Source organism: Cucumis melo, chromosome 9, assembly GCF_025177605.1.
Source record: "Cucumis melo cultivar AY chromosome 9, USDA_Cmelo_AY_1.0, whole genome shotgun sequence".
In the NCBI taxonomy this organism is placed as follows: Eukaryota; Viridiplantae; Streptophyta; class Magnoliopsida; order Cucurbitales; family Cucurbitaceae; genus Cucumis; species Cucumis melo.
In genome coordinates, this window is record NC_066865.1 from 11,575,478 (window position 1) to 11,647,566 (window position 72,089).

Sequence of the window (72,089 nt, forward strand, 5' to 3'; positions counted from 1 at the left end):
TGGAAGATATGTTTTTAACCTAGGTCAACATGCATCTTATCTTTGTTATAGGTTTTAAACGTCTAATTCATTTTCTAACACTTATAAAAAAAACTTAGACAAAGCTATAACATTCATCTAGCAATATAAAACCATTATATAAAAGGGTCTTTTTAGAAATGGATTTGGTTACCCAAATCTAAAAACAAAAAGAGAGAAAAACAAGAAAGACGATAAAAAGAAATTAATTTGGTTACCCAAATATCTAAAAACAAAAAAAAAAGATGGAAGATAAAAAAGAAGAGTACATAGGAAGACGATAAAAAAATCGCAGACAGCAGGAAAAGATGGAAGGACAAACCTGGGATATTTAGAAAATGGCTAACTTTATGGGCTTTGTTACACGGGCCGTAAATATTACCGGGCCGTTTGTTATATTTAGGAAAGTTTCTTTTATATAAACAAATTAATTAATATGAATTTTTTTTTTCAATTATTCATTTAACTTTTAATTAAACCATATTTAATTGAAACAAATAAATCAATAATTAATTTCATTAAATCATATTTAATCAAAATTAACTTAATTAATTAATTTCTATATTAATTAATTAACATGATACTATACATTATAACCATTATAAAATACTTTCAATGCATGAGCATGTTAACCTATGGTGGGATTTTAAATCTATATGACACATTATATGCACATACAATTTAAATATTAATTAAAACATATATCACATGCTTAATTAATTGATAATACCCTAAAATGGATTGGTTTTGGCTCCTAAATTAAGCTGAAAAACTAAATTATTACAATAACAATTTGATGGTGTACAAAAACCGCTCCCGAACCACTCGAACCAACTGGAAAAACCAATCAAATCTGCACAGAACTGGCCCAAAAAAACATTGAATCGGCCCAAGATCAACCATTGGGCTTGAACCGGCCCAACACACCATTAGACAAGTGCGGGTTGAAGCGAATCGGGTCAAACCAGGTTCAGGTATGGGCTGAAGCGAATCCGTCTTCTAATATTCTTTAAATTTTTAATTTTTCTCTCTCACAGTTGATGCAATTACAACTTAATTTCCAACTCTAATGACTCCAATAAAATTACAGACCCTTTGCAAAATTAAAAAAAAACCATAAACAAGTCTAATTACAATTAATTAAAACAATAAAACACTTAATTTATGGCCAAAATCACTAATCCATTTTAGTTCTTCACACAACACAATTTATCAAATAAATTAGAACACTCACCATATGCAATTGAGTAAAAACATACGAGCTTTGATACCACATGAAGGAAAGCATACAATTGCAGCGGAAATAGGATTAGATTTTTACTCTAATTGATGCTAAACTAATTTCAGTAATTAACATGCATTAAAAGAACCCTAATTAAACTAAATTAGAGATGAATGAATATATTACCTTCGAAGCTCTCAATGCTCCAAATCTTCTCACGATCACGAACCCTGGACCACCACTAGTGTTGACCCGCTATTCTTCGAACTTAGAACTAGGTTGTGGGACCCGTTTAAAGTAGGAAATTTGAGAAAGAGATCGATGAAAAATGAATGGAAATTGGAGAAGGAAATTAGGGTTTGAGATTTGGGAGAAACTTAGGGTTTATTTGTAATTCAACATTACAAATTTGACAAAAATCCTCTTCAATTAGAAAATTGCCCCTTAAATAGACTAATTACATGCAAATTTTGCATGTAATTGAATCACCAAAGCCCAACACTTCACAATCCACTATCCATTTGTGGATTTATTCACTATTCCATTTTCTCTTACCGAGCTTGGTGACATCACCATGAGCTTCCACTTAGTCCACTAAGAGTTAGTGGGATTATCCAACAAAATGTTGAATTTTCACACTAACTTTGGTCAAGGGGCAAAATGGCCATTTGACCATTCTAGTCAAAGTCAAACTTTAACTTTTCAAGTCAAAAGTTAACATTTTGACTTCTTATCATTTTGTCCATATTGACTAATTTCGACCTCCTAAGCATGAATCCGCATTCATTTTCTTAAAATTCAAATCACATTTGAATATAAAGGCGGTCAAAGTTTGACTTTTTAAAGTCAAAAGTCAACATTTTGACTTTTCACAACTTTGACCATTTCCATCAAGTCACATTTAAACGTAAAGCCCTATAACCGATGGCTATATTACATATATTTATCGGTATCTCTCTCTTTACCTAATTCGAAAAATTTGAATTATTTGAACATGTTGTTCTATGTTAATTCTGCATGAGCTAGTGGGGAACCTAGTGGACCTATAGATCATGGGGGCTCCAATGATTCGAGATTAACTGGCTAAACCCTTTCAAACCAAGCTAATTAACATTCGTTAACTAACCGATCATTCCACTAAAGTCCTGTAGTTGCACTCCTCTCACTATAGATATATTTCAGTCCATCTAATATATCCATGGTCAGTAAGTTAATCCTTCACAAGTTGTTCGTAAACTCGGCTAGGTCAAATACCGTTTTACCCCCGATGCTACATCTTGTTCCTTAAGTCCCACTGATCCACTATTAAACAGCTGGTTTAAGGTCCAACCCATAAATCGAATCCCTCTCAGGCCAATGAGAGAGTGGGGCCCCTTGTTCAAGACTTGGATTCAGTCCTTAAGAGAACAACCTATTTCTGACCCTAAAGCGAGTATGAGTGATTTCCGTCTTGCACTCTATGTCCCTAGCTATCCACTCGATTTTACCCCTGAAATGGGAGGCTTGTTGGACCATCACCATTGAGCTGCCCTCATCTATGCAGATCTAAGGATAATACCGTTTGAACAGAAGTTCATAGTTAGTTCAGGATTAAGATTAAGTTACCTAGGTCATCATAATCAAAATAGTCAGTTTATATAGTCAACGGTGTTATACCTTAAAAGTGACTATTTCCTTGTTCGGTCTTATGTAAACTCTTTACATAGGATGCCCCCACTTCCATGTCTCTACATGAATGATTTAGGATCACTTCGATTGTACTAACTACAAAGCGAGCCGCATCCATAGCGTTCCTGAAATAACGCGCCCAAACTTATTCATACACTATAGACCGTTTGGGCTATAAACTCGAACTTGATCAACAGTTGTGTCTCTACATAAAGTTCATGTCTACACTAGATAGCCTTAGAACCTTAGTGAATTGGATTCAAGATTATAGTATTCTATTTTCACTAATAAGTCCTCAATAACCACTTTATTGAATATAATATAATTTTAATTACAAACTACGAGTTTTATGACATAAATTCAAACACTCACAACATCAATTTAAAGAAACTATATGTAATATCTTTCGCACATAACGCATCAATTAATTTTTTTGGCACGGAAAGCTTGCGTACAAAGGTTCAAAATTGATATCGTATTTTCGAATGATAATAATGTTGGGTTTTATGTCCTAAAACTCGTAGATAGTAAATATAATCAATTGACCGTCATTAATAAAGTGTTTTATTATTATAATTTCAATAAGTGTTATTGATTATATTATTAGTTTTGTCTTAATAACCTAAATCCAATAAACTAACATCCTAAGTTGTTTGATGAATCTTGAATAGTATGTAGAGACATACGGGGATTAATGTTTAAGATCAGCTTAAAGGGTCTATAAAATAGGGTTAAGGTTGGGTACCTTATCATGTTAACACTATGGATACGACTCACTTTGTATTTGATACAAACACATTGATCCAATGCATCCATGTATGCGACATGCGAGTAAAGGTATCCTATGCAATGAGTTTGCATAAGACTGGACCACGAAATAGTAATTATTAGATGTAACTCTGTTAACTAGTTGGATTTCTATTTCATTAGGATGACCTAGGTGACTTAGTCTAATCCTGAGTGTATTATGAACTCCTGTTTGTAAGGGATTGTCTCTTGATTTGTACGGGTGAGAGTGGCCAAATTACCGACTCAATATGCTTATCATTTTAGGGACAAGACTGAGTGGGGAGCTGGGAACATAAGCACACAAGATGGAATTCACTCCTTCCCACCTTTAGGGTAAGTAGATAAGTGTTCCCTTAAATGGTGTCTCCGGGACTTGAACAAAGGGTCCTACCCTCTCTATGACACGAAAGGGGTTTCTGTTTAGTGGTTAGACCATAAACAAGTTGTTCATTAGAGGAGCACTAGTATTTAAAGACTAGAAGTAACCTAAGGGTAAAACGATAATTTGACCCAGCTGGTGTTACGAACACCTGTGAAGGACTAACTTACTGGTATTGGTCTATATCCGTGGACACGGAAATATATCTACAGTGAGAAGAGTTCAGCTGTGAGTCTTTAGTGGAGTGTACACACAGTTAACGAATATTGATTAATGTGGTTAATGAGTTTAGCTAATTAATCTCATATCGTTGTAGCTTCTGATCTGTAGGTCCATTAGGTCCCCTTCCTAGCTCATAAAGAGTAATGAGATTTATTTATATTGGTTGTAATTTGAAATGTTCAAATTTACTCTGGGAATTAATATAATGTATATTGATACATTATAATATAAAGTTTATATTTTAATTAGATTTTATTATATAAATTTAATTTTGGATATGATTCAAAATTAAATTATGAAAGAATAAAATATTTGAATGAGTTCAAATATTAGTTTAATGTGAATTAGATTCATATTAAAACTATAGGTTAAAATTTAATGTATATGTGATACATATTAAAATTATAAGTTATGAGAGAAATTTATATTTGAATATGATTCAAATTTTGGATTAAATTAAATATAAAATATTTAATTTAGAAATTAATTAATTGGAGAATTAATTAATGTTTAGTTTAATTTCGTTTAATTAAATTAATTAAATTTAAACTATAGGTTATGTGAGAGATATTCATTTAAATATGATTTAAATGAAATATTAATTAAATATGATTTAATTTAATTAACTAATTAATATAATTAATTAATTAATTTAATATATATTAATTTAATATTTATTTATTAAATTAATAAGGAACATGGGTGGTTTTCCCACATTCCCATTTATTCTCTCTAACTTCCCTCTTCTTCCAACTAAAGAAGAGGGAATTTTTTGCGTAACGAATATCACAGGGATGAGTTCTGCAAAGTTTGAATTGCTCTCCCATTCTCTCTGAACAAATTTTCTCTCTAAAAAAAGTTCCCTTATTCCAATTTTGGTTCCCACAAACCATCTCAATCAGAGAATAGGAAAGTTTCCAAGTGGTAGTGCCCAAATTGGTGATTGGTAGATTCAGAGTCGTCAACGAGGGTAAGTTTTCTTCTCTGTATTTTTCTTCAAAGCATGTTTAACCATAAAAATGTTTTTTTTTGTAATTTTTGTCAATATATTGGTATTTTTTAAGGTTCCAATTAAAATTGGATTTATGTAATTCTTGCGCTATAAAGGGGGTTTTCATGCCTTCAAATGAAGCATGTTTTCCGATAAAAATTCCAAATTTTGATTAATAAAATACGAATATTTATGTATTGGATTTTCATTGCGAAATTAAAAAAAAAAATACATTTGTACAAATTTAAAAAAAATAATATTTTTTTATCATAATCCTTCCCACATAATCCTTTCACCTCGTAATCCTTCCCACTTATTTCTCCAAAAAAGGATTATCATAATCTTTTCCTTTTCATAATTCACTCTTTTTCATAATATTCTTCTCCCTTATTCCTCTCCTCTCTGAAATGCCTCCTAAGGTCTAAGAAAATGCATCTTTTCGTTACACAATTGAAGACACTCAAATGAGTCTACAAGACCCAACGCTTAAGCTGTTGATGGGAAAAAATAACAAAAAGAAAAAAGAAATTGTTTTGTTTGTTATACAACAGTGAATGGATGTCAATGTTGCTACAATTTCTGAGAATGTTGCCATGGACATAAAAAAAATAAAGCAAGCAATTAACGGTCCAACAATGGATGTATAAGAAGCAAATAATAGAGCCAAGAATCCTCCCATTGCAATTGAGATAAAAAAAAAAAAAAAAAAAAAAAAAGAAAAAAAAAAAGAGAGATAATCCTATAGTTAAATATAAATCCTTGACATCCACACCTTATATATTACAAGTAATGCAATAATTGAAACTTCGATAGTTTAGATCAACCGGAATTTGCTTTTAAGCCACATCAAAAGTATCTTCCATTGCACACCCACTGGTTCAAGATATAGCTAATAAAAATAAGTTCATTTGAAAACTTAATCATGATGAAAGAATTATATTCAGCCATAAAAAGGAGAGGGGTTTCTATGGTCGGGGGAAGTTGGATGTAATCAATTTTTGAATTGTCATTTTTATAGTATTTTTATGATCGTAGTCTTCAAAGAATAGATTCTAAACTTCACGAGATTATTATAGACTATGTAGACAAACTTGATGAACACATACAACAATGCAAACAGTAATAGTTGGACATAAAATTGTTAAGCAGTTTTCATTGGTTACAAACACTTGAAACGTTTATAAAGTCGTTCATCCCCATCCAATAATGAATTCTTCACTAAATGAGCACTAAACAAAATATCAGACAATTTGGGAGTAATAAGAGAAATAATGAAACTTGGTGGAATCCAAATATGTTTATAATCAATCAGTTCAAGAACGCAAGAAGAGAGGAGAAACTGCAAAACCATTTGCTCAACAAAAGGTTTTCCTCTTTCCAACATGGGTCTGTTTCGACTTCATAGTCCTAGCATTAGTCTTCGTTCGTTGGCCTCTACATGGTAATAATCCCTCTATGGCACTGAATTTCCTGCAACCTAGCAATGTCCCTTTGAACACATTTATCCTGCAAAAGCATCCTGTTACGCTATCCCCACATATGTGAAATTCATGGGAAGAAAAGTTAGAGAAAGAGAGACGAATTTACCAGCTCATGTCCAACCGTGTACTTGGAAATCTGGTCTGCAAGAACAAGGAGCTCTCTTTTAGTAATATCTTTGGCAAGCTTGTTTTCCAAGGAAGCTGGGCAAGAACTTGGTTTGCTCTCGCTTGGCCAATTCCATTGATGCACTGAAGTGCAAATTTGAGTGGTTTGCTATCGGGAATCTTCATACCTGCTCCTAAATGAATTGACTGGATCTGCATGTATCATCCACACATTCCTTCACCTCATACAAACATTCATAACCTTATAACGCCAATCAACGCATGAACACGAAATAAAATTGAATATGGAGATTTTAAAATAGGAAAGAAGTAAAGAGGAATGATTGAACCGAATTTATGCGAGGTTCAGAAGCCCTAAATTCTAAAATTCATATAAATTAAAATGAAAAAATAATTAGGTAAGATTAATGAACTCACTGATAAAGATTCAAAGCGAGGAAGAAGAGCATTAGAGACAATCCTCAAGGAACGACGAAACAGAAGGTGGGGAGGGAGAGAGGCTAAATAGATATAACAACAAGGGCGGACAAGAAGAACAGTAGAAAGTTTATTTTGGATAAATGATAAATTTTTATTTAAATTAATAAAATAGTAAAATCAGAAAATGAAACTAATTGCAGGAATAATGTCTTAAATACCCCTAACTGAAATAATTGAATTCTAAACAATTATTAAAAAAATACAAATACTCTGTAATTAAAATCAAACTCCCAACACATAATTAACACATCAAAATCAAACTTCCATCGGTTGTAGAAACTATTGGAGCTTCTAGCTCGTCTCTTCCAAACCTTTCAAAGTCTTCATACTTAGATTTTTTTTCTTGTCGGCTCCTCTGACTGGAGACTTTGGGATTTTTGTCTTGCTTGTGGCTAAACCTATGAAAGTCGACTAAACCCGACTCCAAAGACGTCGAAACATTAGAACCCGCTGCAAACCCACCTGATCAACGTCGGACGTCGTTAAACGCTGCTAAAAAAAGTTTGTTGTTGCTGACGTCAAAACTCCATCGTCTTCCTCTCCATTGACCAATGTCTCTTTTCCTGTTGGAACGCCGGAAACCGTCACACCACACTCTTCTTTATTAATCTTTTTTGCTAGAAAAAACTCTCTACTGTGTTTTTTCAACTTGCGGCAACCCCCCTCCTATTTTTCATGTTTTTTTCTTTTCTCTAATTTAATTTAAAAGACATAAGAAGAAGATTCAATTAATTGCAAAAACGTCATTCAGGCATATTTAAGGTCATTTAAGAAATTATAATAATTACCAATATTATTAACAAATTGTTTAAAATATAACAATCCCCAGAATCTTGTAGATATATGAGCATCATTTTAGGGATAATGAACAAAATTTGAATTCAAAATAACAATCCCGTATTATGCATTATTTATGGGGATGAAAATGGTGTAAATGAAGTTTGTTATTTTAGCATTCTTTTAGGAATGATAATCTAACTCAAATTTAAGTTTAGTATTTTAGCATAATTTTAGGGATTCAAACTAACTATTTAAAATTAAAGTGTAAAAATTGGATTTAAAAATAAGATTAAAAATTGAGATTAAAACTAACTATTTTAAGGTAATATATATTTCTAAACTCAAAAGGTTAATAAATATCAAATAGGGGTCTTATCAAAAATATAAAAAATCGGAAAAATATTTACACTCTATAGAACAATTCCAAAAACGGAAAAAGCCCAGAAGCCCACCGTGTAAAATACCAAAAATGCCCCGTCAACCACACCGTCAATAACGTATGCGTAATATATTTGTGATTTATACGCGATCGTTTAGATATGGTTCAATATATACGCGATCGTTTAGATATGGTTTAATATATACGCGATCCTTTAGATATAGTTATAATTTATACGCGATCGTTTAGATATGGCTACAAAGCGATCGTTTAAATATGGTTATAATTTGTACGCGGTCATATAAATATGGCTACAATTTATACGCGGTCGTTTATATATGGCTACAATTTATCTTTTCAGTTCCATCATTTAATTATGTTACACGATCGTTTAGATTTGGAGACTCAAATCTAAATGATTTTTTTTTAAATTTGGTACACGATTTTTTTTATTCTTTTGGTATACGATCGTTTAGATTTATTTACACGATCGTTTACATTTGTCTACTCAAATCCAAATAATCTTTTTTCAAAAATTTTTATACACGATCTTTTATTTTTTTTACACAATCGTTTACTTTTTTAAACAATCATTTACATTTGACTACTCCAATCTAAATGATTTTTTTTTCAAAATTCTTTATACACAATTTTTTATTTTTTTACACAATCGTTTTACATTTGGCTACTCCAATCTAAATGATTTTTTTTCAAGATTCTTTATAAAAGATCTTTTAGATTTTTCTATTTTGTTGTACACAGTCCTATACACAATCGTTTAAATCTAAAAGCGTAAAAAAAAAAAAAAGACAATGGAAAGAAATTGCAACGAAAAAAGAAGAGGAAAAGTAGAAAGACGATGGAAAGAAATCGAAGCGAAAAAAACGAAGAGGAAAAGAAGAAAAATGATGAAAAGATTAAACGACATAAATAAAGAATTGAAAAATAAGAAAGATGATGGGAAGAAATCGCAGAAAAGAAAAAGAGAAAAGAAGAAAGACGAAATCGCAGGGAAAGACGAAATAAGAGGAGGAAGACAAATCGTGAGGAAGGATAGATAGATGGAAGGGAAAACCTGGTGTAACGCCCCAAATTTCGAGGTAAGTTTTAACATTTTATGTTAATTTTCGGGTTTTTTTTTTAAATTCAGTGTTAATCTTTGGTTGGTTTAGAAGAGAAAAGAAAAAGAAATTGAAGGGTGAATTTTTTTATATTATATGGTATAAAATAATATAATAATAATATGATATAAATTATATTATTATTATTATTATTAATTATATTGTTATTATTAATTATTAAATATATATATATATATATATATATTATTTTTAAACCTAAACTACCCGCGCGCCGCTAGACCCCCCCCCCCCCACGACTCTTCTTCTTCTTCTTCTTTCTTCGCCCGACCGTCGCCCCAATCTCCTTGCCTTCGTTTCCGACAGCCGTCGCTCGTCTCTGCCTCAACCGAACATCGTCAGCAGCGCAACGCCGGCGTGCAGCAGCTCCATTTCTCGACCGCCTATTCGACTTCGGCCTCTGGATCTGCCAAGCCCGACAACAGATGTCGGCGCCTCCTTGCGGTGCCGCCGTTGTTGTCGTTCCCTCTCCGTACGCCGTCCGACGCAACCCAAGAGAAACCGAGCGAAGTCGTGGGCAATCTCTGTCGTCCCCATGCGTTTCCCGTCGCCGTCATGGTGTGGAGCCGAAAGTTAGCCATTGGGGTGCGCCGGCTTCAAACGATTCGAGTCGAGCCGCGAGTGCCTACATGAAGCCGAGCCGAGCTATGATCCAAGCCGAGCCGAGCTGTGATCCAACCCGAGTCGAGCTGCAATCCAAGTCGAGCCGCAAGTTGATCCAAGCCGAGCCGAGCCGCGAACTGACTAAGCCAAGCCGCGAGCCGAGCCACCTAAGCCTTCTTCCCTACACATCGAGTCACGATGAGTCTTCGGTAAGGATTATTTAGTGAGTTTCCTAATGTTGCTATAGCTTATTCGAGTTTAGATATTGGAATAAAACAGGGAACTACCTTTCGTTCCTTGAAGGTATTAGAGAGTTGATGCTCGAGTTCTCGGGTTTCACGGTCGGCTTAATTGGAGATAGCTCTCCTTTACTCTGGTAAGTCGACGGATGTTGTTTAGAACGATTTAAAAGTGACTTTTACTAGTGTCATCGTTTAAATCCTTGTGATTTCGTTTAGGTGGATTCGTTGGACGTGGACTCGATCAGGGAGTATAGCCAAATTTCAGGTAAGGGATTTCTTACTACTGGACCTCGGACCGAGACTGGAAACGTAGTAACCCACATGGAAATTATACGATAGTAACTGTGCTGAATTGATTGACGCATGTTTGACTAGTACATATCACTTATATGCTCTTGACTGATTCAGTACTACAAAACTGGGTTTACTTGACGCTTTTGCATTGATATACTTGACAGATTTAAGAAAAACTGTCAAATAACATAAAAGAGCGTCAATAATAAGAGGTATTGAAAAAATCCAAATATTTTGTCTTTTTCTTTTAAATACTTGACAGGTTAAAATTTTCAAGATTATTTTTAATTACTTGACATTTAAAAAATTGTCAAGTAATATATAATTTTTTCAATTAAAATTTTTCTTCTTCTAATTTTTACTTTTCCAACCTTTTTCCCCCAATTTTGTAAAAAAATTAAACCCTAACAATTAATTTTCCCTCTTCTAATTTTACTCTTTCCAAAAAAAATTTCCCCAATTTTGTAAAAAAAATTAAACCCTAACAATTAATTTTTCCTCTTCTAATTTTACTTTCCCCCAATTTTGTAAAAAAAAAATTAAACCCTAACATTCTAATTTTACTTTACCAAAATTTCCCCCCCCCCGCCCCAAATTTTCTAAAAAGAATTAACCCTAAATTTTCCCCCTCCCAATTTCTCAATCTCCCTCACCCAAAGTCCTCCAAAGCTGCCGCCGCCCACCATCTGCCGGTCGTTTGCCGCCGTCCACACTGCCACGATCTGCCGCCCAAACTGCCACAAACGTCCGCGCCCACGAACGCCCACGAAGGATCATCACGTCTGCCGCCCACACCGCCCACGACCGCTCGCGTCTGTCGCCCACACCGCCACGAACGCCCGCTCGGCTGCCGTCCACACCGCCACGAACGACCACTCGCGTCTTCCAGTTTCTTCTTCTGCAACCGCCGCCGCAAGCTTCTGGTTCACATTCTGTCTTTCGCAACAATCCGTCGCAACCCGCCGCCGCAATCTGCTGTAGCAACCGACCGCCGCCACGAATTCTGCCCTATTTTTCTCCTAATTTTATCCGTAAGTCATTTTAATTAGATTTGTTTTGATGTCATTTATTTTTTTCATTTTTTTATTTAGTTTCACGCTAATTTTTGCATCTATCTATTATTTGTTTTCAATTTGGTTTGGTGTTGGAGATTGAGGGGATATGAAGTTTCTTGATGTTGGAGATTTAGTGTTCACTTTAACCCACTGTGTGTATTGGCCAATACAACTTTGTTATTGTATTATTTTCAATTAAGTTTATAGGGGAAATCATGGACCACCAAGCTTTTCTATTTGGGAGGATATTGAAGTACTCACTAGAAACGTTTAGGAATTGTTTTGGATGTACTTTATAGTTGATTTCATCCACTTAAAAAACCTAAAAAACCAATCAAAATAAGCACTTATAGTATGTATTTTGATATTCCTTTGTGAAGAAGGTAGAGTACCCATTTAGACTTTGTTTTAATAATTGTATTTGTTTGCATGCAAGTTCTTATTCCTTTGTATTTTGATTATTGGATTTTAATGTTATAGATTTGGTTATGGCCTATAGTAACTTGTATTCTTTTTGTTAGTAGGAGTTGCTAAAATCTTGTATTTCTTGTATTCTTTCATATGAAATTTCTTTCATATATTCAAATTGATAACCATTACTCAATAAATTCTCTTAAGACTTACACTTATGGATAGATCATGGATGCACAAGAGTAGGTTATCGAAAGATTATGAATTGGGTGTAGAAAACTTCATAAGTTTTGGATTTTCTAATACAAAAGATGCCTCTATTCGTTGTCCTTGTTTGAAATGTGGGAATTGTGAAAAGCAAAGTCGTAGTACTATTAGAGATCACTTATATGTCAATTGAATAGATGAAAGTTATAAAATTTGGTTTTGGCATGGTGAACAACTACCTGAGTCATCCTTATACGAGGAATCTTCTAAGTTTGACACTCATATGTATGAAGAGAATGATATTGGAAGTATAAATGAAATGATTGAAGTTGCTCATGAGGAGTATTCAAAAGATCCAAATGAATTTGAGAAATTTCTTAATGATGCCGAAAAACCACTATATGAAGGATGCAAAAAATTCACCAAGTTGTCCACATTAGTGAAGTTGTATAATTTAAAAGTTAGGTATAGATGGAGTAATATTAACTTTTCGGAACTACTGAAAACTTTAAAGGAAATTTTGCCTACTTCCAATGAGATCTCAACATCCATGTATGAAGCGAAGAAAACTTTAGGTGCATTAGGAATGAGTTATGAAAAGATTCATGCATGCCCTAATGATTGTTGTTTATATAGAAAAGAACATGTTAATGCAACTGAATGTCCTGAATGTGGTGAATCAAGGTGGAAGTATGCTAATAATGCAAACGGAGGGAAAAAAACAGATTCCTAGAAAAGTTGTATGGTATTTTCCACCGATTCCACGTTTCAAAAGATTGTTTCGAAGTATTGACAATGCTAAAAATTTGATTTGGCATTCTAATGAACGAGTAATTAATGGAAAATTACGACATCTTGCAGACTCTCCAGCTTGGAAATTAATAGATTTGAAGTAGTCAGACTTTGGTTCTGAACCTAGGAATATTCGTTTAGCATTGTCAGCGGATGGAATTAACCCACAAGGTGAAATGAGTTCTAAATATAGTTGTTAGCCCATAGTGATTGTTATTTACAATCTTCCACCATGGTTGTGCATGAAAAGAAAGTTCATGATGTTATCAATGTTGATATCGGGTCCAAGGCAACCAGGGGATGACATTGGTACGTATTTAGCACCACTCATCGAGGATTTAAAACTCTTATGGGAAAGTGGTGTTGAATGTTATGATGCTAATCAAGAAGAAATATTCAATTTAAGGGCTGTTTTGTTATGGACAATAAATGATTTTCCTGCATATGGAAATCTTAGTGGATTTAGTGTGAAAGGGTATAAGGCATGCCCAATTTGTGGAGATAATACATCCGCTATAGAACTAAAATATGGGAAGAAAATGACATACCTTGGACATCGAAGATTTCTAGCACGCAACCATCCATACCGGCGTCAAAAAAAGTCATTTAATGGTGAAAAGGAGCTTAAAACAATTTCAGAACCTTTGTCTGGAGAGGCTATATATTCAAGAATAAAAGACCTTGAATTTCCAAGAGGAAAGAAGAAGACAAAAGAACAACCTATAAAAGGAAGTGCAAGGAGTTGTTGGAACAAAGTGTCTTCGTTTTTTGAGCTACCATATTGGAAAGATCTTCATGTTAGACATTGTCTAGATGTGATGCACATTGAAAAAAATATATGTATGAATATATTGGGTACGCTTCTTGATATTCCTGGAAAAAGTAAAGACGACTTGAATGCTATACGTGATTTAGTCCATTTGAAAATTCGACCAGAGCTTGCACCTATCAACAGTGAAAAAAAAAATCTTCATTCCTCCTGCTTGTTATACTCTTACGAAGGAAGAAAAACGTTGTGTTCTGAAGACATTGTCAGAAGTAAAGGTACCAGAAGGTTATTCTTCCAAAGTTAAAAATCTTGTGTTAATGACTGATTTAAAACTTAATGGTTTAAAATCTCATGACTGTCACGTGCTCTTACCACAATTATTTCCTATTGCAATAAGATCTGTGCTCCGAAAACATGTTTGGTATGCCATCACTCGGTTGTGTATATTTTCAATCTGATATGTAATAAAGTCATCGATGTGCAACAACTGGAAAAGTTGGAAGAAGATATTGTGGTGACTATGTGTTTGCTAGAGAAATACTTTCCTCCTTCATTTTTCACCATTATGATGCATCTCACTGTACACATTGTCAGAGAAGTCAAACTTTGTGGGTTTGTATATCTTAGATGGATGTATCCCTTCGAAAGATACATGAAAGTTCTAAAAAACTATGTGAGAAATAGACATCGTCCAGAGGGTTGTATTGCAGAAAGTTATATAGTAGAAGAAGCTATTGAGTTTTGTTCAGACTTCTTATCTGGGGTTGATCCTGTTGGGCTAGGCATTGATAGATTAGATGCATCTTTAGACAATTCAAGCTTTGGTAGACCATTATCTGCAGGAGTTTCCTTCGAACTTGAACAAGATCTTCTATACCAAGCTCATCGGTATGTTTTGGCTAATACAATTGATATGCAACCATATATAGAGTAAGTTAAAGTTTCAATTACCTTGTCTTCGATTTTTTATTTAATTAATGACGTAAACTTAACTATATATTACAATGTTTCAATGTTCAAGTAAACACGTGGAGGTATTACAATTGAAATACCCAAATAAGGTTCTTCATCAAAAATGGATTCAAGAAGAACACAATCGAACTTTCATATCTTGGTTAAGAAAAGAGGTAAAATTTTAAACTTACTTACTGATATTTTTTTATGATGAATTTTGTAATTACGTTAAGGTACTTGTCTTGGTAGGTTGCATCTGAGATTGGGATGGAAAATGTTGAAATTTCAGATAACTTGAGATGGATTGCTCATGACCCTCATCCTTTTGTCATTAAGTATAATAGTTATGTCATTAATGGATGTCGCTATCACACGGAGTCTTATGGTAAGAATCGAAGTGTTCAAAATAGTGAAGTTAGTTTAGTGGCCAAAACAATGCAAGTGTCTAGTTCAAAAGATAAAAATCCCATCATTGGAGATATGTCCTTTTATGGAGTGATTCAAGACATATGGGAACTTAATTACAATACGTTCAATGTTGCAGTGTTTAGATGCGATTGGGTTGAGAACAATAATGGTATGAAGATTGATGACCTTGGTTTTGTCTTAGTTGATTTAAAAAGAATAGGTCATAAGTCTGATTCATTTATAATGGCAACCCAAGCAAGACAAGTTTTTTACGTTGAAGATCCAAGTGATGCTAGATGGTCAATTGTGCTTACTCCACCACAGAGAGATTGTGAAGATCAATCAAATGACGATGAACTTGGAGATATCATGTTACATTGTCAAGGAGTACCTAGTGATATGCCAAATGTCGATGGAGGTAACGATTTGGATCAGAATATGTCAACATATGTACGATCAGACTGTGAAGGCACATGGATTCCTAAATAACACATTGTGGGTGGGTTTCTACTTATTATGTACGTATATGCTATGTTTGGTTTGTATATGCCTAGTATGCCTAATATAATCTTCATCTTTCTTTGACAAGATATTCTCTTTACACATGGAGCCAACGATAGTAAGAGACGATCAAGACAAGAAGGTTGGTGGAGCAAAGATTGATGGATTAGTTGTTGGAGTGGTTGATGAACATGTAGAAAAACCTAAACAACAAAGAAAGCGGGGACCAACTATTATGTTTGATGTGACACGTGTTTGAAGCGAAGGTGAGAGAAAATTGGTTGAATACAACGAAGATGGCGTACCCATTGGAGAAAATGGGACGAAGCTTAACTCCTTTATCGGGTCGTGTGTATACTACCACATCCCCATTATCTATGCAACATGGATAGATGTGCCTGCAGAATTGAAGGAAAAGATATATACCATAGTTCAGGTAAATTTAATTATAGTAATTTTTGTACAAGTTTATTTAAATTGGCAATATGAAACTAACTGACCTTTAATCTCAGGCTGCATTTATAATCGACAATAAATCATTCTTAAGACTGCAGGAACAACATTCTGTCAATTTAAGCATTGGTTGACGAAGAAGTATATTTTTCCTTTCAAGAATGAACCTGAACTCTTGAAACGACCACCATACATGTATTCTTATATTGACCAAAAGCAGTGGGAAGAATTTGTAAGATCTAGACTATGTCCACATTTTGAGGTATCATTGAATTTACTTATATTTTATGTATTAAATATTTGTTAAGAAACTTTATAAAATTTCAATATGATGTTATATTGTGTAGGACAAAAGAAAACTTCAACAAGAGAGACGAAAGAAGAATAAGTATAACCATAGACTTTCAAGAAAAGATTATGCTAATCTTCGAGAGGAATTGGTAAGGAATAGTTTATGTTTGCATTAGTCTTAAAAGCTTCTTACTCAATGTAATGAATGTATATGTTGAAATGTAGAAAAATATACCTTCAGAAGAAAGTGAGCTTGACCGAGCTAGCATGTGGAAGAAGGCTCGTGTAGATAAGAAGGGACAATACAACAATGAAGATGTCCAAGAAGTTGTGAATCGTATAGTAAGACACATTACAATTTTACATTCACCCCAAGTACTTATTTTCACACAGCAAAACGCTCAAAGAAACGGAATGAAGAAATTGACAAGCTTAGTGAAGAGAATGAAAAGCTTCGTTTGAGAGTTCAAGAATTAGAGAATATTCACATATCAACACAATCTACACCGACGTCTGCACATGGATCTTGCTCCAGACCAAGATTGGAATACGATATTCAATGTAAAAAAAATGTGGAGAAGGAGGTAGTTAAAGAGGAGGTGAATGTAGATGTGATTATTTTGAATGATCTACAAGAGGATATTATAGAGGTAATTAGCTATGTTTTGGCACAACTTGATGCATGAGTTTCTATAAGTCTTATTAAGTTTATTAATGTTGGATTTGTCTTTCTTAGGTTCGTAATAAAAAAGAAGTTGTAACGTCTAATATGAAGATGTCACTACCTTTGAAGACAATACTCAGATTTGCTGAAAAGGTAATGGACAAAGATTCAGAGATTCGTTACCAACTACCATTCTCGTTGTTTGGTATCGGTAGGAAGACGTGTGTTCTTCGAGAAGATATTATTGATTTTTGTAACATGCGAGAAGTGAAGACTTTGACATTGGTTGCATATATAGCGTAAGTACTCATTCATCCACTCCAATCTTTTTATATAAATACTTGTTTATTGATTTCTTTATCTTTCTTAGGTATTTGCATTCACAAGATGAACTTTCAAATTACATCTTCGTTGATCCATCCCTTATATTTGTTGGACACAACATCCAAGAAGTTAGAGCTCGCAATCTTTGCAGTAGATTAATGGCTTCAAAACCAAACCAACTCGTTCTTGCTCCATTCAATCCAGGGTAAGTAATTACTATACTAATCAATGAATTATGTGAAGACAATCTTGTGGTTGTGGTGGTGGTGGTGGTGGGGGGTGGGTTATGAAATTAAATTATATGAAAACAATCTACTTTATTCTTTTTATGTAGTGGTCATTGGGCACTTCTAGCTATTAACGCATATGATGAGACAGTCTACTATCTTGACTCACTTCGAACAACATCAAGAATAGATATTAGATATGTCACTGACACGTAAGTAAGCTTTCTTCATATATGATGTTTTCCATCTTAAAGTTTACTTCATTATAACGTCTAGTTGTTTGTTGGTATTAGGGCTATTACTATCTTCCGATCTTAGAAGAATATTCAAACAAGTCGTAAACAACCAATATGGAAAACAGTGAAGGTAAGTGTACACATATTTCTTGGCAATATGCATTATATTGGGTAGTATGTGAATGTTTCTTGGCAATATGAATACTATGTGGTTGTTTCTTGGAAATATGCATTATATTGGGTAGTATGTGATTGTTTCTTCACAATATGCACTATTTTGGATATTAGTAATTGTTTCTTGGCAATAGGAATACTATGTGGTTGTTTCTTGAAAATATGCATTATATTGGGTAGTATGTGTGGTTTCTTGGCAATATGCATTATATTGGGTAGTATGTGGTTGTTTCTTGGAAATATGCATTATATTGGGTAGTATGTGATTGTTTCTTCACAATATGCACTATTTTGGATACTATGTAATTGTTTCTTGGCAATATGAATACTATGTGGTTGTTTCTTGGCAATATGCATTATATTGGGTACTATGTGTGGTTTCTTGGCAATATGCATTATATTGGTTACTATGTATTTACAGTGTCCTTTGCAAGTTGGAGTAGTTGAATGTGGATACTATGTGATGAGATACATGAGAGATATAATCACCAATGGGAGCATAGTAGTCACAGATTTGGTAAGTTGTGTTTAAATGATTGTTTGAATTATTTTATAAATTAAATTCAAGTAATCTAAGTATTAACTTCAATATTTTGGGTTTTATATCAGATTGAAACTAGGACTTCATACAGTCAACTCGAGTTGAACGAAGTACGAATGGAGCTTGCTGATTTTTTGGGTGGCCACATGTGAAATGGTCATAACTAAGTTCTTTTTGGGTTAGATAGACAAATTTTGTTGATACTGGATATATGTGAACTAGTTTTATATTTATTTTGTTGATACTGAATATATAGGTGAACTAGTTTTGTTGATAGTGGGATATAGGTGAACTAGTTTTGTTGATATTTTGTTGATAGTGGGATATAGGTGAACTAGTTTTGATATGGTAACGACACCTTTAGGCTACATATATATTTTGTTTATATATCGACACATTGATGGAAAGTTTAGACTATTGTTAGAAGTTTGGGCTACACATATATATATGTTGTAATTAACTATGTAATCACCAACTTATATATGTGGTTTATTGATATATCTATGCAATTTCTTTGATGGAAAGTTTGAGTTGATTTCAAATTTTTAATTGATGTGTATTTTAATATTGTTGGACTTCAAAATAGGTGAATGATAAAATATATGGATATTTCAAAATATATAATTTTTTATTTGAACAAACCTTATAATTTCACTTGACGTGTAAAACATGTCAAAAATAAAACCCCATTATTCTTGACACAGAATTATTTGACGCATAAACACTGTCAAGTATAATTCCATAATTGACGTGTTTTAAATGTCAAGTATAATTATATTGACACATCGAAACTGTAAAAAATAAACCCCTTATTCTTGCACTAGATTAGTTGACGCATAAAAACTGTCAAGTATAAGTATATACTTGACGCTTTTTCAATGTCAAGTACAATTATACTTGACACGTAAAAACTGTCAAGTAAATCTTCCTTATTCTTGACACTGGATTAGTTGACACATTGAAAAGCGTCAAGTAAACCAATACTTGACAGTTAAAAAGCGTCAACTAACCACAGTTTTGTAGTAGAGATTAAAGGTAACATGATCGTTAGTTGTAGCCTATGTACTATTATATATGTAATGAGTAGTTTTGTTGATGGGTACTGATGGCCTCATGTTATGTGTATTGTGGTTATGTTGATGGGTTGTGCTGTCAATTGGAATAGTAATGCCGATGGATTATGAAAATCTTAATGTTATATAAAGTTGAAGTCTGTTATCAGGATACTGGGTATGAGTTGTGTCCTGGAGGTACCAAGGGTTTGGAAATCTCTTGGGTAGATTGTGTATACGCGGTTGAGCAGGGCTGTAAACTGAATACGACTATTATGCCTAATATGGACGTTATGCATAAAATAGATTACTTGTAGATGTGCTAGGGTTTGAATTGAGACAAAGTACCGTCGGGGGATTTACAAAGTGATGATTTGACTATTAGACTGAATTTAGGGAATGTCACGATGAAGTGTGAATTAGATATACATATAGTGATCAAGGAGACAGTTGTTTAAACCTAAACTGTCTGATTGGCTAAGCTTATGATTGAACCGTTAGCCTGAACATTATTGGGATGTGACTGTTGTAGATGGTTTAGTATAGACTGTGGGGTAACGGTTAGCTCTATCTATGAGGTAGAGTACCTTACAGGCATGGTGTTCTTCAGGATTCCTCGACTGATATGTATATCCTTTGGGATCACGAGACTGATATGTACATCCTTCGGGATCACTAGATTAATAAGTGTATCCTTCGAGATCACTAGACTGATATGTGCATCCTTTGGGATCACTAGACTGATACGTGCATCCTTCGGGATCACGAGATTAATGTGTGCGTTCTACGGAACCACTAGACTGTTTATGTAGGGTACCTCTTAATAGGAAGCTAACTGTTATTACCCTAACGGACCCAGTAGTGGGTCCCTTACTGGGTATATTTTATACTCACCCTTTTTCTCTTTAACTTTTCAGGTAAAGGTATGGTGAGGGGCAAACCGGCGAGGAGCAAGAAGGATGCGTGAAGGCCATATGGACGCGTCTGGTTTTCTTTATGCTTCCGCTGATGTATTTTGTTACTTTTTATTTTTCATTTGCCAGATGGAGTCATGGTTAGAACATTGGTTTTACTATTTTATTTTAATGACTTTGTGAACCATATTTTGGAACTTTTGAGGAAGTGATCTAAAATCGGGCCTACAACTGTTTTTGTGATATTCTGAATGTTTTTAATGAATCGTAATAGGTCTTTTACGAGTTTGTGTGTCTTACTGTCGTGTCTTAGCAGTATGTAGTGACCTCAGCTTAGTCCGGAAAGTTGGATCGTTACACCTGGAATATTTAAAAAATGAATAACCTTATGGGCTTTGTTACACGGGCTGTAAATAGTTTACAGTTTTGTTATATTTATGTAAGTTTCCCTATCAAATATGAATTATGTATTATTTATGTCTATTTTTTGATAAATAGTTTAATGAATAAAAATGAAAAATAGTTGAATTTATCTTTGTGTTATTTTAGGGATACGAGGTAAAATTTGAATTCAAATTGATGATTTTAGGGGGATGATATAAATTGTAGATTCAAATTGTTATTAAAATTTTGTAATATGTATTATTTAATAAATTTTTGATAAATAATATGAAATATAAAAAATTGTGAATTAATTGATTTAAATCCTAATAATTAAGGGATGTTGAAACTAAATCTTTAGGGGATGTTGCTGAAATCTTCTGCTGCAAGAGAATATTTTTTTATTTAGTTAAGATTTACCAAAAGTGAATCTGTTTACAAATACACTATATTCATACTTTGTGATATTTTGTTTGATTTTTTGACCTACATAAATACACCGTATTTGTATGCGAGGAATTGCCCTTTGTAAAGGGTATATATACTCGGACAAAAAAAAAATTGAAAAAAATATCCAGCAGGTGGTTTTTCCATAACTCAAAATATTTTTGTGATTTGTTATTTTTCTATTTGCAATCCAATATTTTGCTATTTTGACGGTTAATTTTGACGGAAATAGAAAATTAAAACTAATGACATATCTTTAGAGATTATTGGAACAATATAATATTTTTTTGATTTAGTGAATTATCATAAGTGAATGTGTTTACAAATAGACTATATTCGTGATATATGATATTTTGTTTGATTTTTTTATCTCAACAAATACATTGTATTTGTATATGGACAATTGTCATTCGTGGAAGGATAAATTCGAGCAAAAAAATTAAAAAAATTATTCTACCAATTAATTTTATCATAAATCGAAATAATTTAACAGCTTGCTATTTTTCTTTTTTCTATCCATAAATTTGCTATCTACACAGTTTTTCTTAACAATACATGAAACGCTCGTCTTTTGCTCAAACAAATTAAAAATGGGCTTCACTTAACAATATTTGGAATATGTCCAGGCCCACGTTTAATTCCATTTTTAGTTTCACCGTCATAAATGAATAAAATAAACTTTTATTATTAATATCAAAAATTCGAAAAATAAAAAAATATACGGCTAGGAAATTATCAAAATTGTCCATACTCTAATAAAACACTCTCCTCCCAAATATAATCATTCTAAAACTTCAAAATACCATCACTCTTTCGAAGCAAATCAAATCAAGTCACATCTTCTAGCCACCTACTCAAACCTACCTCAATTTTCAGATTTTTTGTCCCCAACTTTTTAATTTCCATCTTCTTCATCATCTCTCGAAAACCATCATGAACCTCCCCCATCTCCTACATCACCGAACACCGAACTCCTCGCAACAACCTTCCACCCATGACGCGCCCATCAAGTAGCGCATGATACTCCTCCCAACGACAGCGCCAACGCAATAGGACTCTACTTCAACCGGCCAAAGTTCATTTTACTTCAAGGTCCTTGGTGCATTTGCTGCAAAACCAAGATATGTGTTTCTTCTTTCTTCAATGTTTATACACTTATGTTCTGTCCTTACAAGACAAATGGAAAATCTGGGGAGTGCTTTTTACAAAATAGAAACATGCATACAAAATTTTAAATGGAAAAAAATATTTTTAGTAAAAATTTCAAATTATTAGAGGACGAAAATACTCTTAACAACAAATACCCAAACTTACTATTTGACTAAGAAAAGTTTAAAATTTAAGTAGTACAACAAATTTCAAATCCCAACAACTTCAATTTAATAACAAATCTTCTTTATAATAAATTATTAATAAGTAAATAATAATTTCTTGATAATGATACATAATAAATTAAAACTTTTCTATATTAAATTTATAAATTTTTTTCTATCTTTTAAAATTAGGAATTCAATAACATAATTTTATTTTTTTAAGAAAAAATATGTTTTTACTTATACATTTAAAAAACACACAAACACCTTGTCATTTAAGGAAAAAAAAAACCTTATCATCCAGATTAAATATATTCTGTAAATTGGTTTACAATTTTAATATAATTAAATAAATACTTTGTATATATTGAAATTGAAAAATAAATTTCAATACGTAAGATAGAAAGGGAAATTATTGTATTAAAAAAAGTGAAAAATTAAGCATACTTAAATAAACAATTTAAAAAAGGTTAATTTTCATAAATATAACAAACTACTAAAATATTTACGGCCCATGTAACAAAGCTCATAAAATTAGTCATTTTTTAATATTTCAGGTTTTTTTTTCCGTATTTCTTCTCCTCTTCGTTGCAATTTTTTTTATCGTCTTTCTTTCTTTTCTCTTCTTTTTTTCTTTCGTTGTGATTTCTTTTCATCGTCTTTCTTCTTTGACTCTTTTTTTTACTTCGTTTAGATGAGGGCAGTTAAATCTAAACGATCGTGTAAAAAAAATATAAACGATCGTGTACCAAAAGAATTTAAAAAAATTATTTAGCCAAATCTAAACGATCGTGTATCAAAGAATCTTGAAAAAATAAACGATCGTGTAAACAAATCTAAACGACCGTGTACCAAAAGAATCTTGAAAAAATTCGTTTAGCCAAATCTAAACAATCGTGTAAAAAATTCGTTTTGATTTAGGGTAGCCAAAGCTAAACGACCAAATCTAAACGATTGTATACCAAAGAATAGCCAAATTTAAACGATCATGTACCAAATATATTATGCACGTTGTTGACGGCATGGTTGACGGGACATTTTTGCTATTTTTATTATGGGTCTCAGAGTTTTTTCTGTTTTTGAAATTGTTCTATACAGTGTAAATATTTTGCAACTTTGTCATATTTTTTAAAAGACCCTTTTAAAAATCCTTTATGATTCAAAAAATGTAAAATGTGAATACAAAATACCTTGTAATTGTTATTAAATTCATTGCGTATAATCATTACCGTAGAGATAAAAATTGGAAGTAAAAAAAGATACGAGTAAAATTTTTAAAACTGGATAATAGCTATTTAAAGATTCATATTTTATAAAATAGAGATTTAGAGATGAAAATATCAAAGATTTGAATTTGTGAATAGAGATTTCGAGGTGAAAATATCAAATAATGAAGATTATTTTATTTATGAATATGAAAATACTACTTAAACTAATAAGAAATTGGAGTGGGTCGTTTTCTTATAATGATATATGCAAGCATGGCAGATTTTGCAAAAATGGAAAAATTATTATTTTTTAAAATATTTTTCATCTTAAATTTGTTATTATCTCCAAACTAACTTTCAATAATGCGTTTCTTCTTCCATTTTTTAAAGGAAAATTGTATTAGGTAATTTTTTCAAAATAGTATTTTTCATCTTCTTTCGATGGTCTTCCTGATGTTCCTTTCTGCGTCGGGAATTGATTTTCTGACGTCTTTTCCACTTTTGTCGACATTTTGTGCGTTGGAAATCTCTCCACTTCTTGTAGTGCATGTAACGTCTTACAAACCAACATATAACGTTATTGTTCCGAACTCCTTGATTAGATATTTAATTAATTTTTTTAATGTCCTTATATATTATGACAGCAAATAACTGTCATGTATTTGGGCATTCCAAAATCACCGTCTTTTCCTGCCAAAAACCCTGTTTTTGACATTTGATGACAGTTATTTATTCCATCCTTTCAATTTGGGATGGAACCGACTGTCATAATAGGGGGTTTTCTTGTAGTGGACGTTTTTCCACTTTTGCCAACGTTTTTGTGCGTTGGAAATCTCTCCACTTCTTGTAGTGCATGTAACGTCTTACAAACCAACATATAACGTTATTGTTCCGAACTCCTTGATTACTTTAAGATTGATTTTGTTGTCTATGATTAATTCATTACGATAAGAGAGTTTGTCCAAAATTTCTAGATAGTTGTTGGTTTTGTTGTAAGATTAGATAACCCTATTCTTTATATATATAAATCGATGAACCAATCATATTACTCATTATTCATTCATTTCCTTTAATAAATTAATATAAGATTGAAATTATGATTTTGTTTACTTGTTTTCATTTCTTCTTTTTAATTTCCAATATGCTAGTTATACTAATGTACGTACAAAATGATCAATAATCACAACATGAGTGGTTAGATTTAATTATAATAAACTCACAGTACATACTTTATTGAAAAACATACTAAAGTTTTTAAACTGAACTTATTGCTACTATGCAAAAGGTCATATTATTTATTTATATATTTTTATGTTGTGTTACATTATATTTAGCATCTACCATAGATAAAATAGAACCCATTTAAACTTAAAGTTTTTGCAAGTAGAGCAAAAGGTCTTATTATTTAGTGTTTTATGCTATTACTCTGTTAACATATCATTTGAAACTCATCTTTATGCTTGAATGGAAAGAGCTCTCACGATTAACCCTCTTTTCCAATGCCCTCCATGATTGTAGAAACCAAATCGAAGTATCCCACTAGTCACAGAACCACTTATTATGAATTTACCTAATGGAATCTTGAACCACACATTTGGTTGTTTGCCCGCCAATACTATTTGAGACTCTTGCTTACTCCCATCTGGCATATCGATTTCAAGGTTAAGTGGAATATCCCATCCAGACGCGGTGTTTGCCATCATTACTTCAATGCTTACATTGTACCAAAGATCTTGTTTGAAACTAGATGAATCCATGCTCCAACGACAATCGAGCCAAGATACTTGCAAAAGTCGGGCTTCTTCAATTGGGTAGCTGCAAGGTTTTAAATGCCATGGTGTGAGAGAGAACAAAAATAACATATAATACAACATAATCCATACTCATAAAAGTTGAATCTAATAACTAGTTTATGATTTTATAAATCAAAACAAAAGTAATAGATGAAAATGCATGAGATATGAATTAATGAACAAATTAAATTTGAGTTCAAGATTATATACCCGCAAAAATCCGCGGGGGCCCAACTCCAGTATCGAGTGTCATCACTCCATGTTATTGAGGCAGCTCTTGGATATGCCACATAGTGTGTGCTTTGGCCTGCCATTAAAATAGTATTTGGATGAACGAGATAGAGATATAGAAATAAAGATGAGAATGGGAAAATGTTGTATAAAGATCCTTGATTGGTTACAAGTATGGAGGATGAGATGTTGAAGTAGGCGATGTCTTTGTTCTTTTATACCCATGTATGAGGGTATTTTAGACCTTTCCAAAAGCAAGCACTTTAATTTCCTTTCTCTCTTTTGTTTATTCCATTTTTTCAACTTCTTTCATTTTTATATATTATTTTTATTTTATTACTTTGAATTATTTTTTAATTTCCAATGCTTAATTGACACCTATCATCGTCCAAAAGATAAAAACAAGACCATATAATAATAAAATAATAAATTAAGACCCTTGGCTACTAACAAATATAAACAACAACTCATTTATGAACTTAATGAATCCAAACAAATAATAAAAGATATTTACACTAAAAAAATTAATTGTAATAGATTTTGGTGTTTTAGTAGTTTTTTCGAATAAAGGTATAGGGTTTGTTTTTTTTTTTTTTTTAATTACTATTTTTTAAAAAGCCTCTAAAATAAATATATACACAATAAAGGTTTTTTTAAAAAAAAAAGTAATATAAATTAGTTAACTTTTATATTTTTCTGCGTGATAATTGATTATTCAATTAAAAGTGTTCTTCTCTGTTCCATGTAATTGGTTAACTTATACATATATGGATATAATATTATTTGTTAAAAGACCCTTTTATACAACTATTAATTCTTAAGTACTGTAATTAGGTAAAATTTATGCATTTATACGATGGAATAAATAAATAATATTTATATATATTATTGTTATTATTAATTATTATTATTATTATCTTTAATAGCTCTAATAGCCTTCCAAAGTACAAACATCGTCTAATTTCTATATGATTCAAATAAATATCATTTCCGACAATTTTATCGTCAATAAATTATTCTTTCCCTTCGCCTCTTTTCCATCTTGCTCATTCTCTCTTTATATTATTTAATTTTCAAAATAAAAAAAATGAAAGCATTGAACATTCATGAGAATTTATTCTCTTTTAGTTTATTGACAATATATTTGGAGTATAGGTTATGGATAAAATATGTGGAAATTAAAAAGAAGTTACTATTGAGTATGAACCATAGAGTATCAAAGACTTTATCGATTTGACGTTTATATACTTTTTGAAACTCATGTCATGGAGATAAGAGTGCTCAATTTTCAAAGATATGTGTTAGGCATATAAGTTGAAATTTTATTTTAATTATATTATTAATGGATTTACATATTTGTTAGTACATGGGTATAGAACGTTTATTTGTGGTATGTAGATTATTGCAATTTTTGAAATGGGTGTGTTGATCATAAGGGGTACTTGATATTTATAGTTGTGTATTATGTAGAATTAGTTAGATATAAGTTTGATCATTCCTTTCTTATTATAGTTTATATATCGGGGTTTGAGCATTCTTTTTTACATTCTCTATATGGGGTTGATAGTTTTCTAACTTGGAAATTGTTCATGAACTTTATGTTAACATGAGACGATTCTGAGGATTTGACACTATATACGTTCAAGATATATGAACATTGTAATTAGGTAAGTGAAAATTTTTTGTTGATTAATGGCTTAAATTGTTCATATATATGTGTTGTTTGTGTGTTTCGTTAATAAATGATTATCTTCTTTAATAAAAAAGTGTTTCACTGATCTTACATTAGAAAAAAAAAATGTTTTTAAAGAGTAGAATCGCGTCACGATCTAGATTAGAGGAGAAAAACCTAGAACAGGGTGTGACAATCAAATCATCCTATTAACAACAAACATTTTTAGTAGAGAAATTCACATTTTCATTTTGCTACAATTCATCATTTTTCTAAGTTGCAAAATAAACTTGCTTATTAAAAAAAAAAATTCCCACTTCAAAATACCAAACCAAGACAAAACAAGCATCCTTTAATTCATTGATTTCAAACCACCATGACATTCCAATTTCTAGACATGCCCACACAAAAGAAAACAAAGAAACAACAAAACAAAAACATTTCAGAATTACGAAAATATCATTTTTCTCAATAAATAAAATAAAATATCATTTTATACAACCATTAATTCTTAAGTAATGTAATGATTAATTTTTTAAAAAAAATTTGTACAAATGTATTCTTTTTTAAATTTATACAAATTCCAATATTGTGTTGTGACTGTTGTAGACTGTTTATGATGAATTGATGGGTAATCGTTAGCTTTATCTATGGGGTAGTGTACCTTGCAGGTACAGTGTCCTATGGGATCACCACATGTTGTGTATCCGACGGGATCATTAGACTGATATGTGTATCCGACGGGATCACTAGACTGATATGTGAATCCTTCAGGTTCACTAGACTGATTGACGTGTGCGTCCTACGGGACCACTAGACTGTTATGTGCAAGGTACCCCTTAATAGGAAGCTAATTGTTATTACCCTAACAGGACCATTAGTGGATGTCTTACTGAGTATATTTTATACTCAACCTTTTATGTTTAATTTTTTTTCAGGTAAAGGTAATGTACGAAACAGACCGGCGAGGGGAAAGAATGATGCATGAAAGCCATATGGAAATGTCTAGTTTTAATGCTTTCGCTCAATGTCTTTGTTGTTTTTGTTGTTTTTGTTTTGAGGATTTTAATTTAAGTTTAGGTTAGAACATTTGTTTGTTTGTTTTGTTTTAAATTCCATAGACTATGTTTTGAAACTTTTGAAATTTGATTTGAAATAGGACCCGAAGATGATTTTATTACATCCTGAAGTTTTAATGAATTTTGAACAGGGTTTTTATTGAGTTTTTGTGTCGGATGTCGTGTCTTCGCAGTAAGTAATGACCTCCACTTAGATTGAAAAGTTGGGTCGTTGTAGTCGGTATCAGAGCCTAAGTTTTAGGTTTTGTAGACTGACTTATAATGTAAGTCTATTTTGTGTCCCTATGGCGAGAACGATCCTTTACCACTCGTTAGGTACGCTTTCATGAATTATATGTATAACTCTATATGTATGACCTTGCCTAAGTTAAACTACGCCATGAATTATCGTTTGAGACTAAGAGAGTTACAAATGATTATTAGGAAAATGCTGCCAATAAGGTGCTCTTAGGGGTAGCCGAGGAGGTCGAGGAAGAAGAGCAGGACGTGTCCAACCTAAAGTGCAGCCTATATTTCAAGCTACCAATCTTGCTATACCGGTCACTCATACGGGCCTCGCTGCTATGGAACAGAGGTTCAGGGACTTGATTTATACAGATGCGAGCACCGTAGCAGCTGCCCCGCCAGCTCCTTCTCAAGCTCCAGTCGAACACTCGAGCGTGCCGGACCAGCTGTGGGCCAAGGCTAAACATTTGAGGGATTTTAGGAAATGCAGGAGTTACTTGACAAAGGTTTCATTCGACCGAGTGTGTCATCTTGGGGTGCACCAGTTTTGTTTGTGAAAAAGAAAGATGGGTCAGTGCGCTTGTGTATTGACTACAAAGAGTTAAATAGGGTAACTATTAAGAACGAGTATCCTTTACCCAGGATTGATGATCTGTTTGACCAGCTGCAAGGGCTACAGTGTTCTCTAAGATCGACCTTCGATCAGAATACCATCAGTTGAGGATTAAGGATAGTGATATATCGAAAACAGCCTTTCGTTCGAGATATGGGCATTATGAGTTCGTTGTGATGTCCTTTGGATTGACAAATGCTCCAACAGTGTTTATGAATTTGATGAACAAAGTGTTTAAGGATTTCTTAGACACTTTTGTAATTGTGTTTATTGATGATATCTTAAAATATTCCAAGACAGAGGTAGAGCATGAGGAGCACTTACGTATGATTCTAGAGACCCTTCGAGCCAATAAATTATATGCAAATTTTTCAAAATGTGAGTTTTGGTTGTAGCAGGTATTTTTTCTAGACCATGTGGTTTCTAAAGATGGTGTTTTGGTGGATCCAGCTAAGATAGAGGCTATTACCAGTTGGCCCCGACCTTCCACAGTTAGTGAAGTTCGTAGCTTTTTAGGTTTAGCAGGTTATTACCATCGGTTTATGGAGGACTTTTCCCGTATAGCAACTCCTTTTACTCAGTTGACCAGGAAGGGAGCTCCATTTGTTTGGAGCAAGGCATGTAAGGATAGTTTTCAGAACCTTAAACAGAAGCTCGTTACTGCATCGATTCTTACTATACCTGATTGTTCAGGGAGTTTTGTGATTTATAGTGATGCTTCTAAGAAAGGTTTGAGTTATGTTCTAATGCAGCAAGGTAAAGTCGTCACTTATGCTTCTCGTCAGTTGAAGAGTCGTGAGGAGAATTACCTTACCCATGATTTAGAGTTGGCAGCAGTAGTTTTTGTACTGAAGATATGGAGACATTATTTGTATGGCGAGAAGATACAAATTTTTATGGACCATAAAAGCTTGAAATACTTCTTCACTCAAAAGGAGTTGAATATGAGGCAGCGAAGATGGCTTGAATTAGTAAAGGATTATGATTGTGAGATATTGTATCATCCAAGTAAGGCAAATATAGTAGTTGATGCCCTTAGTAGGAAGGTATCACACTCAGCAGCACTCATCACCAAATAGGCCCCTTTGCATTGAGACCTTAAGAGAGTTGAGATTGCAGTATCAGTAGGTGCAGTCACCTCGCAGTTAGCTCAGTTGTCAGTACAACCGACTTTAAGACAGAGGATTATTGTTGCTCAATGTAATGATCCTTATTTGGTTGAAAAACGTCTTCTACTAGGAATAGGGCAAGCTGATGGGTTTTTTATGTCCTTTGATGATGAGCTTTTGTTTGAGAGGCATCTTTGTATGCTAGCAGATAGTGTAGTTAAAACATAATTATTGATCGAGGCTCATAGTTTCCCATTTTCCATGCACCAAGGCAGTACAAAGATGTATCAGGATCTGAATCGAGTTTATTGGTGGCATAATATGAAGAGAGAGGTGGCAGAATTTGTTAGTAAATGCTTGGTGTGTTAACAGGCTAAAGCACCAAGACAGAAACTAGCAGGTTTATTACAACCTTTAAGCGTGTCGAAATGGAAGTGGGAGAATGTGTCTATGGATTTCATTATAGGATTGCCTAGAACTCTGAAGGCAGTGATTTGGGTTGTTGTTGACAGACTTACCAAACCAGCACACTTCATTCTAGGGAAATCCACTTATACTACTAGTAAGTGGGCGCAGTTTTACTTGACGGAGATTGTGAACCTACATGGGATGCTAGTGTCGATTGTTTCTGACAGAGATGTCCGTTTCACTTCCAAGTTCTGGAAGAAACTTCAGACTGCCATGGACACGAAGTTAGATTTCAGTACAGCTTTTTACCCTCAGACTAATGGTCAAACTGAGCGTTTGAACAAAGTTTTAGAGGACATGTTGCAAGCTTGTGCATTAGAGTTTTTAGGTAGGTTGGACTCTTACTTGCATTTGATGGAGTTTTCTTATAACAACAGTTTTCAGACTACCATTGGCATGACACCGTTTGAGGCTATGTATGAAAAATGTTGTCGATCCCCTGTTTGTTAGGAAGAGGTTGGTGAATAGAGATTGATGGGTCCTGAGTTAGTTCAGTCTACTAATGAAGCGATACAGAAAATTATAGCACGTATGCAAGCAGCACAGAGTAGGCAGAAAGTTATGTTAACATGAGACAGAAAGATCTTGAGTTTAAGGTGGGAGACAAAGTGTTCTTGAAAGTAGCGCTTATGAAAGGTGTTTTATGATTTGAAAAGAAATAAAAATTGAGTCCTCGTTTTGTTGGACCATTTGAAATTCTGGAACGAATTGGCCTTGTGGCGTATCGTTTGACATTGCCACCATCACTCTCTACAATTTATGACGTGTTCCATGTTTCTATGTTGAGAAACTATGTGTCAAATCCGTCTCACGTAGTGGATTACGAGCCATTAGAGATTGATGAAAATTTAAGCTATGTAGAGCAACCAGTTGAGATTTTTGCTAGAGAGGTAAGGACGTTGAGAAATAGAAGAATTCCTTTAGTTAAAGTCTTATCTCGGAATTACAAAGTCGAAGAGGCTACATGGGAGAGGGAAGACGACATGAGAGCTCATTACCCAGAGTTGTTCGAAGAGATTGTAAAATAAAGCTCACCTGATTTGCCTCATTGATGGGACCATCATTTACTTCAGCAATATTAAAGTGCATCATCATATCCAGGACATGTTCTCTAACAGAGGTCCCTTCCTTATACTGGATTTTAACCTAAATCTAGGTGAAACATCCAGCATAATCATTATACCGAATTTTAACCTACGATGTCTAGGTGATAAACCAATTGTATTACCTCACATCTCTCCTGCATGCTCATAAAACTAGGTTAACTAGGCTAAAAAATGATTACGATCTCCAGGTAGAAGGTGTTCCATAAACCGTCAACTTAAAAACCTCAAACCTTAGTCATCTTATCTGACTTGTTGATAAGATTAAATCAGGTGAGCCTTTTGTAACTAGTTTTACAAGATATTGACCTAATTCTATGAAATTTGGAAAATATGTTTTTAACCTAGGTGAGCATGAATCTTATCTTTGTTATAGATTTTAAACGTCTATAACAAAGATAAGATTCATGCTCACCTAGGTTAAAAACATATTTTCCAAATTTCATAGAATTAGGTCAATATCTTGTAAAACTAGTTACAAAAGGCTCACCTGATTTAATCTTATCAACAAGTCAGATAAGATGACTAAGGTTTGAGGTTTTTAAGTTGACGGTTTATGGAACACCTTCTACCTGGAGATCGTAATCATTTTTTAGCCTAGTTAACCTAGTTTTATGAGCATGCATGAGAGATGTGAGGTAATACAATTGGTTTATCACCTAGACATCGTAGGTTAAAATTCGGTATAATGATTATGCTGGATGTTTCACCTAGATTTAGGTTAAAATCCAGTATAAGGAAGGGACCTCTGTTAGAGAACATGTCCTGGATATGATGATGCACTTTAATATTGCTGAAGTAAATGATGGTCCCATCAATGAGGCAAATCGGGTGAGCTTTATTTTACAATCTCTTCGAACAACTCTGGGTAATGAGCTCTCATGTCGTCTTCCCTCTCCCATGTAGCCTCTTCGACTTTGTAATTCCGAGATAAGACTTTAACTAAAGGAATTCTTCTATTTCTCAACGTCCTTACCTCTCTAGCAAAAATCTCAACTGGTTGCTCTACATAGCTTAAATTTTCATCAATCTCTAATGGCTCGTAATCCACTACGTGAGACGGATTTGACACATAGTTTCTCAACATAGAAACATGGAACACGTCATAAACTGTAGAGAGTGATGGTGGCAATGTCAAACGATACGCCACAAGGCCAATTCGTTCCAGAATTTCAAATGGTCCAACAAAACGAGGACTCAATTTTTATTTCTTTTCAAATCATAAAACACCTTTCATAAGCGCTACTTTCAAGAACACTTTGTCTCCCACCTTAAACTCAAGATCTTTCTGTCTCATGTTAACATAACTTTCTGCCTACTCTGTGCTGCTTGCATACGTGCTATAATTTTCTGTATCGCTTCATTAGTAGACTGAACTAACTCAGGACCCATCAATCTCTATTCACCAACCTCTTCCTAACAAACAGGGGATCGACAACATTTTTCATACATAGCCTCAAACGGTGTCATGCCAATGGTAGTCTGAAAACTGTTGTTATAAGAAAACTCCATCAAATGCAAGTAAGAGTCCAACCTACCTAAAAACTCTAATGCACAAGCTTGCAACATGTCCTCTAAAACTTTGTTCAAACGCTCAGTTTGACCATTAGTCTGAGGGTAAAAAGCTGTACTGAAATCTAACTTCGTGTCCATGGCAGTCTGAAGTTTCTTCCAGAACTTGGAAGTGAAACGGACATCTCTGTCAGAAACAATCGACACTAGCATCCCATGTAGGTTCACAATCTCCGTCAAGTAAAACTGCGCCCACTTACTAGTAGTATAAGTGGATTTCCCTAGAATGAAGTGTGCTGGTTTGGTAAGTCTGTCAACAACAACCCAAATCACTGCCTTCAGAGTTCTAGGCAATCCTATAATGAAATCCATAGACACATTCTCCCACTTCCATTTCGACACGCTTAAAGGTTGTAATAAACCTGCTAGTTTCTGTCTTGGTGCTTTAGCCTGTTAACACACCAAGCATTTACTAACAAATTCTGCCACCTCTCTCTTCATATTATGCCACCAATAAACTCGCTTCAGATCCTGATACATCTTTGTACTGCCTTGGTGCATGGAAAATGGGAAACTATGAGCCTCGATCAATAATTATGTTTTAACTACACTATCTGCTAGCATACAAAGATGCCTCTCAAACAAAAGCTCATCATCAAAGGACATAAAAAACCCATCAGCTTGCCCTATTCCTAGTAGAAGACGTTTTTCAACCAAATAAGGATCATTACATTGAGCAACAATAATCCTCTGTCTTAAAGTCGGTTGTACTGACAACTGAGCTAACTGCGAGGTGACTGCACCTACTGATACTGCAATCTCAACTCTCTTAAGGTCTCAATGCAAAGGGGCCTATTTGGTGATGAGTGCTGCTGAGTGTGATACCTTCCTACTAAGGGCATCAACTACTATATTTGCCTTACTTGGATGATACAATATCTCACAATCATAATCCTTTACTAATTCAAGCCATATTCGCTGCCTCATATTCAACTCCTTTTGAGTGAAGAAGTATTTCAAGCTTTTATGGTCCATAAAAATTTGTATCTTCTCGCCATACAAATAATGTCTCCATATCTTCAGTACAAAAACTACTGCTGCCAACTCTAAATCATGGGTAAGGTAATTCTCCTCACGACTCTTCAACTGACGAGAAGCATAAGTGACGACTTTACCTTGCTGCATTAGAACATAACTCAAACCTTTCTTAGAAGCATCACTATAAATCACAAAACTCCCTGAACAATCAGGTATAGTAAGAATCGATGCAGTAACGAGCTTCTGTTTAAGGTTCTGAAAACTATCCTTACATGCCTTGCTCCAAACAAATGGAGCTCCCTTCCTGGTCAACTGAGTAAAAGGAGTTGCTATACGGGAAAAGTCCTCCATAAACCGATGGTAATAACCTGCTAAACCTAAAAAGCTACGAACTTCACTAACTGTGGAAGGTCGGGGCCAACTGGTAATAGCCTCTATCTTAGCTGGATCCACCAAAACACCATCTTTAGAAACCACATGGTCTAGAAAAAATACCTGCTACAACCAAAACTCACATTTTGAAAAATTTGCATATAATTTATTGGCTCGAAGGGTCTCTAGAATCATACGTAAGTGCTCCTCATGCTCTACCTCTGTCTTGGAATATTTTAAGATATCATCAATAAACACAATTACAAAAGTGTCTAAGAAATCCTTAAACACTTTGTTCATCAAATTCATAAACACTGTTGGAGCATTTGTCAATCCAAAGGACATCACAATGAACTCATAATGCCCATATCTCGAACGAAAGGCTGTTTTCGATATATCACTATCCTTAATCCTCAACTGATGGTATTCTGATCGAAGGTCGATCTTAGAGAACACTGTAGCCCTTGCAGCTGGTCAAACAGATCATCAATCCTGGGTAAAGGATACTCGTTCTTAATAGTTACCCTATTTAACTCTTTGTAGTCAATACACAAGCGCACTGACCCATCTTTCTTTTTCACAAACAAAACTGGTGCACCCCAAGATGACACACTCGGTCGAATGAAACCTTTGTCAAGTAACTCCTGCATTTCCTAAAATCCCTCAAATGTTTAGCCTTGGCCCACAGCTGGTCCGGCACGCTCGAGTGTTCGACTGGAGCTTGAGAAGGAGCTGGCGGGGCAGCTGCTACGGTGCTCGCATCTGTATAAATCAAGTCCCTGAACCTCTGTTCCATAGCAGCGAGGCCCGTATGAGTGACCGGTATAGCAAGATTGGTAGCTTGAAATATAGGCTGCACTTTAGGTTGGACACGTCCTGCTCTTCTTCCTCGACCTCCTCGGCTACCCCTAAGAGCACCTTATTGGCAGCATTTTCCTAATAATCATTTGTAACTCTCTTAGTCTCAAACGATAATTCATGGCGTAGTTTAACTTAGGCAAGGTCATACATATAGAGTTATACATATAATTCATGAAAGCGTACCTAACGAGTGGTAAAGGATCGTTCTCGCCATAGGGACACAAAATAGACTTACATTATAAGTCAGTCTACAAAACCTAAAACTTAGGCTCTGATACCGACTACAACGACCCAACTTTTCAATCTAAGTGGAGGTCATTACTTACTGCGAAGACACGACATCCGACACAAAAACTCAATAAAAACCCTGTTCAAAATTCATTAAAACTTCAGGATGTAATAAAATCATCTTCGGGTCCTATTTCAAATCAAATTTCAAAAGTTTCAAAACATAGTCTATGGAATTTAAAACAAAACAAACAAACAAATGTTCTAACCTAAACTTAAATTAAAATCCTCAAAACAAAAACAACAAAAACAACAAAGACATTGAGCGAAAGCATTAAAACTAGACATTTCCATATGGCTTTCATGCATCATTCTTTCCCCTCGCCGGTCTGTTTCGTACATTACCTTTACCTGAAAAAAAATTAAACATAAAAGGTTGAGTATAAAATATACTCGGTAAGACATCCACTAATGGTCCTGTTAGGGTAATAACAATTAGCTTCCTATTAAGGGGTACCTTGCACATAACAGTCTAGTGGTCCCGTAGGACGCACACGTCAATCAGTCTAGTGAACCTGAAGGATTCACATATCAGTCTAGTGATCCCGTCGGATACACATATCAGTCTAATGATCCCGTCGGATACACAACATGTGGTGATCCCATAGGACACTGTACCTGCAAGGTACACTACCCCATAGATAAAGCTAACGATTACCCATCAATTCATCATAAACAGTCTACAACAGTCACAACACAATATTGGAATTTGTATAAATTTAAAAAAGAATACATTTGTACAAATTTTTTTTAAAAAATTAATCATTACATTACTTAAGAATTAATGGTTGTATAAAATGATATTTTATTTTATTTATTGAGAAAAATGATATTTTCGTAATTCTGAAATGTTTTTGTTTTGTTGTTTCTTTGTTTTCTTTTGTGTGGGCATGTCTAGAAATTGGAATGTCATGGTGGTTTGAAATCAATGAATTAAAGGATGCTTGTTTTGTCTTGGTTTGGTATTTTGAAGTGGGAATTTTTTTTTTTAATAAGCAAGTTTATTTTGCAACTTAGAAAAATGATGAATTGTAGCAAAATGAAAATGTGAATTTCTCTACTAAAAATGTTTGTTGTTAATAGGATGATTTGATTGTCACACCCTGTTCTAGGTTTTTCTCCTCTAATCTAGATCGTGACGCGATTCTACTCTTTAAAAACATTTTTTTTTTCTAATGTAAGATCAGTGAAACACTTTTTTATTAAAGAAGATAATCATTTATTAACGAAACACACAAACAACACATATATATGAACAATTTAAGCCATTAATCAACAAAAAATTTTCACTTACCTAATTACAATGTTCATATATCTTGAACGTATATAGTGTCAAATCCTCAGAATCGTCTCATGTTAACATAAAGTTCATGAACAATTTCCAAGTTAGAAAACTATCAACCCCATATAGAGAATGTAAAAAAGAATGCTCAAACCCCGATATATAAACTATAATAAGAAAGGAATGATCAAACTTATATCTAACTAATTCTACATAATACACAACTATAAATATCAAGTACCCCTTATGATCAACACACCCATTTCAAAAATTGCAATAATCTACATACCACAAATAAACGTTCTATACCCATGTACTAACAAATATGTAAATCCATTAATAATATAATTAAAATAAAATTTCAACTTATATGCCTAACACATATCTTTGAAAATTGAGCACTCTTATCTCCATGACATGAGTTTCAAAAAGTATATAAACGTCAAATCGATAAAGTCTTTGATACTCTATGGTTCATACTCAATAGTAACTTCTTTTTAATTTCCACATATTTTATCCATAACCTATACTCCAAATATATTGTCAATAAACTAAAAGAGAATAAATTCTCATGAATGTTCAATGCTTTCATTTTTTTTATTTTGAAAATTAAATAATATAAAGAGAGAATGAGCAAGATGGAAAAGAGGCGAAGGGAAAGAATAATTTATTGACGATAAAATTGTCGGAAATGATATTTATTTGAATCATATAGAAATTAGACGATGTTTGTACTTTGGAAGGCTATTAGAGCTATTAAAGATAATAATAATAATAATTAATAATAACAATAATATATATAAATATTATTTATTTATTCCATCGTATAAATGCATAAATTTTACCTAATTACAGTACTTAAGAATTAATAGTTGTATAAAAGGGTCTTTTAACAAATAATATTATATCCATATATGTATAAGTTAACCAATTACATGGAACAGAGAAGAACACTTTTAATTGAATAATCAATTATCACGCAGAAAAATATAAAAGTTAACTAATTTATATTACTTTTTTTTTTAAAAAAACCTTTATTGTGTATATATTTATTTTAGAGGCTTTTTAAAAAATAGTAATTAAAAAAAAAAAAAAACAAACCCTATACCTTTATTCGAAAAAACTACTAAAACACCAAAATCTATTACAATTAATTTTTTTAGTGTAAATATCTTTTATTATTTGTTTGGATTCATTAAGTTCATAAATGAGTTGTTGTTTATATTTGTTAGTAGCCAAGGGTCTTAATTTATTATTTTATTATTATATGGTCTTGTTTTTATCTTTTGGACGATGATAGGTGTCAATTAAGCATTGGAAATTAAAAAATAATTCAAAGTAATAAAATAAAAATAATATATAAAAATGAAAGAAGTTGAAAAAATGGAATAAACAAAAGAGAGAAAGGAAATTAAAGTGCTTGCTTTTGGAAAGGTCTAAAATACCCTCATACATGGGTATAAAAGAACAAAGACATCGCCTACTTCAACATCTCATCCTCCATACTTGTAACCAATCAAGGATCTTTATACAACATTTTCCCATTCTCATCTTTATTTCTATATCTCTATCTCGTTCATCCAAATACTATTTTAATGGCAGGCCAAAGCACACACTATGTGGCATATCCAAGAGCTGCCTCAATAACATGGAGTGATGACACTCGATACTGGAGTTGGGCCCCCGCGGATTTTTGCGGGTATATAATCTTGAACTCAAATTTAATTTGTTCATTAATTCATATCTCATGCATTTTCATCTATTACTTTTGTTTTGATTTATAAAATCATAAACTAGTTATTAGATTCAACTTTTATGAGTATGGATTATTTTGTATTATATGTTATTTTTGTTCTCTCTCACACCATGGCATTTAAAACCTTGCAGCTACCCAATTGAAGAAGCCCGACTTTTGCAAGTATCTTGGCTCGATTGTCGTTGGAGCATGGATTCATCTAGTTTCAAACAAGATCTTTGGTACAATGTAAGCATTGAAGTAATGATGGCAAACACCGCGTCTGGATGGGATATTCCACTTAACCTTGAAATCGATATGCCAGATGGGAGTAAGCAAGAGTCTCAAATAGTATTGGCGGGCAAACAACCAAATGTGTGGTTCAAGATTCCATTAGGTAAATTCATAATAAGTGGTTCTGTGACTAGTGGGATACTTCGATTTGGTTTCTACAATCATGGAGGGCATTGGAAAAGAGGGTTAATCGTGAGAGCTCTTTCCATTCAAGCATAAAGATGAGTTTCAAATGATATGTTAACAGAGTAATAGCATAAAACACTAAATAATAAGACCTTTTGCTCTACTTGCAAAAACTTTAAGTTTAAATGGGTTCTATTTTATCTATGGTAGATGCTAAATATAATGTAACACAACATAAAAATATATAAATAAATAATATGACCTTTTGCATAGTAGCAATAAGTTCAGTTTAAAAACTTTAGTATGTTTTTCAATAAAGTATGTACTGTGAGTTTATTATAATTAAATCTAACCACTCATGTTGTGATTATTGATCATTTTGTACGTACATTAGTATAACTAGCATATTGGAAATTAAAAAGAAGAAATGAAAACAAGTAAACAAAATCATAATTTCAATCTTATATTAATTTATTAAAGGAAATGAATGAATAATGAGTAATATGATTGGTTCATCGATTTATATATATAAAGAATAGGGTTATCTAATCTTACAACAAAACCAACAACTATCTAGAAATGTTGGACAAACTCTCTTATCGTAATGAATTAATCATAGACAACAAAATCAATCTTAAAGTAATCAAGGAGTTCGGAACAATAACGTTATATGTTGGTTTGTAAGACGTTACATGCACTACAAGAAGTGGAGAGATTTCCAACGCACAAAAACGTCGGCAAAAGTGGAAAAACGTCCACTACAAGAAAACCCCCTATTATGACAGTCGGTTCCATCCCAAATTGAAAGGATGGAACAAATAACTGTCATCAAATGTCAAAAACAGGGTTTTTGGCAGGAAAAGACGGTGATTTCGGAATGCCCAAATACATGACAGTTATTTGCTGTCATAATATATAAGGACATTAAAAAAATTAATTAAATATCTTTTATTAAAATAAAAAATAAAGAAAAGGAAAAATCCCTCACTTTCCTTCTTCAAAATCCCTCTCTTTTCTTCTTCACGCACACTCCCCTTTTCTTCTTCAAAATTCCTCCCCTCACGAACGACGAACGACTCACGACGAAAACCCCTAGCCTTAACCCCATTCTTCTCATCTCCATGTCCTTTCTTCTCGGCGACGGAGACCCACGGCGAGGAGACCCATATTGTCGCCGGTGAGTTCTTGACTCCATTTTCTTAATTATAACTTGTTGTGTTTGTTGTGTAAAAACACAATCTAGAAATTTAAACTTGATGAATCTGGTTGGCTAAAGAGAACCTTATGTTCTTTGGTTTTTTTTTTTTTTTTTTGTAAATTACGATGACCCATCTTGTAGGGACTAAAATTTTGAGAGTAACAAACTATTCCAATACACATTGTCTGTTCTTTGATTTGTTATTCATTTGTTATAATTAATAGCAAAGTTAAATATTGTTATTGGTTGCATATGTTTCCTTTGTGCTCCTAAAAAATAGTTGGTTTGATCTTCATGTTGACAACAAGATATTGCTGAGAATGACAACTGAGAATGAAGTAATTAAATACAAAAAATATATATAGTGACAATTGAGAATGAAGTAATTAAATACGTATGTTATAGTTAACCTCTCACCAGTTATAACCTCCAGCTTTGAAGATCTGAGATTCATATCGGTGTGGATTAGAAGAAGCCGCAACTGCGGCTTTCCGCAAGGAAAAGGATTGGATTTCTAAAGTATAATGAAAGGGGTTTTCAACTCTTGTAGATCTAAAAACTGCATGCCAAATACTTATTAACTCAACTCTTTTGTTATATTCCTTCGTGTATTTGTTATATTCCTTCCTCTAATGATTGATGGTATTTCTTCTATATAAGAAGATTGTGAAGAAGCACGCTCACCATTTGTGAAGAAGTACAAGACTGTCATACACCCTGGTGAGGTATGTCTTTCAATTTCTCAAACAATGAAGTATAAAACATATGAAAACATTAGATATAGTGAAGTTCATATTCATATAAGAAATCTATTCCTGTCAACATTATGCAATTTCTCAAGCTTTTTAATATATTTAGTTTTTGATTCTTGATATTAATAGGATTCTTGATATTAATACAACTTTGCTGATTTTCTTAAGTTTATAGCTTGCTGGTTTTTTCAAGTTTGTAACTTAGTTTTAGCTTGAATTGGGCTTCACATTTATGAAAAGATATGATCGCTTGTTTGAAGATAAGTTCTTTTGCTTTGAGTATTTTTGTATTTTGGTGCAACACAATCATCCTAAATTCTTTTGTAATTATATAATCATCCTAAATTTTTTTGTAATTGCATAATACTTTTGTGAAAAATATGGTGTGGCACTCAAATTTTCATCTCTACCGGCTATACATGCTCGTAATTATGCAAAGCCCATTTTTAGCTTTGAGTTTTGTTATTTGTTGTTGGTTTTGGACTTTGTGTGAAGTTTTGTAATTAATTTAGCTGAGTTTGTGGGCTGAATTTGGTATTTGCGATTCTGTTTTTCTTCTTTTTCATATGGATGCATTTGTAGATTTCATTTTTAGTGATGAAATTGTGCGTTGTGTACTTAAACAATAACATAATTTTGTGATCCGTTAGTAAAGCTTTCCATTTGAATACCCTCTACATTTCCAATACCAAGCTTAAAAGTTATAGAAAAGAATAATTTACTACCAAGTTTAGAAGTTACTATTGTTGGAGTGTGTATGTGCTTGTGTTGTTGAAGTGAATGTGTATTGTGTTGTTGAATCAATTTTGTTTCCTTTTATTTTCTTACTAGGTTTTGCCAGAATCTATTGGAGCAGCGAAACCATATTTGCGACAATTCATTGATGTATAGGCATTTTTGTAGGTTTGGTAGGAAAGTTTCTGGTTTAAATGTAGTTATTTAAATAACTTATTCGTAACAAACCATATATGTACCAACACTTAAAGCGATATTATAAAGTGTATGTTTCTTTATATTAAAGCGTTCACCGTTTCTTTATATTAAAGCGTTCACCGTTTCTTTCCATATGTGATTGTATTGGTCTGTGTAATGGTAAATATAATGGCAGGACAACATGAAAAATAGGATTCAATAAAAAATAGTGCAAGAAAAACAAGGACTAAAAACAAAATTATGACATTTAGATGTTAAAAAAAAAAACAGTCATTGAAAAAGTTTGATTGACAGTTAATAAGTGTCATAAAAGATAAAATAATGACATTTAATATCTGTCATACAATATTAACAATGACAATTATCCGATGTCATAAAGTATAAACAATGATATTTATTAACTGTCATCGAAAATAAATAATGACAGTTATAACCTGTCATAAGATATTGAATTCGTGACATTTATTCTATGTCATGAAAAACCACATTCGTGACAGTTTTGGAGAACTGTCATCAAATACTTTTCATGACTGCAAAAAATTGTCACGAAAGCTTTTAATGATAGCATTTAACTGTCATCGTAGACCATTTTTCTACTAATGGTCGGAAAACCAATTCCCGACACAGAAAGGAACATCGGGAAGATCATCGAAAGAAGATGAAAGATATTATTTTGAAAATATTACTTAATACAATTTTCCTTTAAAAAATGGAAGAAGAAATGCATTATTGAAAGTTAGTTTGGAGGTAATAATTGTAATACAGATCCGGAAAATCCTCCAGACCCGGCCACCCGACCCGGAGACCCACACGCGACCCGACTCTACAGCGTGCGCCACGTGTGTCCTCAAATCCGGCCGCTTGCACGCGTGCGCTCCAAGCTGCGTCCGGCTCTCCTCGCACGAAGCCCTTCGTCTCGGCCCAGTTCTCGAACATGTCAGGCCCAAGCCCGCGATCCTCGTCCGGTTTTTACGCGCTTGAGCACCCGTGCCCCGACCCATCTTTGACGTTCGCTCGGCCCATCTTGCATAGTTGATGCACGCGTCCGCCCGTCCGTACCTGACCCTGGTTTGACCCGATTTGCTTCAGCCCGCACTCGTCTAATGGTGTGTTGGGCCGGGTCAAGCCCAATGGTTGATCTTGGGCCGATTCAATGTTTTTTTGGGCCAGTTCTGTGCAGATTTGATTGGTTTTTCCAGTCGGTTCGAGTGGTTCGGGAGCGGTTTTTGTACACCATCAAATTATTATTGTAATAATTTAGTTTTTTAGCTTAATTTAGGAGCCAAAACCAATCTATTCCAGGTTTGTCCTTCCATCTTTTCCTGCTGCCTGCGATTTTTTGTTATAGACGTTTTACAGGTGCTCAGGTTTGTTATAGACGTTTAAAATCTATAACAAAGATAAGATTCATGCTCACCTAGGTTAAAAACATATTTTCCAAATTTCATAGAATTAGGTCAATATCTTGTAAAACTAGTTACAAAAGGCTCACCTGATTTAATCTTATCAACAAGTCAGATAAGATGACTAAGGTTTGAGGTTTTTAAGTTGACGGTTTATGGAACACCTTCTACCTGGAGATCGTAATCATTTTTTAGCCTAGTTAACCTAGTTTTATGAGCATGCATGAGAGATGTGAGGTAATACAATTGGTTTATCACCTAGACATCGTAGGTTAAAATTCGGTATAATGATTATGCTGGATGTTTCACCTAGATTTAGGTTAAAATCCAGTATAAGGAAGGGACCTCTGTTAGAGAACATGTCCTGGATATGATGATGCACTTTAATATTGCTGAAGTAAATGATGGTCCCATCAATGAGGCAAATCAGGTGAGCTTTATTTTACAATCTCTTCGAACAACTCTGGGTAATGAGCTCTCATGTCGTCTTCCCTCTCCCATGTAGCCGCTTCGACTTTGTAATTCCGAGATAAGACTTTAACTAAAGGAATTCTTCTATTTCTCAACGTCCTTACCTCTCTAGCAAAAATCTCAACTGGTTGCTCTACATAGCTTAAATTTTCATCAATCTCTAATGGCTCGTAATCCACTACGTGAGACGGATTTGACACATAGTTTCTCAACATAGAAACATGGAACACGTCATAAACTGTAGAGAGTGATGGTGGCAATGTCAAACGATACGCCACAAGGCCAATTCGTTCCAGAATTTCAAATGGTCCAACAAAACGAGGACTCAATTTTTATTTCTTTTCAAATCATAAAACACCTTTCATAAGCGCTACTTTCAAGAACACTTTGTCTCCCACCTTAAACTCAAGATCTTTCTGTCTCATGTTAACATAACTTTCTGCCTACTCTGTGCTGCTTGCATACGTGCTATAATTTTCTGTATCGCTTCATTAGTAGACTGAACTAACTCAGGACCCATCAATCTCTATTCACCAACCTCTTCCTAACAAACAGGGGATCGACAACATTTTTCATACATAGCCTCAAACGGTGTCATGCCAATGGTAGTCTGAAAACTGTTGTTATAAGAAAACTCCATCAAATGCAAGTAAGAGTCCAACCTACCTAAAAACTCTAATGCACAAGCTTGCAACATGTCCTCTAAAACTTTGTTCAAACGCTCAGTTTGACCATTAGTCTGAGGGTAAAAAGCTGTACTGAAATCTAACTTCGTGTCCATGGCAGTCTGAAGTTTCTTCCAGAACTTGGAAGTGAAACGGACATCTCTGTCAGAAACAATCGACACTAGCATCCCATGTAGGTTCACAATCTCCGTCAAGTAAAACTGCGCCCACTTACTAGTAGTATAAGTGGATTTCCCTAGAATGAAGTGTGCTGATTTGGTAAGCCTGTCAACAACAACCCAAATCACTGCCTTCAGAGTTCTAGGCAATCCTATAATGAAATCCATAGACACATTCTCCCACTTCCATTTCGACACGCTTAAAGGTTGTAATAAACCTGCTAGTTTCTGTCTTGGTGCTTTAGCCTGTTAACACACCAAGCATTTACTAACAAATTCTGCCACCTCTCTCTTCATATTATGCCACCAATAAACTCGCTTCAGATCCTGATACATCTTTGTACTGCCTTGGTGCATGGAAAATGGGAAACTATGAGCCTCGATCAATAATTATGTTTTAACTACACTATCTGCTAGCATACAAAGATGCCTCTCAAACAAAAGCTCATCATCAAAGGACATAAAAAACCCATCAGCTTGCCCTATTCCTAGTAGAAGACGTTTTTCAACCAAATAAGGATCATTACATTGAGCAACAATAATCCTCTGTCTTAAAGTCGGTTGTACTGACAACTGAGCTAACTGCGAGGTGACTGCACCTACTGATACTGCAATCTCAACTCTCTTAAGGTCTCAATGCAAAGGGGCCTATTTGGTGATGAGTGCTGCTGAGTGTGATACCTTCCTACTAAGGGCATCAACTACTATATTTGCCTTACTTGGATGATACAATATCTCACAATCATAATCCTTTACTAATTCAAGCCATCTTCGCTGCCTCATATTCAACTCCTTTTGAGTGAAGAAGTATTTCAAGCTTTTATGGTCCATAAAAATTTGTATCTTCTCGCCATACAAATAATGTCTCCATATCTTCAGTACAAAAACTACTGCTGCCAACTCTAAATCATGGGTAAGGTAATTCTCCTCATGACTCTTCAACTGACGAGAAGCATAAGTGACGACTTTACCTTGCTGCATTAGAACATAACTCAAACCTTTCTTAGAAGCATCACTATAAATCACAAAACTCCCTGAACAATCAGGTATAGTAAGAATCGATGCAGTAACGAGCTTCTGTTTAAGGTTCTGAAAACTATCCTTACATGCCTTGCTCCAAACAAATGGAGCTCCCTTCCTGGTCAACTGAGTAAAAGGAGTTGCTATACGGGAAAAGTCCTCCATAAACCGATGGTAATAACCTGCTAAACCTAAAAAGCTACGAACTTCACTAACTGTGGAAGGTCGGGGCCAACTGGTAATAGCCTCTATCTTAGCTGGATCCACCAAAACACCATCTTTAGAAACCACATGGTCTAGAAAAAATACCTGCTACAACCAAAACTCACATTTTGAAAAATTTGCATATAATTTATTGGCTCGAAGGGTCTCTAGAATCATACGTAAGTGCTCCTCATGCTCTACCTCTGTCTTGGAATATTTTAAGATATCATCAATAAACACAATTACAAAAGTGTCTAAGAAATCCTTAAACACTTTGTTCATCAAATTCATAAACACTGTTGGAGCATTTGTCAATCCAAAGGACATCACAATGAACTCATAATGCCCATATCTCGAACGAAAGGCTGTTTTCGATATATCACTATCCTTAATCCTCAACTGATGGTATTCTGATCGAAGGTCGATCTTAGAGAACACTGTAGCCCTTGCAGCTGGTCAAACAGATCATCAATCCTGGGTAAAGGATACTCGTTCTTAATAGTTACCCTATTTAACTCTTTGTAGTCAATACACAAGCGCACTGACCCATCTTTCTTTTTCACAAACAAAACTGGTGCACCCCAAGATGACACACTCGGTCGAATGAAACCTTTGTCAAGTAACTCCTGCATTTCCTAAAATCCCTCAAATGTTTAGCCTTGGCCCACAGCTGGTCCGGCACGCTCGAGTGTTCGACTGGAGCTTGAGAAGGAGCTGGCGGGGCAGCTGCTACGGTGCTCGCATCTGTATAAATCAAGTCCCTGAACCTCTGTTCCATAGCAGCGAGGCCCGTATGAGTGACCGGTATAGCAAGATTGGTAGCTTGAAATATAGGCTGCACTTTAGGTTGGACACGTCCTGCTCTTCTTCCTCGACCTCCTCGGCTACCCCTAAGAGCACCTTATTGGCAGCATTTTCCTAATAATCATTTGTAACTCTCTTAGTCTCAAACGATAATTCATGGCGTAGTTTAACTTAGGCAAGGTCATACATATAGAGTTATACATATAATTCATGAAAGCGTACCTAACGAGTGGTAAAGGATCGTTCTCGCCATAGGGACACAAAATAGACTTACATTATAAGTCAGTCTACAAAACCTAAAACTTAGGCTCTGATACCGACTACAACGACCCAACTTTTCAATCTAAGTGGAGGTCATTACTTACTGCGAAGACACGACATCCGACACAAAAAACTCAATAAAAACCCTGTTCAAAATTCATTAAAACTTCAGGATGTAATAAAATCATCTTCGGGTCCTATTTCAAATCAAATTTCAAAAGTTTCAAAACATAGTCTATGGAATTTAAAACAAAACAAACAAACAAATGTTCTAACCTAAACTTAAATTAAAATCCTCAAAACAAAAACAACAAAAACAACAAAGACATTGAGCGAAAGCATTAAAACTAGACATTTCCATATGGCTTTCATGCATCATTCTTTCCCCTCGCCGGTCTGTTTCGTACATTACCTTTACCTGAAAAAAAATTAAACATAAAAGGTTGAGTATAAAATATACTCAGTAAGACATCCACTAATGGTCCTGTTAGGGTAATAACAATTAGCTTCCTATTAAGGGGTACCTTGCACATAACAGTCTAGTGGTCCCGTAGGACGCACACGTCAATCAGTCTAGTGAACCTGAAGGATTCACATATCAGTCTAGTGATCCCGTCGGATACACATATCAGTCTAATGATCCCGTCGGATACACAACATGTGGTGATCCCATAGGACACTGTACCTGCAAGGTACACTACCCCATAGATAAAGCTAACGATTACCCATCAATTCATCATAAACAGTCTACAACAGTCACAACACAATATTGGAATTTGTATAAATTTAAAAAAGAATACATTTGTACAAATTTTTTTTAAAAAATTAATCATTACATTACTTAAGAATTAATGGTTGTATAAAATGATATTTTATTTTATTTATTGAGAAAAATGATATTTTCGTAATTCTGAAATGTTTTTGTTTTGTTGTTTCTTTGTTTTCTTTTGTGTGGGCATGTCTAGAAATTGGAATGTCATGGTGGTTTGAAATCAATGAATTAAAGGATGCTTGTTTTGTCTTGGTTTGGTATTTTGAAGTGGGAATTTTTTTTTTTAATAAGCAAGTTTATTTTGCAACTTAGAAAAATGATGAATTGTAGCAAAATGAAAATGTGAATTTCTCTACTAAAAATGTTTGTTGTTAATAGGATGATTTGATTGTCACACCCTGTTCTAGGTTTTTCTCCTCTAATCTAGATCGTGACGCGATTCTACTCTTTAAAAACATTTTTTTTTTCTAATGTAAGATCAGTGAAACACTTTTTTATTAAAGAAGATAATCATTTATTAACGAAACACACAAACAACACATATATATGAACAATTTAAGCCATTAATCAACAAAAAATTTTCACTTACCTAATTACAATGTTCATATATCTTGAACGTATATAGTGTCAAATCCTCAGAATCGTCTCATGTTAACATAAAGTTCATGAACAATTTCCAAGTTAGAAAACTATCAACCCCATATAGAGAATGTAAAAAAGAATGCTCAAACCCCGATATATAAACTATAATAAGAAAGGAATGATCAAACTTATATCTAACTAATTCTACATAATACACAACTATAAATATCAAGTACCCCTTATGATCAACACACCCATTTCAAAAATTGCAATAATCTACATACCACAAATAAACGTTCTATACCCATGTACTAACAAATATGTAAATCCATTAATAATATAATTAAAATAAAATTTCAACTTATATGCCTAACACATATCTTTGAAAATTGAGCACTCTTATCTCCATGACATGAGTTTCAAAAAGTATATAAACGTCAAATCGATAAAGTCTTTGATACTCTATGGTTCATACTCAATAGTAACTTCTTTTTAATTTCCACATATTTTATCCATAACCTATACTCCAAATATATTGTCAATAAACTAAAAGAGAATAAATTCTCATGAATGTTCAATGCTTTCATTTTTTTTATTTTGAAAATTAAATAATATAAAGAGAGAATGAGCAAGATGGAAAAGAGGCGAAGGGAAAGAATAATTTATTGACGATAAAACTGTCGGAAATGATATTTATTTGAATCATATAGAAATTAGACGATGTTTGTACTTTGGAAGGCTATTAGAGCTATTAAAGATAATAATAATAATAATTAATAATAACAATAATATATATAAATATTATTTATTTATTCCATCGTATAAATGCATAAATTTTACCTAATTACAGTACTTAAGAATTAATAGTTGTATAAAAGGGTCTTTTAACAAATAATATTATATCCATATATGTATAAGTTAACCAATTACATGGAACAGAGAAGAACACTTTTAATTGAATAATCAATTATCACGCAGAAAAATATAAAAGTTAACTAATTTATATTACTTTTTTTTTTAAAAAAAACCTTTATTGTGTATATATTTATTTTAGAGGCTTTTTAAAAAATAGTAATTAAAAAAAAAAAAAAAACAAACCCTATACCTTTATTCGAAAAAACTACTAAAACACCAAAATCTATTACAATTAATTTTTTTAGTGTAAATATCTTTTATTATTTGTTTGGATTCATTAAGTTCATAAATGAGTTGTTGTTTATATTTGTTAGTAGCCAAGGGTCTTAATTTATTATTTTATTATTATATGGTCTTGTTTTTATCTTTTGGACGATGATAGGTGTCAATTAAGCATTGGAAATTAAAAAATAATTCAAAGTAATAAAATAAAAATAATATATAAAAATGAAAGAAGTTGAAAAAATGGAATAAACAAAAGAGAGAAAGGAAATTAAAGTGCTTGCTTTTGGAAAGGTCTAAAATACCCTCATACATGGGTATAAAAGAACAAAGACATCGCCTACTTCAACATCTCATCCTCCATACTTGTAACCAATCAAGGATCTTTATACAACATTTTCCCATTCTCATCTTTATTTCTATATCTCTATCTCGTTCATCCAAATACTATTTTAATGGCAGGCCAAAGCACACACTATGTGGCATATCCAAGAGCTGCCTCAATAACATGGAGTGATGACACTCGATACTGGAGTTGGGCCCCCGCGGATTTTTGCGGGTATATAATCTTGAACTCAAATTTAATTTGTTCATTAATTCATATCTCATGCATTTTCATCTATTACTTTTGTTTTGATTTATAAAATCATAAACTAGTTATTAGATTCAACTTTTATGAGTATGGATTATGTTGTATTATATGTTATTTTTGTTCTCTCTCACACCATGGCATTTAAAACCTTGCAGCTACCCAATTGAAGAAGCCCGACTTTTGCAAGTATCTTGGCTCGATTGTCGTTGGAGCATGGATTCATCTAGTTTCAAACAAGATCTTTGGTACAATGTAAGCATTGAAGTAATGATGGCAAACACCGCGTCTGGATGGGATATTCCACTTAACCTTGAAATCGATATGCCAGATGGGAGTAAGCAAGAGTCTCAAATAGTATTGGCGGGCAAACAACCAAATGTGTGGTTCAAGATTCCATTAGGTAAATTCATAATAAGTGGTTCTGTGACTAGTGGGATACTTCGATTTGGTTTCTACAATCATGGAGGGCATTGGAAAAGAGGGTTAATCGTGAGAGCTCTTTCCATTCAAGCATAAAGATGAGTTTCAAATGATATGTTAACAGAGTAATAGCATAAAACACTAAATAATAAGACCTTTTGCTCTACTTGCAAAAACTTTAAGTTTAAATGGGTTCTATTTTATCTATGGTAGATGCTAAATATAATGTAACACAACATAAAAATATATAAATAAATAATATGACCTTTTGCATAGTAGCAATAAGTTCAGTTTAAAAACTTTAGTATGTTTTTCAATAAAGTATGTACTGTGAGTTTATTATAATTAAATCTAACCACTCATGTTGTGATTATTGATCATTTTGTACGTACATTAGTATAACTAGCATATTGGAAATTAAAAAGAAGAAATGAAAACAAGTAAACAAAATCATAATTTCAATCTTATATTAATTTATTAAAGGAAATGAATGAATAATGAGTAATATGATTGGTTCATCGATTTATATATATAAAGAATAGGGTTATCTAATCTTACAACAAAACCAACAACTATCTAGAAATTTTGGACAAACTCTCTTATCGTAATGAATTAATCATAGACAACAAAATCAATCTTAAAGTAATCAAGGAGTTCGGAACAATAACGTTATATGTTGGTTTGTAAGACGTTACATGCACTACAAGAAGTGGAGAGATTTCCAACGCACAAAAACGTCGGCAAAAGTGGAAAAACGTCCACTACAAGAAAACCCCCTATTATGACAGTCGGTTCCATCCCAAATTGAAAGGATGGAACAAATAACTGTCATCAAATGTCAAAAACAGGGTTTTTGGCAGGAAAAGACGGTGATTTCGGAATGCCCAAATACATGACAGTTATTTGCTGTCATAATATATAAGGACATTAAAAAAATTAATTAAATATCTTTTATTAAAATAAAAAATAAAGAAAAGGAAAAATCCCTCACTTTCCTTCTTCAAAATCCCTCTCTTTTCTTCTTCACGCACACTCCCCTTTTCTTCTTCAAAATTCCTCCCCTCACGAACGACTCACGACTCACGACGAAAACCCCTAGCCTTAACCCCATTCTTCTCATCTCCATGTCCTTTCTTCTCGGCGACGGAGACCCACGGCGAGGAGACCCATATTGTCGCCGGTGAGTTCTTGACTCCATTTTCTTAATTATAACTTGTTGTGTTTGTTGTGTAAAAACACAATCTAGAAATTTAAACTTGATGAATCTGGTTGGCTAAAGAGAACCTTATGTTCTTTGGTTTTTTTTTTTTTTTTTTTGTAAATTACGATGACCCATCTTGTAGGGACTAAAATTTTGAGAGTAACAAACTATTCCAATACACATTGTCTGTTCTTTGATTTGTTATTCATTTGTTATAATTAATAGCAAAGTTAAATATTGTTATTGGTTGCATATGTTTCCTTTGTGCTCCTAAAAAATAGTTGGTTTGATCTTCATGTTGACAACAAGATATTGCTGAGAATGACAACTGAGAATGAAGTAATTAAATACAAAAAATATATATAGTGACAATTGAGAATGAAGTAATTAAATACGTATGTTATAGTTAACCTCTCACCAGTTATAACCTCCAGCTTTGAAGATCTGAGATTCATATCGGTGTGGATTAGAAGAAGCCGCAACTGCGGCTTTCCGCAAGGAAAAGGATTGGATTTCTAAAGTATAATGAAAGGGGTTTTCAACTCTTGTAGATCTAAAAACTGCATGCCAAATACTTATTAACTCAACTCTTTTGTTATATTCCTTCGTGTATTTGTTATATTCCTTCCTCTAATGATTGATGGTATTTCTTCTATATAAGAAGATTGTGAAGAAGCACGCTCACCATTTGTGAAGAAGTACAAGACTGTCATACACCCTGGTGAGGTATGTCTTTCAATTTCTCAAACAATGAAGTATAAAACATATGAAAACATTAGATATAGTGAAGTTCATATTCATATAAGAAATCTATTCCTGTCAACATTATGCAATTTCTCAAGCTTTTTAATATATTTAGTTTTTGATTCTTGATATTAATAGGATTCTTGATATTAATACAACTTTGCTGATTTTCTTAAGTTTATAGCTTGCTGGTTTTTTCAAGTTTGTAACTTAGTTTTAGCTTGAATTGGGCTTCACATTTATGAAAAGATATGATCGCTTGTTTGAAGATAAGTTCTTTTGCTTTGAGTATTTTTGTATTTTGGTGCAACACAATCATCCTAAATTCTTTTGTAATTATATAATCATCCTAAATTTTTTTGTAATTGCATAATACTTTTGTGAAAAATATGGTGTGGCACTCAAATTTTCATCTCTACCGGCTATACATGCTCGTAATTATGCAAAGCCCATTTTTAGCTTTGAGTTTTGTTATTTGTTGTTGGTTTTGGACTTTGTGTGAAGTTTTGTAATTAATTTAGCTGAGTTTGTGGGCTGAATTTGGTATTTGCGATTCTGTTTTTCTTCTTTTTCATATGGATGCATTTGTAGATTTCATTTTTAGTGATGAAATTGTGCGTTGTGTACTTAAACAATAACATAATTTTGTGATCCGTTAGTAAAGCTTTCCATTTGAATACCCTCTACATTTCCAATACCAAGCTTAAAAGTTATAGAAAAGAATAATTTACTACCAAGTTTAGAAGTTACTATTGTTGGAGTGTGTATGTGCTTGTGTTGTTGAAGTGAATGTGTATTGTGTTGTTGAATCAATTTTGTTTCCTTTTATTTTCTTACTAGGTTTTGCCAGAATCTATTGGAGCAGCGAAACCATATTTGCGACAATTCATTGATGTATAGGCATTTTTGTAGGTTTGGTAGGAAAGTTTCTGGTTTAAATGTAGTTATTTAAATAACTTATTCGTAACAAACCATATATGTACCAACACTTAAAGCGATATTATAAAGTGTATGTTTCTTTATATTAAAGCGTTCACCGTTTCTTTATATTAAAGCGTTCACCGTTTCTTTCCATATGTGATTGTATTGGTCTGTGTAATGGTAAATATAATGGCAGGACAACATGAAAAATAGGATTCAATAAAAAATAGTGCAAGAAAAACAAGGACTAAAAACAAAATTATGACATTTAGATGTTAAAAAAAAAACAGTCATTGAAAAAGTTTGATTGACAGTTAATAAGTGTCATAAAAGATAAAATAATGACATTTAATATCTGTCATACAATATTAACAATGACAATTATCCGATGTCATAAAGTATAAACAATGATATTTATTAACTGTCATCGAAAATAAATAATGACAGTTATAACCTGTCATAAGATATTGAATTCGTGACATTTATTCTATGTCATGAAAAACCACATTCGTGACAGTTTTGGAGAACTGTCATCAAATACTTTTCATGACTGCAAAAAATTGTCACGAAAGCTTTTAATGATAGCATTTAACTGTCATCGTAGACCATTTTTCTACTAATGGTCGGAAAACCAATTCCCGACACAGAAAGGAACATCGGGAAGATCATCGAAAGAAGATGAAAGATATTATTTTGAAAATATTACTTAATACAATTTTCCTTTAAAAAATGGAAGAAGAAATGCATTATTGAAAGTTAGTTTGGAGGTAATAATTGTAATACAGATCCGGAAAATCCTCCAGACCCGGCCACCCGACCCGGAGACCCACACGCGACCCGACTCTACAGCGTGCGCCACGTGTGTCCTCAAATCCGGCCGCTTGCACGCGTGCGCTCCAAGCTGCGTCCGGCTCTCCTCGCACGAAGCCCTTCGTCTCGGCCCAGTTCTCGAACATGTCAGGCCCAAGCCCGCGATCCTCGTCCGGTTTTTACGCGCTTGAGCACCCGTGCCCCGACCCATCTTTGACGTTCGCTCGGCCCATCTTGCATAGTTGATGCACGCGTCCGCCCGTCCGTACCTGACCCTGGTTTGACCCGATTTGCTTCAGCCCGCACTCGTCTAATGGTGTGTTGGGCCGGGTCAAGCCCAATGGTTGATCTTGGGCCGATTCAATGTTTTTTTGGGCCAGTTCTGTGCAGATTTGATTGGTTTTTCCAGTCGGTTCGAGTGGTTCGGGAGCGGTTTTTGTACACCATCAAATTATTATTGTAATAATTTAGTTTTTTAGCTTAATTTAGGAGCCAAAACCAATCTATTCCAGGTTTGTCCTTCCATCTTTTCCTGCTGCCTGCGATTTTTTGTTATAGACGTTTTACAGGTGCTCAGGTTTGTTATAGACGTTTAAAATCTATAACAAAGATAAGATTCATGCTCACCTAGGTTAAAAACATATTTTCCAAATTTCATAGAATTAGGTCAATATCTTGTAAAACTAGTTACAAAAGGCTCACCTGATTTAATCTTATCAACAAGTCAGATAAGATGACTAAGGTTTGAGGTTTTTAAGTTGACGGTTTATGGAACACCTTCTACCTGGAGATCGTAATCATTTTTTAGCCTAGTTAACCTAGTTTTATGAGCATGCATGAGAGATGTGAGGTAATACAATTGGTTTATCACCTAGACATCGTAGGTTAAAATTCGGTATAATGATTATGCTGGATGTTTCACCTAGATTTAGGTTAAAATCCAGTATAAGGAAGGGACCTCTGTTAGAGAACATGTCCTGGATATGATGATGCACTTTAATATTGCTGAAGTAAATGATGGTCCCATCAATGAGGCAAATCAGGTGAGCTTTATTTTACAATCTCTTCGAACAACTCTGGGTAATGAGCTCTCATGTCGTCTTCCCTCTCCCATGTAGCCTCTTCGACTTTGTAATTCCGAGATAAGACTTTAACTAAAGGAATTCTTCTATTTCTCAACGTCCTTACCTCTCTAGCAAAAATCTCAACTGGTTGCTCTACATAGCTTAAATTTTCATCAATCTCTAATGGCTCGTAATCCACTACGTGAGACGGATTTGACACATAGTTTCTCAACATAGAAACATGGAACACGTCATAAACTGTAGAGAGTGATGGTGGCAATGTCAAACGATACGCCACAAGGCCAATTCGTTCCAGAATTTCAAATGGTCCAACAAAACGAGGACTCAATTTTTATTTCTTTTCAAATCATAAAACACCTTTCATAAGCGCTACTTTCAAGAACACTTTGTCTCCCACCTTAAACTCAAGATCTTTCTGTCTCATGTTAACATAACTTTCTGCCTACTCTGTGCTGCTTGCATACGTGCTATAATTTTCTGTATCGCTTCATTAGTAGACTGAACTAACTCAGGACCCATCAATCTCTATTCACCAACCTCTTCCTAACAAACAGGGGATCGACAACATTTTTCATACATAGCCTCAAACGGTGTCATGCCAATGGTAGTCTGAAAACTGTTGTTATAAGAAAACTCCATCAAATGCAAGTAAGAGTCCAACCTACCTAAAAACTCTAATGCACAAGCTTGCAACATGTCCTCTAAAACTTTGTTCAAACGCTCAGTTTGACCATTAGTCTGAGGGTAAAAAGCTGTACTGAAATCTAACTTCGTGTCCATGGCAGTCTGAAGTTTCTTCCAGAACTTGGAAGTGAAACGGACATCTCTGTCAGAAACAATCGACACTAGCATCCCATGTAGGTTCACAATCTCCGTCAAGTAAAACTGCGCCCACTTACTAGTAGTATAAGTGGATTTCCCTAGAATGAAGTGTGCTGATTTGGTAAGCCTGTCAACAACAACCCAAATCACTGCCTTCAGAGTTCTAGGCAATCCTATAATGAAATCCATAGACACATTCTCCCACTTCCATTTCGACACGCTTAAAGGTTGTAATAAACCTGCTAGTTTCTGTCTTGGTGCTTTAGCCTGTTAACACACCAAGCATTTACTAACAAATTCTGCCACCTCTCTCTTCATATTATGCCACCAATAAACTCGCTTCAGATCCTGATACATCTTTGTACTGCCTTGGTGCATGGAAAATGGGAAACTATGAGCCTCGATCAATAATTATGTTTTAACTACACTATCTGCTAGCATACAAAGATGCCTCTCAAACAAAAGCTCATCATCAAAGGACATAAAAAACCCATCAGCTTGCCCTATTCCTAGTAGAAGACGTTTTTCAACCAAATAAGGATCATTACATTGAGCAACAATAATCCTCTGTCTTAAAGTCGGTTGTACTGACAACTGAGCTAACTGCGAGGTGACTGCACCTACTGATACTGCAATCTCAACTCTCTTAAGGTCTCAATGCAAAGGGGCCTATTTGGTGATGAGTGCTGCTGAGTGTGATACCTTCCTACTAAGGGCATCAACTACTATATTTGCCTTACTTGGATGATACAATATCTCACAATCATAATCCTTTACTAATTCAAGCCATCTTCGCTGCCTCATATTCAACTCCTTTTGAGTGAAGAAGTATTTCAAGCTTTTATGGTCCATAAAAATTTGTATCTTCTCGCCATACAAATAATGTCTCCATATCTTCAGTACAAAAACTACTGCTGCCAACTCTAAATCATGGGTAAGGTAATTCTCCTCATGACTCTTCAACTGACGAGAAGCATAAGTGACGACTTTACCTTGCTGCATTAGAACATAACTCAAACCTTTCTTAGAAGCATCACTATAAATCACAAAACTCCCTGAACAATCAGGTATAGTAAGAATCGATGCAGTAACGAGCTTCTGTTTAAGGTTCTGAAAACTATCCTTACATGCCTTGCTCCAAACAAATGGAGCTCCCTTCCTGGTCAACTGAGTAAAAGGAGTTGCTATACGGGAAAAGTCCTCCATAAACCGATGGTAATAACCTGCTAAACCTAAAAAGCTACGAACTTCACTAACTGTGGAAGGTCGGGGCCAACTGGTAATAGCCTCTATCTTAGCTGGATCCACCAAAACACCATCTTTAGAAACCACATGGTCTAGAAAAAATACCTGCTACAACCAAAACTCACATTTTGAAAAATTTGCATATAATTTATTGGCTCGAAGGGTCTCTAGAATCATACGTAAGTGCTCCTCATGCTCTACCTCTGTCTTGGAATATTTTAAGATATCATCAATAAACACAATTACAAAAGTGTCTAAGAAATCCTTAAACACTTTGTTCATCAAATTCATAAACACTGTTGGAGCATTTGTCAATCCAAAGGACATCACAATGAACTCATAATGCCCATATCTCGAACGAAAGGCTGTTTTCGATATATCACTATCCTTAATCCTCAACTGATGGTATTCTGATCGAAGGTCGATCTTAGAGAACACTGTAGCCCTTGCAGCTGGTCAAACAGATCATCAATCCTGGGTAAAGGATACTCGTTCTTAATAGTTACCCTATTTAACTCTTTGTAGTCAATACACAAGCGCACTGACCCATCTTTCTTTTTCACAAACAAAACTGGTGCACCCCAAGATGACACACTCGGTCGAATGAAACCTTTGTCAAGTAACTCCTGCATTTCCTAAAATCCCTCAAATGTTTAGCCTTGGCCCACAGCTGGTCCGACACGCTCGAGTGTTCGACTGGAGCTTGAGAAGGAGCTGGCGGGGCAGTTGCTACGGTGCTCGCATCTGTATAAATCAAGTCCCTGAACCTCTGTTCCATAGCAGCGAGGCCCGTATGAGTGACCGGTATAGCAAGATTGGTAGCTTGAAATATAGGCTGCACTTTAGGTTGGACACGTCCTGCTCTTCTTCCTCGACCTCCTCGGCTACCCCTAAGAGCACCTTATTGGCAGCATTTTCCTAATAATCATTTGTAACTCTCTTAGTCTCAAACGATAATTCATGGCGTAGTTTAACTTAGGCAAGGTCATACATATAGAGTTATACATATAATTCATGAAAGCGTACCTAACGAGTGGTAAAGGATCGTTCTCGCCATAGGGACACAAAATAGACTTACATTATAAGTCAGTCTACAAAACCTAAAACTTAGGCTCTGATACCGACTACAACGACCCAACTTTTCAATCTAAGTGGAGGTCATTACTTACTGCGAAGACACGACATCCGACACAAAAAACTCAATAAAAACCCTGTTCAAAATTCATTAAAACTTCAGGATGTAATAAAATCATCTTCGGGTCCTATTTCAAATCAAATTTCAAAAGTTTCAAAACATAGTCTATGGAATTTAAAACAAAACAAACAAACAAATGTTCTAACCTAAACTTAAATTAAAATCCTCAAAACAAAAACAACAAAAACAACAAAGACATTGAGCGAAAGCATTAAAACTAGACATTTCCATATGGCTTTCATGCATCATTCTTTCCCCTCGCCGGTCTGTTTCGTACATTACCTTTACCTGAAAAAAAATTAAACATAAAAGGTTGAGTATAAAATATACTCAGTAAGACATCCACTAATGGTCCTGTTAGGGTAATAACAATTAGCTTCCTATTAAGGGGTACCTTGCACATAACAGTCTAGTGGTCCCGTAGGACGCACACGTCAATCAGTCTAGTGAACCTGAAGGATTCACATATCAGTCTAGTGATCCCGTCGGATACACATATCAGTCTAATGATCCCGTCGGATACACAACATGTGGTGATCCCATAGGACACTGTACCTGCAAGGTACACTACCCCATAGATAAAGCTAACGATTACCCATCAATTCATCATAAACAGTCTACAACAGTCACAACACAATATTGGAATTTGTATAAATTTAAAAAAGAATACATTTGTACAAATTTTTTTAAAAAAATTAATCATTACATTACTTAAGAATTAATGGTTGTATAAAATGATATTTTATTTTATTTATTGAGAAAAATGATATTTTCGTAATTCTGAAATGTTTTTGTTTTGTTGTTTCTTTGTTTTCTTTTGTGTGGGCATGTCTAGAAATTGGAATGTCATGGTGGTTTGAAATCAATGAATTAAAGGATGCTTGTTTTGTCTTGGTTTGGTATTTTGAAGTGGGAATTTTTTTTTTTAATAAGCAAGTTTATTTTGCAACTTAGAAAAATGATGAATTGTAGCAAAATGAAAATGTGAATTTCTCTACTAAAAATGTTTGTTGTTAATAGGATGATTTGATTGTCACACCCTGTTCTAGGTTTTTCTCCTCTAATCTAGATCGTGACGCGATTCTACTCTTTAAAAACATTTTTTTTTTCTAATGTAAGATCAGTGAAACACTTTTTTATTAAAGAAGATAATCATTTATTAACGAAACACACAAACAACACATATATATGAACAATTTAAGCCATTAATCAACAAAAAATTTTCACTTACCTAATTACAATGTTCATATATCTTGAACGTATATAGTGTCAAATCCTCAGAATCGTCTCATGTTAACATAAAGTTCATGAACAATTTCCAAGTTAGAAAACTATCAACCCCATATAGAGAATGTAAAAAAGAATGCTCAAACCCCGATATATAAACTATAATAAGAAAGGAATGATCAAACTTATATCTAACTAATTCTACATAATACACAACTATAAATATCAAGTACCCCTTATGATCAACACACCCATTTCAAAAATTGCAATAATCTACATACCACAAATAAACGTTCTATACCCATGTACTAACAAATATGTAAATCCATTAATAATATAATTAAAATAAAATTTCAACTTATATGCCTAACACATATCTTTGAAAATTGAGCACTCTTATCTCCATGACATGAGTTTCAAAAAGTATATAAACGTCAAATCGATAAAGTCTTTGATACTCTATGGTTCATACTCAATAGTAACTTCTTTTTAATTTCCACATATTTTATCCATAACCTATACTCCAAATATATTGTCAATAAACTAAAAGAGAATAAATTCTCATGAATGTTCAATGCTTTCATTTTTTTTATTTTGAAAATTAAATAATATAAAGAGAGAATGAGCAAGATGGAAAAGAGGCGAAGGGAAAGAATAATTTATTGACGATAAAATTGTCGGAAATGATATTTATTTGAATCATATAGAAATTAGACGATGTTTGTACTTTGGAAGGCTATTAGAGCTATTAAAGATAATAATAATAATAATTAATAATAACAATAATATATATAAATATTATTTATTTATTCCATCGTATAAATGCATAAATTTTACCTAATTACAGTACTTAAGAATTAATAGTTGTATAAAAGGGTCTTTTAACAAATAATATTATATCCATATATGTATAAGTTAACCAATTACATGGAACAGAGAAGAACACTTTTAATTGAATAATCAATTATCACGCAGAAAAATATAAAAGTTAACTAATTTATATTACTTTTTTTTTTAAAAAAAACCTTTATTGTGTATATATTTATTTTAGAGGCTTTTTAAAAAATAGTAATTAAAAAAAAAAAAAAAAACAAACCCTATACCTTTATTCGAAAAAACTACTAAAACACCAAAATCTATTACAATTAATTTTTTTAGTGTAAATATCTTTTATTATTTGTTTGGATTCATTAAGTTCATAAATGAGTTGTTGTTTATATTTGTTAGTAGCCAAGGGTCTTAATTTATTATTTTATTATTATATGGTCTTGTTTTTATCTTTTGGACGATGATAGGTGTCAATTAAGCATTGGAAATTAAAAAATAATTCAAAGTAATAAAATAAAAATAATATATAAAAATGAAAGAAGTTGAAAAAATGGAATAAACAAAAGAGAGAAAGGAAATTAAAGTGCTTGCTTTTTGAAAGGTCTAAAATACCCTCATACATGGGTATAAAAGAACAAAGACATCGCCTACTTCAACATCTCATCCTCCATACTTGTAACCAATCAAGGATCTTTATACAACATTTTCCCATTCTCATCTTTATTTCTATATCTCTATCTCGTTCATCCAAATACTATTTTAATGGCAGGCCAAAGCACACACTATGTGGCATATCCAAGAGCTGCCTCAATAACATGGAGTGATGACACTCGATACTGGAGTTGGGCCCCCGCGGATTTTTGCGGGTATATAATCTTGAACTCAAATTTAATTTGTTCATTAATTCATATCTCATGCATTTTCATCTATTACTTTTGTTTTGATTTATAAAATCATAAACTAGTTATTAGATTCAACTTTTATGAGTATGGATTATGTTGTATTATATGTTATTTTTGTTCTCTCTCACACCATGGCATTTAAAACCTTGCAGCTACCCAATTGAAGAAGCCCGACTTTTGCAAGTATCTTGGCTCGATTGTCGTTGGAGCATGGATTCATCTAGTTTCAAACAAGATCTTTGGTACAATGTAAGCATTGAAGTAATGATGGCAAACACCGCGTCTGGATGGGATATTCCACTTAACCTTGAAATCGATATGCCAGATGGGAGTAAGCAAGAGTCTCAAATAGTATTGGCGGGCAAACAACCAAATGTGTGGTTCAAGATTCCATTAGGTAAATTCATAATAAGTGGTTCTGTGACTAGTGGGATACTTCGATTTGGTTTCTACAATCATGGAGGGCATTGGAAAAGAGGGTTAATCGTGAGAGCTCTTTCCATTCAAGCATAAAGATGAGTTTCAAATGATATGTTAACAGAGTAATAGCATAAAACACTAAATAATAAGACCTTTTGCTCTACTTGCAAAAACTTTAAGTTTAAATGGGTTCTATTTTATCTATGGTAGATGCTAAATATAATGTAACACAACATAAAAATATATAAATAAATAATATGACCTTTTGCATAGTAGCAATAAGTTCAGTTTAAAAACTTTAGTATGTTTTTCAATAAAGTATGTACTGTGAGTTTATTATAATTAAATCTAACCACTCATGTTGTGATTATTGATCATTTTGTACGTACATTAGTATAACTAGCATATTGGAAATTAAAAAGAAGAAATGAAAACAAGTAAACAAAATCATAATTTCAATCTTATATTAATTTATTAAAGGAAATGAATGAATAATGAGTAATATGATTGGTTCATCGATTTATATATATAAAGAATAGGGTTATCTAATCTTACAACAAAACCAACAACTATCTAGAAATGTTGGACAAACTCTCTTATCGTAATGAATTAATCATAGACAACAAAATCAATCTTAAAGTAATCAAGGAGTTCGGAACAATAACGTTATATGTTGGTTTGTAAGACGTTACATGCACTACAAGAAGTGGAGAGATTTCCAACGCACAAAAACGTCGGCAAAAGTGGAAAAACGTCCACTACAAGAAAACCCCCTATTATGACAGTCGGTTCCATCCCAAATTGAAAGGATGGAACAAATAACTGTCATCAAATGTCAAAAACAGGGTTTTTGGCAGGAAAAGACGGTGATTTCGGAATGCCCAAATACATGACAGTTATTTGCTGTCATAATATATAAGGACATTAAAAAAATTAATTAAATATCTTTTATTAAAATAAAAAATAAAGAAAAGGAAAAATCCCTCACTTTCCTTCTTCAAAATCCCTCTCTTTTCTTCTTCACGCACACTCCCCTTTTCTTCTTCAAAATTCCTCCCCTCACGAACGACGAACGACTCACGACGAAAACCCCTAGCCTTAACCCCATTCTTCTCATCTCCATGTCCTTTCTTCTCGGCGACGGAGACCCACGGCGAGGAGACCCATATTGTCGCCGGTGAGTTCTTGACTCCATTTTCTTAATTATAACTTGTTGTGTTTGTTGTGTAAAAACACAATCTAGAAATTTAAACTTGATGAATCTGGTTGGCTAAAGAGAACCTTATGTTCTTTGGTTTTTTTTTTTTTTTTTTGTAAATTACGATGACCCATCTTGTAGGGACTAAAATTTTGAGAGTAACAAACTATTCCAATACACATTGTCTGTTCTTTGATTTGTTATTCATTTGTTATAATTAATAGCAAAGTTAAATATTGTTATTGGTTGCATATGTTTCCTTTGTGCTCCTAAAAAATAGTTGGTTTGATCTTCATGTTGACAACAAGATATTGCTGAGAATGACAACTGAGAATGAAGTAATTAAATACAAAAAATATATATAGTGACAATTGAGAATGAAGTAATTAAATACGTATGTTATAGTTAACCTCTCACCAGTTATAACCTCCAGCTTTGAAGATCTGAGATTCATATCGGTGTGGATTAGAAGAAGCCGCAACTGCGGCTTTCCGCAAGGAAAAGGATTGGATTTCTAAAGTATAATGAAAGGGGTTTTCAACTCTTGTAGATCTAAAAACTGCATGCCAAATACTTATTAACTCAACTCTTTTGTTATATTCCTTCGTGTATTTGTTATATTCCTTCCTCTAATGATTGATGGTATTTCTTCTATATAAGAAGATTGTGAAGAAGCACGCTCACCATTTGTGAAGAAGTACAAGACTGTCATACACCCTGGTGAGGTATGTCTTTCAATTTCTCAAACAATGAAGTATAAAACATATGAAAACATTAGATATAGTGAAGTTCATATTCATATAAGAAATCTATTCCTGTCAACATTATGCAATTTCTCAAGCTTTTTAATATATTTAGTTTTTGATTCTTGATATTAATAGGATTCTTGATATTAATACAACTTTGCTGATTTTCTTAAGTTTATAGCTTGCTGGTTTTTTCAAGTTTGTAACTTAGTTTTAGCTTGAATTGGGCTTCACATTTATGAAAAGATATGATCGCTTGTTTGAAGATAAGTTCTTTTGCTTTGAGTATTTTTGTATTTTGGTGCAACACAATCATCCTAAATTCTTTTGTAATTATATAATCATCCTAAATTTTTTTGTAATTGCATAATACTTTTGTGAAAAATATGGTGTGGCACTCAAATTTTCATCTCTACCGGCTATACATGCTCGTAATTATGCAAAGCCCATTTTTAGCTTTGAGTTTTGTTATTTGTTGTTGGTTTTGGACTTTGTGTGAAGTTTTGTAATTAATTTAGCTGAGTTTGTGGGCTGAATTTGGTATTTGCGATTCTGTTTTTCTTCTTTTTCATATGGATGCATTTGTAGATTTCATTTTTAGTGATGAAATTGTGCGTTGTGTACTTAAACAATAACATAATTTTGTGATCCGTTAGTAAAGCTTTCCATTTGAATACCCTCTACATTTCCAATACCAAGCTTAAAAGTTATAGAAAAGAATAATTTACTACCAAGTTTAGAAGTTACTATTGTTGGAGTGTGTATGTGCTTGTGTTGTTGAAGTGAATGTGTATTGTGTTGTTGAATCAATTTTGTTTCCTTTTATTTTCTTACTAGGTTTTGCCAGAATCTATTGGAGCAGCGAAACCATATTTGCGACAATTCATTGATGTATAGGCATTTTTGTAGGTTTGGTAGGAAAGTTTCTGGTTTAAATGTAGTTATTTAAATAACTTATTCGTAACAAACCATATATGTACCAACACTTAAAGCGATATTATAAAGTGTATGTTTCTTTATATTAAAGCGTTCACCGTTTCTTTATATTAAAGCGTTCACCGTTTCTTTCCATATGTGATTGTATTGGTCTGTGTAATGGTAAATATAATGGCAGGACAACATGAAAAATAGGATTCAATAAAAAATAGTGCAAGAAAAACAAGGACTAAAAACAAAATTATGACATTTAGATGTTAAAAAAAAAACAGTCATTGAAAAAGTTTGATTGACAGTTAATAAGTGTCATAAAAGATAAAATAATGACATTTAATATCTGTCATACAATATTAACAATGACAATTATCCGATGTCATAAAGTATAAACAATGATATTTATTAACTGTCATCGAAAATAAATAATGACAGTTATAACCTGTCATAAGATATTGAATTCGTGACATTTATTCTATGTCATGAAAAACCACATTCGTGACAGTTTTGGAGAACTGTCATCAAATACTTTTCATGACTGCAAAAAATTGTCACGAAAGCTTTTAATGATAGCATTTAACTGTCATCGTAGACCATTTTTCTACTAATGGTCGGAAAACCAATTCCCGACACAGAAAGGAACATCGGGAAGATCATCGAAAGAAGATGAAAGATATTATTTTGAAAATATTACTTAATACAATTTTCCTTTAAAAAATGGAAGAAGAAATGCATTATTGAAAGTTAGTTTGGAGGTAATAATTGTAATACAGATCCGGAAAATCCTCCAGACCCGGCCACCCGACCCGGAGACCCACACGCGACCCGACTCTACAGCGTGCGCCACGTGTGTCCTCAAATCCGGCCGCTTGCACGCGTGCGCTCCAAGCTGCGTCCGGCTCTCCTCGCACGAAGCCCTTCGTCTCGGCCCAGTTCTCGAACATGTCAGGCCCAAGCCCGCGATCCTCGTCCGGTTTTTACGCGCTTGAGCACCCGTGCCCCGACCCATCTTTGACGTTCGCTCGGCCCATCTTGCATAGTTGATGCACGCGTCCGCCCGTCCGTACCTGACCCTGGTTTGACCCGATTTGCTTCAGCCCGCACTCGTCTAATGGTGTGTTGGGCCGGGTCAAGCCCAATGGTTGATCTTGGGCCGATTCAATGTTTTTTTGGGCCAGTTCTGTGCAGATTTGATTGGTTTTTCCAGTCGGTTCGAGTGGTTCGGGAGCGGTTTTTGTACACCATCAAATTATTATTGTAATAATTTAGTTTTTTAGCTTAATTTAGGAGCCAAAACCAATCTATTCCAGGTTTGTCCTTCCATCTTTTCCTGCTGCCTGCGATTTTTTGTTATAGACGTTTTACAGGTGCTCAGGTTTGTTATAGACGTTTAAAATCTATAACAAAGATAAGATTCATGCTCACCTAGGTTAAAAACATATTTTCCAAATTTCATAGAATTAGGTCAATATCTTGTAAAACTAGTTACAAAAGGCTCACCTGATTTAATCTTATCAACAAGTCAGATAAGATGACTAAGGTTTGAGGTTTTTAAGTTGACGGTTTATGGAACACCTTCTACCTGGAGATCGTAATCATTTTTTAGCCTAGTTAACCTAGTTTTATGAGCATGCATGAGAGATGTGAGGTAATACAATTGGTTTATCACCTAGACATCGTAGGTTAAAATTCGGTATAATGATTATGCTGGATGTTTCACCTAGATTTAGGTTAAAATCCAGTATAAGGAAGGGACCTCTGTTAGAGAACATGTCCTGGATATGATGATGCACTTTAATATTGCTGAAGTAAATGATGGTCCCATCAATGAGGCAAATCAGGTGAGCTTTATTTTACAATCTCTTCGAACAACTCTGGGTAATGAGCTCTCATGTCGTCTTCCCTCTCCCATGTAGCCGCTTCGACTTTGTAATTCCGAGATAAGACTTTAACTAAAGGAATTCTTCTATTTCTCAACGTCCTTACCTCTCTAGCAAAAATCTCAACTGGTTGCTCTACATAGCTTAAATTTTCATCAATCTCTAATGGCTCGTAATCCACTACGTGAGACGGATTTGACACATAGTTTCTCAACATAGAAACATGGAACACGTCATAAACTGTAGAGAGTGATGGTGGCAATGTCAAACGATACGCCACAAGGCCAATTCGTTCCAGAATTTCAAATGGTCCAACAAAACGAGGACTCAATTTTTATTTCTTTTCAAATCATAAAACACCTTTCATAAGCGCTACTTTCAAGAACACTTTGTCTCCCACCTTAAACTCAAGATCTTTCTGTCTCATGTTAACATAACTTTCTGCCTACTCTGTGCTGCTTGCATACGTGCTATAATTTTCTGTATCGCTTCATTAGTAGACTGAACTAACTCAGGACCCATCAATCTCTATTCACCAACCTCTTCCTAACAAACAGGGGATCGACAACATTTTTCATACATAGCCTCAAACGGTGTCATGCCAATGGTAGTCTGAAAACTGTTGTTATAAGAAAACTCCATCAAATGCAAGTAAGAGTCCAACCTACCTAAAAACTCTAATGCACAAGCTTGCAACATGTCCTCTAAAACTTTGTTCAAACGCTCAGTTTGACCATTAGTCTGAGGGTAAAAAGCTGTACTGAAATCTAACTTCGTGTCCATGGCAGTCTGAAGTTTCTTCCAGAACTTGGAAGTGAAACGGACATCTCTGTCAGAAACAATCGACACTAGCATCCCATGTAGGTTCACAATCTCCGTCAAGTAAAACTGCGCCCACTTACTAGTAGTATAAGTGGATTTCCCTAGAATGAAGTGTGCTGATTTGGTAAGCCTGTCAACAACAACCCAAATCACTGCCTTCAGAGTTCTAGGCAATCCTATAATGAAATCCATAGACACATTCTCCCACTTCCATTTCGACACGCTTAAAGGTTGTAATAAACCTGCTAGTTTCTGTCTTGGTGCTTTAGCCTGTTAACACACCAAGCATTTACTAACAAATTCTGCCACCTCTCTCTTCATATTATGCCACCAATAAACTCGCTTCAGATCCTGATACATCTTTGTACTGCCTTGGTGCATGGAAAATGGGAAACTATGAGCCTCGATCAATAATTATGTTTTAACTACACTATCTGCTAGCATACAAAGATGCCTCTCAAACAAAAGCTCATCATCAAAGGACATAAAAAACCCATCAGCTTGCCCTATTCCTAGTAGAAGACGTTTTTCAACCAAATAAGGATCATTACATTGAGCAACAATAATCCTCTGTCTTAAAGTCGGTTGTACTGACAACTGAGCTAACTGCGAGGTGACTGCACCTACTGATACTGCAATCTCAACTCTCTTAAGGTCTCAATGCAAAGGGGCCTATTTGGTGATGAGTGCTGCTGAGTGTGATACCTTCCTACTAAGGGCATCAACTACTATATTTGCCTTACTTGGATGATACAATATCTCACAATCATAATCCTTTACTAATTCAAGCCATCTTCGCTGCCTCATATTCAACTCCTTTTGAGTGAAGAAGTATTTCAAGCTTTTATGGTCCATAAAAATTTGTATCTTCTCGCCATACAAATAATGTCTCCATATCTTCAGTACAAAAACTACTGCTGCCAACTCTAAATCATGGGTAAGGTAATTCTCCTCATGACTCTTCAACTGACGAGAAGCATAAGTGACGACTTTACCTTGCTGCATTAGAACATAACTCAAACCTTTCTTAGAAGCATCACTATAAATCACAAAACTCCCTGAACAATCAGGTATAGTAAGAATCGATGCAGTAACGAGCTTCTGTTTAAGGTTCTGAAAACTATCCTTACATGCCTTGCTCCAAACAAATGGAGCTCCCTTCCTGGTCAACTGAGTAAAAGGAGTTGCTATACGGGAAAAGTCCTCCATAAACCGATGGTAATAACCTGCTAAACCTAAAAAGCTACGAACTTCACTAACTGTGGAAGGTCGGGGCCAACTGGTAATAGCCTCTATCTTAGCTGGATCCACCAAAACACCATCTTTAGAAACCACATGGTCTAGAAAAAATACCTGCTACAACCAAAACTCACATTTTGAAAAATTTGCATATAATTTATTGGCTCGAAGGGTCTCTAGAATCATACGTAAGTGCTCCTCATGCTCTACCTCTGTCTTGGAATATTTTAAGATATCATCAATAAACACAATTACAAAAGTGTCTAAGAAATCCTTAAACACTTTGTTCATCAAATTCATAAACACTGTTGGAGCATTTGTCAATCCAAAGGACATCACAATGAACTCATAATGCCCATATCTCGAACGAAAGGCTGTTTTCGATATATCACTATCCTTAATCCTCAACTGATGGTATTCTGATCGAAGGTCGATCTTAGAGAACACTGTAGCCCTTGCAGCTGGTCAAACAGATCATCAATCCTGGGTAAAGGATACTCGTTCTTAATAGTTACCCTATTTAACTCTTTGTAGTCAATACACAAGCGCACTGACCCATCTTTCTTTTTCACAAACAAAACTGGTGCACCCCAAGATGACACACTCGGTCGAATGAAACCTTTGTCAAGTAACTCCTGCATTTCCTAAAATCCCTCAAATGTTTAGCCTTGGCCCACAGCTGGTCCGACACGCTCGAGTGTTCGACTGGAGCTTGAGAAGGAGCTGGCGGGGCAGTTGCTACGGTGCTCGCATCTGTATAAATCAAGTCCCTGAACCTCTGTTCCATAGCAGCGAGGCCCGTATGAGTGACCGGTATAGCAAGATTGGTAGCTTGAAATATAGGCTGCACTTTAGGTTGGACACGTCCTGCTCTTCTTCCTCGACCTCCTCGGCTACCCCTAAGAGCACCTTATTGGCAGCATTTTCCTAATAATCATTTGTAACTCTCTTAGTCTCAAACGATAATTCATGGCGTAGTTTAACTTAGGCAAGGTCATACATATAGAGTTATACATATAATTCATGAAAGCGTACCTAACGAGTGGTAAAGGATCGTTCTCGCCATAGGGACACAAAATAGACTTACATTATAAGTCAGTCTACAAAACCTAAAACTTAGGCTCTGATACCGACTACAACGACCCAACTTTTCAATCTAAGTGGAGGTCATTACTTACTGCGAAGACACGACATCCGACACAAAAAACTCAATAAAAACCCTGTTCAAAATTCATTAAAACTTCAGGATGTAATAAAATCATCTTCGGGTCCTATTTCAAATCAAATTTCAAAAGTTTCAAAACATAGTCTATGGAATTTAAAACAAAACAAACAAACAAATGTTCTAACCTAAACTTAAATTAAAATCCTCAAAACAAAAACAACAAAAACAACAAAGACATTGAGCGAAAGCATTAAAACTAGACATTTCCATATGGCTTTCATGCATCATTCTTTCCCCTCGCCGGTCTGTTTCGTACATTACCTTTACCTGAAAAAAAATTAAACATAAAAGGTTGAGTATAAAATATACTCAGTAAGACATCCACTAATGGTCCTGTTAGGGTAATAACAATTAGCTTCCTATTAAGGGGTACCTTGCACATAACAGTCTAGTGGTCCCGTAGGACGCACACGTCAATCAGTCTAGTGAACCTGAAGGATTCACATATCAGTCTAGTGATCCCGTCGGATACACATATCAGTCTAATGATCCCGTCGGATACACAACATGTGGTGATCCCATAGGACACTGTACCTGCAAGGTACACTACCCCATAGATAAAGCTAACGATTACCCATCAATTCATCATAAACAGTCTACAACAGTCACAACACAATATTGGAATTTGTATAAATTTAAAAAAGAATACATTTGTACAAATTTTTTTTAAAAAATTAATCATTACATTACTTAAGAATTAATGGTTGTATAAAATGATATTTTATTTTATTTATTGAGAAAAATGATATTTTCGTAATTCTGAAATGTTTTTGTTTTGTTGTTTCTTTGTTTTCTTTTGTGTGGGCATGTCTAGAAATTGGAATGTCATGGTGGTTTGAAATCAATGAATTAAAGGATGCTTGTTTTGTCTTGGTTTGGTATTTTGAAGTGGGAATTTTTTTTTTTTAATAAGCAAGTTTATTTTGCAACTTAGAAAAATGATGAATTGTAGCAAAATGAAAATGTGAATTTCTCTACTAAAAATGTTTGTTGTTAATAGGATGATTTGATTGTCACACCCTGTTCTAGGTTTTTCTCCTCTAATCTAGATCGTGACGCGATTCTACTCTTTAAAAACATTTTTTTTTTCTAATGTAAGATCAGTGAAACACTTTTTTATTAAAGAAGATAATCATTTATTAACGAAACACACAAACAACACATATATATGAACAATTTAAGCCATTAATCAACAAAAAATTTTCACTTACCTAATTACAATGTTCATATATCTTGAACGTATATAGTGTCAAATCCTCAGAATCGTCTCATGTTAACATAAAGTTCATGAACAATTTCCAAGTTAGAAAACTATCAACC

At 33.9% G+C, this 72,089-nt stretch overlaps 5 protein-coding genes and 1 long non-coding RNA gene across 7 annotated transcripts; 3 read left to right on the forward strand and 3 right to left on the reverse strand.

Annotated features, from left to right (window-relative positions):
• Positions 1-6,416: 6,416 nt before the first annotated feature.
• Positions 6,417-7,433, reverse strand: LOC103504170 (uncharacterized). Of its 2 annotated transcripts, none has more exons than XR_540955.3 (3): positions 7,314-7,433; positions 6,877-7,088; positions 6,417-6,795 (listed from the first exon to the last, which is right to left on the reverse strand). It is a non-coding gene; the product is annotated as an uncharacterized LOC103504170 (long non-coding RNA). The 2 variants fall into 2 exon arrangements; XR_007823396.1 differs by having other exon boundaries at positions 6,877-7,111; positions 7,314-7,411.
• A 17,953-nt stretch (positions 7,434-25,386) lies between these two features.
• LOC127150805 (lectin-like) lies at positions 25,387-26,359 on the reverse strand. Its single transcript, XM_051089444.1, has 2 exons — positions 26,139-26,359; positions 25,387-25,950 (listed from the first exon to the last, which is right to left on the reverse strand). The coding sequence occupies exons 1-2, from the start codon at positions 26,240-26,242 to the stop codon at positions 25,590-25,592; spliced, it is 465 nt and encodes a 154-aa protein (XP_050945401.1). The 5' UTR covers positions 26,243-26,359; the 3' UTR covers positions 25,387-25,589.
• Positions 26,360-33,266: 6,907 nt separating this feature from the next.
• LOC127150851 (uncharacterized) lies at positions 33,267-33,725 on the reverse strand. The gene is made up of 2 exons (XM_051089541.1): positions 33,659-33,725; positions 33,267-33,538 (listed from the first exon to the last, which is right to left on the reverse strand). The coding sequence occupies exons 1-2, from the start codon at positions 33,723-33,725 to the stop codon at positions 33,267-33,269; spliced, it is 339 nt and encodes a 112-aa protein (XP_050945498.1).
• Positions 33,726-39,259: 5,534 nt separating this feature from the next.
• On the forward strand, positions 39,260-40,232 carry LOC127150807 (lectin-like). Its single transcript, XM_051089446.1, has 2 exons — positions 39,260-39,480; positions 39,669-40,232. The coding sequence occupies exons 1-2, from the start codon at positions 39,377-39,379 to the stop codon at positions 40,027-40,029; spliced, it is 465 nt and encodes a 154-aa protein (XP_050945403.1). The 5' UTR covers positions 39,260-39,376; the 3' UTR covers positions 40,030-40,232.
• A 10,423-nt stretch (positions 40,233-50,655) lies between these two features.
• LOC127150806 (lectin-like) lies at positions 50,656-51,628 on the forward strand. Its single transcript, XM_051089445.1, has 2 exons — positions 50,656-50,876; positions 51,065-51,628. Exons 1-2 carry the CDS (start codon positions 50,773-50,775, stop codon positions 51,423-51,425), a joined length of 465 nt encoding a protein of 154 aa, XP_050945402.1. The 5' UTR covers positions 50,656-50,772; the 3' UTR covers positions 51,426-51,628.
• A 10,425-nt stretch (positions 51,629-62,053) lies between these two features.
• On the forward strand, positions 62,054-63,025 carry LOC127150808 (lectin-like). Its single transcript, XM_051089447.1, has 2 exons — positions 62,054-62,273; positions 62,462-63,025. The coding sequence occupies exons 1-2, from the start codon at positions 62,170-62,172 to the stop codon at positions 62,820-62,822; spliced, it is 465 nt and encodes a 154-aa protein (XP_050945404.1). The 5' UTR covers positions 62,054-62,169; the 3' UTR covers positions 62,823-63,025.
• The last annotated feature ends 9,064 nt before the right edge of the window (positions 63,026-72,089 follow it).

What these genes read in the sequence shown, in the direction of transcription:
- LOC127150805 (XM_051089444.1), bottom strand. Translation starts at nt 26,242, where the DNA reads ATGGCAGGCCAAAGCACACACTATGTGGCATATCCAAGAGCTGCCTCA. An exon ending in GCCCCCGCGGATTTTTGCGG is followed by an intron (nt 25,951 to 26,138) that starts GTATATAATCTT and finishes AAAACCTTGCAG; the next exon opens with CTACCCAATTGAAGAAGCCC.
- LOC127150808 (XM_051089447.1), top strand. Translation starts at nt 62,170, where the DNA reads ATGGCAGGCCAAAGCACACACTATGTGGCATATCCAAGAGCTGCCTCA. An exon ending in GCCCCCGCGGATTTTTGCGG is followed by an intron (nt 62,274 to 62,461) that starts GTATATAATCTT and finishes AAAACCTTGCAG; the next exon opens with CTACCCAATTGAAGAAGCCC.
- LOC127150851 (XM_051089541.1), bottom strand. Translation starts at nt 33,725, where the DNA reads ATGAGACAGAAAGATCTTGAGTTTAAGGTGGGAGACAAAGTGTTCTTG. An exon ending in GAAAGTAGCGCTTATGAAAG is followed by an intron (nt 33,539 to 33,658) that starts GTGTTTTATGAT and finishes CACTCTCTACAG; the next exon opens with TTTATGACGTGTTCCATGTT.
- LOC127150806 (XM_051089445.1), top strand. Translation starts at nt 50,773, where the DNA reads ATGGCAGGCCAAAGCACACACTATGTGGCATATCCAAGAGCTGCCTCA. An exon ending in GCCCCCGCGGATTTTTGCGG is followed by an intron (nt 50,877 to 51,064) that starts GTATATAATCTT and finishes AAAACCTTGCAG; the next exon opens with CTACCCAATTGAAGAAGCCC.
- LOC127150807 (XM_051089446.1), top strand. Translation starts at nt 39,377, where the DNA reads ATGGCAGGCCAAAGCACACACTATGTGGCATATCCAAGAGCTGCCTCA. An exon ending in GCCCCCGCGGATTTTTGCGG is followed by an intron (nt 39,481 to 39,668) that starts GTATATAATCTT and finishes AAAACCTTGCAG; the next exon opens with CTACCCAATTGAAGAAGCCC.